Source organism: Lactuca virosa, chromosome 3 (assembly GCF_052849685.1).
Source record: "Lactuca virosa cultivar CGN04683 chromosome 3, Lactuca_virosa_CGN04683_v6, whole genome shotgun sequence".
NCBI classification, from domain to species: domain Eukaryota; kingdom Viridiplantae; phylum Streptophyta; class Magnoliopsida; order Asterales; family Asteraceae; genus Lactuca; species Lactuca virosa.
The window spans coordinates 411,195,599-411,267,687 of NC_136428.1; positions in this window are offsets into that span (position 1 = coordinate 411,195,599).

The following is a 72,089-nucleotide window of genomic DNA, read 5'->3' on the forward strand; positions in this document are numbered from 1 at the left end:
TAAAAGAAGCCCTTTGATACTTATCAACAAGTATTCGATTGTAATTTACGGGAACCCACACAAGCTATTGATCATTTTTCTTAATGATTAATGAAGTAATCTTTGCCCGGCATTTCATCTGCTTTTGTGTCAATGGTTTGACATCACAATATCCCATATTTTTCTTATATTTGTTTCACGTCTCTATTCTTTGGAACACAGCACTCACGAAATCCTTGAGGTTCTGAGTAATACCAACTCAGGCTGATGATTTCGATCTTCTGGCGTATGACTTCGCTTTTCATCCCAAAAGTGAAAAAGCCTTGCTTCCATTCGAAGGGTTCTGACGGTTACAATTTTCTTGGGGATTACTAGACATGCTGTTTATAAATGACGTATGGTATTCTGTCCGTTTCTCAAGGCGATGTGACAGCTATTTTTTGACGCATGGCTACTGTTACGCAGTAACGGTCCGATTTTCAAGGTGCCACGTCGGATATCATTAAATACATATCCCGCTTTAAATTCAAATTCAAGGGTTACATATAAAAGGGAATTCCAGGGGTTCATTGTCAGTTTACGCGATCAAAAAGCAAATTTCCCAAAATTCTTTGTTCATCATCATCTTCAAACCCTAACAATGGCGACTTCTACTCATGTTGATTCTCATACCACTGAAGATGCCTCTTCATTACCAATAATGAAGATTCAAGCAGCAAACTACTACTTGGATGGTGAAGTTTCTCAGTACCCGGAAGAATTAAAGATGCTCATAGTTGCTTTGAAGAACTCGGTTTTGGCTAAAGCGATGTTCAACTCTTTCTCTGTTCCATTGTCCTGGCTTTCTCAAGCAGGATCAACTACAACATACAACAAAGCATCTGATACGATTACTTTTCATCTGTTGAACAACAAAAAGGTCAGGCTAACCAAGAAACTATTTTTCCGAATTCTTGATATTCCGAATTCGCCTCCATTTGTTTCATTTACTTTTCCACAAATCGTTCACATGTTTAATGAGATGGGATATCAGCCACCATTGTCCAAGATTAGTGATTTTAAGAAATCTGGACTTCCATGAATCTGGAATTTCTTATTTGGTATTTTTTTTACGATGTGTGACTGGGAGATCAGCTGGCCTTGATAAAGGAAGAATGGAGGTGTATGCCATGGTTTCTGGCATCTACTATGATCTTCAAGTAGATTATTCTACGTAGTTGTGGAAGGAATTCCAAAAGGGTGTAGAACACACGAATGCTATTCATGGTATTTCGTGTGCAAGATACTGGAGTTTGATTTTGTAACACTTTTACAATAAGGAAGGGATTTTGGTACCCAATGATGAAGACAAAGAAGTTTTTCAATCATACCAGTATCCGAAGGATATCACAGATAGTGCTGAAGTTTTTCCATCAGTTGCTCGTATTCCAGATGCTATGCTTAAAAGAGTTGATCCTTCGAACTCTGTATTGGTGGCATATTTGAAGACTATTGATTCTTCAATCAAAACTGGCATACTCTTGGATAGAGATGATACGAAATCCAAGAAGACGAAGAAGAATGAAACTGAGTCAAAATCTTCGAAATCTCCAAAGAAGAAGCCTGAAACTGATGTAGTGTCTGTTGTTGAGACTCAAGTGATTGAGCCTATTCTTGAAGAAACCCAAGAAAATGTTATCATTCCTTCGAAGACTGGAATGTTTAGAAGAATTAAAATGAAGTCAACCCATAAACGCAAGTCTCCCACACAACAAGTGATTCGAAAACCTCAAATCACTCATCAAGGTGTTTTAATTAGGGAAGTGCCCGCACCTGTTTCGCCGGTGTCCAAGAAACGAAGGGATAAAGATATGGCAATGCATTTGTCAAAGAAAAAGAAGAAGAAGACTCGAAAACTTGTAATCTCTACTGAGTCAACAGAAGATGATAGTGAAAGAATTCCAGAAACTCCAGAGTTTACTCTTATCACAGAAAGTTTCACTCCTGAGAAGACAGTTGTCATACCACCCGAAGATTTGATTGCCAAATCAGTTCCTGAGGAGGTTCGAACTTCAGGCATCCCTGCACACGTATCTGATATGGATGCAAATGTCAATATGGGTGAAGGAGGTTCGAAAAATGAAGCTACAGGTCCATCTACTTCTGCTCCTTTTGCAAGTATTGTTTCTTTACCGTTATCTTCTACTCCTCTTACTTTAACAACAGATTCCCCAACATTCGAACACATTCTCGATCAACCATTTACTTTTATTTTTTCTTCTCAATCTACTGAGCCACCCAAACCCACCTCACCTGTTCAAGAAACCGTTTTTGTGGAGACAGAGAATGATAATGAGGGGTTTGGTGGTATGTTTGATGAATTGGAATTTCATGAAGACGAAGAACAGTTTCCTGATCATATGCTGATGACCATGAAACAATTTAAAATCCTGAATCAGAAGTTGAATTCGATACTTCAATCCCAAGCTGATCTGGGGGGTGGTTCATCTGTTTCAAGTATGGAGATTGATTCGATGTTGAAGATGTTCAAAGCCAGAGTTGAGAGCAAAGTCTCTGGAATGCTTACAGACTCTGAATCACTAATTTTGGAGAAAGTTGATCTCAATGATCAAAACAATGAAATTTGAATCAATTCTCAAATTTCGAAATTTGGTGGTGATCTGAGAGAGTTGAAAAATGTTGCAAAGGAAAGACATGTTCTTTTTATTCAAGATGTGAAGAAAGTTCGAGAGGATGTAAACTTGCTAATTCATGAACTTCGTGAAGATATGAAAAGAGAAATAGATACTATTCAACACGACTATGCATCATTGTATCAAAAGGTTGATATAATTTGTGACGCTGTCACCAAATTTGTCAAATTATATGAAAATTTGAGTCCACAACTTACTCAAATTTCATCAAATGAAAGTACAAACTTTGAGGAAGTGATATCTTTACTCAAGGAGTTAAAAGAAATATCTGGCAGGCTGGTGTCTTCTTCCTTGATTACACCTGAATTTTTGTCACAAAAGTTTGTCCACTTCGAAGCAATTCTCAACAAACAACTTGCTCCTCTCTTTCGCATATCAAGTCCTCTTCCAACAACGTTTGCCTCGTCTGTTTTCACAGGGGTGCAAGGGGGAGAAAGAAAAACTAGTGAGTCAAAGACTAGTGGAGAAGATGCGAAAGTTGTGGGAAAAGTCTTTTCTTTGAAAATCCCAACAACAAAACCAGTAATAGTTTCTGCTGAACTTGTTACTTCAACAATTGTAACAACAATGCCAATTGCAAGACCAACTTCGAAAAGAATTGTGATTGGTAAATCTTCAGAGACTGGTGGGAGTGGTTCAAAACCAAAAGAGACAATTGACAATCAAGCCTTGAAAGATAAAGGCAAATCAATTGTAGTGGAAAAATCGAAAGAGGAAAAGAAGGCTGAAGTAGAAGCTGAACTTGAAAAACTGAGGATTATTCAAAGTATTATGACTCAGCGTGCTAGTGATCCGAAGGGAATGGATAAAGGTGATCCAGCCAAACATTATAATTACGAAACAATTGAGGCCAAGGTTGCTTTTAATCACATGTATACATTCGAGAAGAAACCAAAGCGGAGTTATTTGGTCACAAATACTGATGCAGGCCAGCTGGATTTTCCCATAAACGAAATGATGTTTATCATGCCTCAGTTCAAAGCAGAAGGGAATTTTAAAAATAAAGATGAAGGTACACACATGAAAATTCGTTTTCATGCTGTTCTTGGAAAAGCTCCTGAGGAAGTTTGGTCTTTAATAAAAATCAAGAAGGTCATAAGTATGAAAAAGGATGTGGTTTTTGAAAACACAGTCCAAAATGTTAAGTATGTGGTTGCCAGGGCAAATGGAAATATTTGGGAATTCACTGTTGTAGACTTTCCATTAATGAACTTGTATGATCTTATACAAGTTGCATTACTTTTGAAAGACAAATCATTCTCATACCTTCAAAACACAGAACCAGATGAAATCAAACTTGGAGTAGCTCACATCAAGATTTTTATCGAAAACTATTATGAGTGCTTGGCACTAACATATGTTGAATTAGCGACTGCCAAAGGAATGGAAATTAAAGCTCCGATGGCTCCTACGAAGACTCAGGCGGAATTGAAGAAGTATGTTGATGGTGAAATTTGCGTGAAGCCTTTTGGAATTGTCTTCGCAGGAAAAGACAAAGCTGGAAAGTCTAAACGGTTCTTATTCCAAGCAAGTGAAGTCGAGAGATATTCAACATCTCAATATACAAACTTGATTGTTCGTATGAATCATTGCAAGAAGAACAATGAAGGTGACAAGAAAGAGCTGAAGAAGATTATCTCCTGGTACACGGAGATTCGAAGAGTATTACTGTATTCCATCACACTTCTTACAAATTGAAGACTTCGACTATGATTACAAAGGGGGAGATTGTAAGGGTCGAATTGTTGTAATAAGGGGGAGATTGCAACACCACATCACTCCCAAACACATGTCGGTCACATCTTGAATGAATATAGTTGATCAGGCTATATTGATCCTAGCTATGATTACATAACTGTTCAGGTTTGACGACAGTGTTCAACCTTTAAATACTTTAGTTATGTTCTTCTCGTGATACTTGGTCTACATATATAAGCAAGTAGGTATATTGTAAGGGTCGAATTGTTGTAATTAGTCGAAGTATGTTTTAGACTCTTCCAATGTTTTGTAATGTATTTTTCTAGGGAGCTTTTATTCGAAGCTTTAGAGTCAATGCCTTAGTATATTTTTTGTATGCTATCAGTTCCCTATAAATAGGGATATTTATTAGAGTTAGATAAGAACTTTTACAGACTTGTCTACTATACTCTGTAAAGAATTCGAAAGCATAATAGAGCATAACAAGATCATATTTACATCCTGTGTTCAAATCTTATATTCTTACTTGAATTCATACTCTGATTAATTCATTACTCGATTCATTATTTCATGACAGAGCACTTAAGCCCCATTGGATTTATAGTTGTATATCTTTTATCGGTTGATATACTTAGTTCACTATAAACAATGCTCTGATACCAATCTGTCACACCCCAAACCCGGAACGGCGGAAACATTCGGGGGTGGAGGACGTTATGTTTAGTATCACAAGATATGCATTATAGTAAGCAAGTAATGAACAACCATTTCATTAGAAAGAAAGTGTTTACAATGTGTGTGTTCACAAAACATAGAATACATAAGCAAATAACAAAACAAGACTTGAAGGTAGTATGCTCCATCTTCTGAATTCCCAGCATGAGTACCTGTCTATTAGTCTCCTGAGAATACAAGTTATTTGAAAGAGTTGATCAACAATTAAGCTGGTGAGTTCATAAGATTTTAGTGAGGTAAGTAAGGTGTATAATGTACTTGAAAATGTAGTTGAAAATGTAGTAAGTTGTAGTAAGTTGTAAAATGTAAGTTCTGTTTAGAAAAGTTCGCATGTTCCTCTAGAAAATCCTATATTTCCTACTTTAATGAAAGATAAGTAAAAATGACTCTACAATCCCTTCTATGAGTACTAAATGGATACAAGTTATATAAGACTCAGAGTAAACAAACAATCGATTGTGCGCATCTGCCCTAAGGCGGAAAGCACACATCCCATTGTTTGTTTGATCATCGTGGTATATAACCCTAAGGTATTCACCTGTTACTCATGGAGTTAATTGTAATGGGCCTTTTATATTTAATGGAAAGATTGTTTAAGAAAACTCTTATTTCTTATAATAAAATGGTAAGCACAGTAATCAGTTCTATAATAACTTAGTTTATACTGGATATATATGATCTAATATCGGATAGAAAGTTAATTGGGTGAATCTGCCCTAAGCCCACAACCAAACAAGGAACAGGAAGTAAGGCGGAAAACACACATCCAACTACCTATTGCGTATTAGTTATACATAACCATGATGTATAAACTAAAGTATTATAGAGTTAATCACCTAAGGTCCTTTAAGTTTATACTGGTTTAATAAAACGGATTAAACCCTTTATTTGGAAGTTTCTAGTTTTGTATACCAAAGGTTCTGATTTGGAAAGTAGGTTTTGTACTAGAAAACTGTGCATTGACTTTGTGTTCTATGACTTGACCCATACCTGGTACCCTTATGATGACTTAATGTATACTGAGCATATATATATATATATATATATATATATATATATATATATATATATATATATATATATATATATAGAATCGAATAGAAAATAGACTGGGTGAGTTCGTTCCAAGCCCACAACCAAACAAGGAACATGAAATGAAGCGGAGAGCACACATCCTATTACCTGTCGAATCCTATTGATATATATATCCTTTGATGTATACATTAAGGAATCATAAGGTTAGCATTATGGTCCCCTCTACTAAACATAGCCTTCAACCAAGGCATCTAATGTTATCTATGTTTGTTTCTTGCATGAGTTGTGTAATTTCCCAAATGAGACTATCATTAACCAAAAATATAGTTTTTACATTACTGTTTATTGTGAGAAGATCACAATGTGAATGAAATGGGGAAATAATAAAGTATTGTAGTGTTGTATTATAGTAACTACTGCTGTACTTTCTACCTTAAACCAATTGATTTTTAGGGTATGATGTGACCGGGTTGTACCATACTATCGACTAATAACACGACGATGAAAGACGTCGGAAGAAATGACATTTGGCACCCGTAGACTTGCAAGTCCCACTGTAGCTAACAGCAAGGTGTAGGATAGTCAATCCAGTATAGATCTATACACAAATTCACGCTCTCCCTCTAGGAGATTCTGGCTACAAATCGGGCCATGACAGCTGATGCGATACCCCGAACGACGGTCCACATTTATGTTATTGTATATTTGTATATGTAAAGTATGTATTACCTGTATTGTATGTTCTCTATGTCTGGTATGTATGTTATCTCTTAGTTTCTCAGAATAGTATATTTGACTCATGTATGAACTGACTCTTTGTATGCTTCATTGTACTAGAAGTAATGAATAGTATCTTCCTAAACTATACCTATTATAGTTTACTAACGTTTTACTTGAACTGATATTGAAAAGACTCATTTTACTACTAAGTTATGCTTGTACTTTGAAAACGGAGTTTGATTAAACTATAAAGTAACACAACTTTAAAAGAGTTTTTGAAATGTTTTGATCACTTATAAAAGACATAAGTGACATTTTGAAAGATGTTTATAACAAACAATTTACATAATTATCATTGTGTTCAACTTGTATTCCCTCCCTTAAAAGCATTTAAAATAGTTTAAAAGATTCATTACGGGGTATGAACTCACCTGATGTGGGTGATTCAACGAATACGCGTGTAAGGATGAGAAGTTCCACGAATGAAGTCCCGAGACACAACAAGTCCTAAATGACATATATTGACATATATTGGCATGAATATAGTGTTTACAAGCAACTATATGAAAGGAAACACCTTCCGGGACTAGGAAACACTTTGACCAAGTGTTGGAATCACGTGTGATATATCAAAGGAATGTGGAATGGCACTATCATTAGTTTACTACCATGGGTTTACAGCCAAAGGGAGTTTACGGCCGTAAACTCATGGTCAAACATGCACAAGTGGTTGTTTGAAGGAAGGGAAGCTTTAAGGACTTTTGCTCTACACAAGGATGAGAAAGACCAAATCAATGAAGGCTTTTGATGAGTTTACGACCCAAAGGAGTTTACAGCCGTAAACTCATGGCCATTTTGCATTTGTGAGTAGTTTAAGGTCTTATTTCCATCAAGGAAGGGTTCTAGGTCACAAGCTTTGCAACTAGGAGGGTTTATGGTCCATACATGATATAACATTGAGTTTACGGCCAAGGAAGATCTTGGGCCGTAAACTCAAGATGTTCTTGGGAAAGTGTATGTTTCAAGGGTGTTATTCAAGGCTTCCTAGTAGATATGAAGTATAATGAAGGAATACTTACGATATAGTGGCTTGAAAGGGTTGATTTTGGCCAAGAACACTAGTGTGTGTTCTTGGTGTTCTTGGTGTTTCTTGAAGATCTAAGAAAACATGATTTTCGTGGATGAATCATGAGGATGAAGCTAGTTAAGAAGGATTAACAAAAAACTAGAGAAAGAACACTAACACTTTTGAAGATCTAAGATGAAAAGTTGGATGATACTTGAGAGAGAATGAGACTTTCTTGACTTGGAAATGAGAATAATGAAGAATATGAAGGATATGAGTCTAAAAGGGGGAGTTTACAGCCCAACTTGAGTTTACGGCCGTAAACTCAAGTGTTGTGGCCGTGAACTCTTAATGAAGGGGTTAAGGCATGATTTGTTGTACAGTGTCTCTAGCAGGTTCATTCTAACACTCATTCCTTAAGTGTACTAGGCTTAAAACTCCTTAGAATGACCTTTAATCAGGCTAGAACTCATTACCAGTGAGTTTGACACTAAGTCGAGTTGACTGACTGGGCTTTCAAAACAAAAAAAATTTCGGGTTGTCACAGTCAAATCCTGGTCAAAGTCAACAAACCATCCGAGTCACCCAACCGAGTACGTGGGGCATTCCCAGCTGAACACGGGGGCTTGACCGCGTATGCGCAGTTTACCACTTGGTACACCCAGCGTACACAAATGGATTCCTTCACAACTTATTAAGTGCTTCATACGTAAGCCCTTACGTCCAAATTACAGATCCATGCCCCAAATGTTGTCCTTAACCATAAATTTTACAAATTTGTGCTCTTGCATGGGCATTAAGTGATAAATACTAAAAACCCCAACATCTTAAGTCGGTAAGACAACCATAGTCATGCATGGGGAAGAACCAAGAGTCAAGATCATATGTTTATTACCCTATACATAGAAAACTGTCCAAAAGGATGGCCCAAATGTTCTATAGCATGTCATGCACAAAAAACTCATAACTTGGGGACAAAAGCTCATAATATCATCACATAACCAACATCTATCAAGTTAATCACCAAGGTATGGACTTTATACCTTCTTGAGGTTGAGGATGATGCAAGACTTCCAGATCCAAGCATGCTTCTAGTTCCCAAGCTTCAGCACCACCCTCAACATCCTTTGAAACACACAAAAAACACTCTTAAGCTTCGAAATGAAACAATGAGGCTGGGGTTTACAAGGGGGGCCGTTTCTAGTGATAGAGGATGGAAATTGGATGGGGAAATTGGACTTAAGGTTCAATATATAGGGTCAAAACCCAAAATATTAGGGTTTATGTGCAGACAGAGTAATGCCCCTAATGCCCAGCATACCATCCAAGTACCCCTCAAGTAAGGGCAAAAGTTGCAAAAATTACAATTTAAAGGGTAGAAAGGGTAACTTACAAGGACTTGAGTGTAACACTAGCTGTAAACATAAAGTGAGAATTAGACAATGGAGTCTGAAGGAAAGTTGTAGATCTCGTCGATTGCTACACATGGATATAGAACCCGTCAAAAACTGAGCTCGTACGGAAAGGATATGAATTATTTAAGAAATAATAAATTTCCACACGTAGCCGAGTGCTGAGACTGAGGGTGTGGTGTGCCTCTGACCTCCCACAAGATACCAACACATTTCACCACCCATCACCTGCCATGTTATCACGAATGACCAAGGGCGCAACGCGCCTTGATCGGGTTTGTAGCGCCCCCCTATTCTAGGTCTATATATCATTCGTTTTCCCTTCATTTCATTTCACACCTTCCACACATTCTCTGTAGAACTTTCCTAATCCTTTTACCCCTTTACTCCCGAGTTCCCGACCCCTCCGACGAAGCCCTGCAGTGTCAGATACTTGGTGAATAGAAGCTCCTGGATCTGAGTTATGCCCACATAATTCCTGATTTTCATCAGAATACATTGTAAGTTGAACTACACTCACTTTGTATTTAGTGTAACTTATATTTATCGTCATAGTCGTTATTATGAACCTATAATTAAGATTTATCAGTAATTCCAATTCATTATATTGATTGGTCTACTTATGGGAGTGATATCTAGGCAAGATTTAGTGAGGTGTTTAAAGTGGATTTCCAAACAATATACTTTGTATACCAAACGGACCCTACCTCCGATATGATCCTACTTGATTGTTTCTTATTTGATAGATCTTGATGTATATGATAACGTGCCCCTAGAACATGCTAGAAGTCACAATTAGGACGTGATAAAGATGCCCCAAGGCAGGCCACCACACCAGACTACTGCGAGCACAGCCGCCCCGATGAAGTCTCGCGCTCACGGGTGTCCCTCTGGATCTGGGAGACCGCGTAGAAGGCTCAGCCCTCAGTGTGCTCCTTCCTCTCCATGACAAACGCAACAGATCTAAGCGACAAGGAGTATGCTCAGAGCATTACTACCTGAATCAATCGTTATCTCTGGCAATACCAGGAGCACAAATAACCAAACAAGGCATCAGATTCTGTCGGACCTAACGACCTTGTCCCCGTACGGATAGGCAAGGAGGTCTCAGTATAAAAGGCCTCCTCTTCCACCTCACACAGTAAGTTGTTATCTCCTAACTCTAACTATATACTCTCAGTTTAGCCACTAACTTGACCGTCGGAGCATTTTTCGGGAGCTCCTCCCGGAGAACGGATGACGGTTTCCTCCTGTTGTGACCTCACAGGTCTTTCTGGGGCACCCATTATCATCTCTCCGTGATTAGAACTACCATCTGATACGGTCCCGAGGACCAGGTCGCATCATGTGGCGCCATCCGGTGTGTGACCACAAGCAACCGTCAACCACACATCATCAACCTTCAAGATGACGATAGAAGGAACCGGTGAAGCCAGTAACATGCCGGGAAGCCCGGTCATATGCATGATGTCGCTAGAACCTGACATCAGTACCACTAATTCACCACACCCATCTACGACTGTCAAAACCAATACACCATATTTCGCTGGTCCAACGACAGTTAGCACTCCGGTGAGTAGACTTTGGATGTCAACAATGGAAAGATCAATGCTTTTTATCACCGCACCACCGCAAACCTTTTCGTTTAACAGCAATAGGCGAATTCAATACTCTGTAGCATGACACTGTCGGTGGTGTCAACCGCCGGAGAGGAATTCGCCTTTACACAAACACCACCCCCGTTAGTAAACCAAACCGCCAATGAACAGGCCGCCACCCTACATACAACTCCATTCACAACAACCACACCACTCTCTTTGTCGTTACAACAACCTCCATCGTTGACAACGAATCAACTATCCTCAGCCAACCATCTACCACCAATGAACCAACCATTCACGAAAAATACACCGCTCACCTTCCCGTTTCAACCCCAAAGTTTCTACGGACCGACTTCAGCGCGTTTTTCAACATACAACTACATGTTGGTACAACCGTATCTCGCTACCCAGCAGTTCCACCCTAGTCACAACCTCCATATTCGAAACCAATACTGCTTGTCAAGAAGTGTAACATCACCCTTTCTAAATGAACTTTTAGACTACGAAATACCGAATACTACAAAGTTGAGACACCTCAAGACTTACAATCGAACTACAAACCCAAATAGCCATATTGACACGTATGAGTGGACAGTTACCTCCTTAAAGATAGACCGGTGCACGTATTTCCCAACAATGCTAGATTGCAACGCATGAACATGGTTTAAGACTATCCGTCCAGGAAGTATTTACAACTTTCGCCAACTGAAGTATCTCTTCCTGACGAACTTCATGTAGTTGCGGAAGTACAAAGGGGACTCTCACTCCATTATTGGTTGTAAACAGAAGGAGGGAGATACGGTAAGTGAATGTTTCGCAAGATTCACCAACGCTACCTTAGATGTCCTAGGACACGACAAAGAGCTAATAGTGGGAGCTTTCACGTGGGGCCTCCTTCCCGGGTGTAGAAACAATGAAACTTAAGATCGATAGATTCTAAATAGTAAATTGAATCAAATAACAAGAGCAATGATCAAATATGTATGCTCAGTAGCGCAATACAATAGATAAACCCTAAAATGATGCATGCATGCATAATAAATAGTCTAACCCTAGCAAACCATAAACACGGATGAACAGGCCCAAGTCGTTAATAAATGAGTCTATTCTAGTACAAAACTCTTCGACACAATACATTAATAACCAAACAATCTCCTTCTTTGTGTCAAATAAAGAAAGGATATTCTTCATTGTTCCACCTTTTGAACTTTAAACAACTTGGTCATCAAATTTAGAATTGTGTTCTGAATGACAATATACCACTTGATCATGTCACCGAATCATTTCATATCTCCTTCATTGTTTGCTTTGCATGCTACGGTTAAGTCCATGATATGGTTTAATACAGAAGTGGAGTATAAATGCTTGTCTAATAAAAAGAAAAAATTCTTCTTAACTTTATCAACCTCTCTTATTTGATACACCACACTCCAATCAGATTTCTTAATTTTACCCAGTCTCCTCTTTTGAAATTCCTTCGTATCTTCTTCAGGTCTCACTACTAGTCTTTTCTTCAACACTGAAGAGATTTCCACATCCAGTTTTGCAACTTCGTGAATGTAGCAAATCAACATTCTTTTTTTTAATGAGAAACAATCGGCTCATACTTCACTTCATCCTTGGACAAAATCAGAAACAATGAAATCCAATCATTCGGATTCATACACGGAATATCAGCAAGAGTGAAGTCTTCTTCAATGCGACTAGCTCCTCGGAATCCCTTAAATCTGACATTACTGAAGTGTTCAGTAGGAAACAGAGCATAAACTTTCACAGCAACCATCTTCTTCAAACTCTAAGTCTTGAACTGAGGCTGACCATGTTTGAGATAAAAAGAGATAATCATGTTGTTAACATCATAGTCTGAAATTGGTGCTTTCTCAATATGCTCAAAACATCAGAATAGGAAGGCTTTCGGAGTGAGTGAGAAGTCGAGCTAAGAGTCAGTGGTATTGAATAGTTCAAATGATACCGAAGGCTCCAACCAATGAATGCTCGGATCGTTGATAGCTTCCTTTTGAATTCTTTCGAAGGTCCAAGGAGGGAACAGTGTCATCTGTGTTGCGAGAGTAACTTTTTCAACTCTCTCTTCTGCTTCCTTTGCTTCTAAATCTACGCGAAGATGCAGAAGATAATCAAGCACCTTGTCTCGTTTCTTCCTTACCAGTTTTTCACCCTCCGAAATAACTTCTTCTTCTTCTTGATCATCATCAATCAACTTTTATTTCCCTTTAGATCCCGAAGCTTCATTAACCTTCAGATCTATTTTCGGTTTCTCCTCATGTTGTTCATCAGTGGGCTTCTTAATCTGGGCAAAGGTTGTTCTTTCTCTTTAACATGTTCTCCCCCTTGTTTCGGAAGAGCATCACCTTCTGAAACACCTTGTATTCGGTTTAACATGGAAAAAACTGGCAGGAGCTTTTCACTAAGGTGTTGGCGAACCGATACGGTAAGAATGGAATCCCGAGTTTCCACCAAACAATGCAGGTACTGATTAATTTCCGACACGCAACTTTTGATAACTTCTTTCTCAGTTTCGAGATCGTACAAGTGTTTATTTTCATAGTTGAGCTTGATAGAGAGAACCTTGACTTTTTTAGTCTTCGCAGGTAATTTATCCATGATGGCAGTTTCAGCAGCAAGATCCTTCTGAAGCTGCTCGATCTTCGAAACAACAGAAGCAATCATCTCAGAGGTGTCAATTTGTATTTCACCCCGCACACGATAAAAGGCTTCTCTTTCAGTTTGTAAAGTAGTTCCAAGACTCGTAATGAAGTTGTTGGCCTCTTTAGTGTTCTTATCAGAAGAGCTTCGAAAGTCAGCCATAAACTATTTGACTTCAGCATGTAGTTTTTTGACTTTTTCGGTCATTTCAGTAATGGTCTTCTTGGATGCCTGGATTGCCTCGGTTGAGTCTTCAAGGACTTTTGTATTGCCTTTGGTGAGTGTTTCAACCGTTTCTCGATGACATTTTAGCATAAACTCAAAATTAGAAGAGGCAATAGAGGACTGCAAAACTAAATCCAACTTATCATTGAGCTGTTTAAACTGGCCTTTCGACATAGGGGCATCCTCATGATCACTTGCTTGTTGGATAGTGAAGGGGCTAAAAAAAAAGTTCTAAAAGTCATCCTGATCATCCTCATACATAACATTTGGATTATCTTACCTCAAAGGAGAAGCTGTAGAGGTGCTTGGACCAACTATAGTACCGAAGGTAACACCTGCCTCCGTATCAGATACGTTGACAGTTGTCATCAGAGTACTAACAGTGGAAGTTGTTGTGGCTGTGGAATCGGTATAGAATGGAGTGGATTGGGCAATATAAATCTGTAGTTGGGAAACACCAACAGAGAACTTTGGTATTGGAGCAATTGTAATTGGAACATTGATGGTGATCGGAGATGAGGTGGTAATCGGAGGATGTGGAGGAGTGGGTATGTGAAATAAATCAGAATCAGGTGTAGATGAGTAGGTGGAGTAGAGACCTTCGGAAGAGATGTTGAAGTGGGTGGTTCCAAAGTGGCCACGATATCTTCAACCTCGTTCTGAACAGGTTCACCCCCACGAACATCGAAGTGAGTTCAGGATTCAAAAGATTCTGGAACCAGAAACGGTGACTTTTATTTTCGAGCAGCATTTTTGACTTTATTTTTCGGAGTCTTGACGACTTCAGAAGGACCTGCTTTACCCTTTCGCTTTGCTCCCCCTTTTGGTTTGTTAGCTTCCTCAATCGTTATCCGTAAACCATCGGACATAGGACGTGGACCAGAAGGGGGTTGCTTCCGGTAGTCATTGACGATGACATTGTCTTTAGGCACTTTGGCGAGCATGACCTCCGGAATCGATCCAACAAAAGAAATTTTGGAGGAGTCAGACATTATGAAGGACGATGTTTGTAGAATTGGAACAGCAGCACCAACCGCATCATTTGCAAAAGGAATCTTGAAGTGTATAAGGGCTCTGTGGACAATTATGGACCAAAACCGAGCGCAAGAAATCTCAGTGTTGCGAGTAGAAGATGTAGTGCTTTGAATTAGTTGCGTCCAGAGGATAGACCCATATTCCAAGTTGATATTGTGATAAAGACCATAAAGAATTGTGTAGAAACGCTTACTCGCATTGTCTGAGCCGGCAACCCTTTCAGAAAGACTCTTGAATAGTAACGTGAACAGCTCATTCCACATAGTATGAAAATTAGGCTTCTTGAACTTGGATAGCAATGTGATTTCCCCAAGGTAACCCATTTGGTAGAACATGTGGATTAGATCAGAAGAAGAAATTGATTACGGATCGACAAGCCCTTCAGTGGTATCAAACCCTAGAATTCTGCAGAATTGAGATTTAGGGATGGATGTCTTTCTAGAATCAACATCATAGTTCATCACATCATCAACAAGAACATAAGTAGCAGACAAATACGCCTTTGAGAGACGGACGAGAGGAATGGATTCTACCATGGCCAAAGCTAGACCGAATGACGAGAAATGAAAATACTCAATCATTGGGCATAGGGATTCATTGTAGCGTGAGGTAGTAAGATTGAGCATCAAATTGTAACATCCCAAAGTCCAAGACCAAAAATTTCATTTTTTTTTATTTAATAATTTATAAAACGGTTTACTGAAAACACTTTAACAACCTTGTTCCAAACATTGAAAACCTTTTAATTTAAACTAATATCAGAGTCTAATCCCAAAGATCACATAATGCGTAATAATATGGGTGGATGCGCTGCGATCGTCCCGAGCTCCTTATCTGAAAACTGGAGGTGCCTGAAACAAAACTTGTAAACCGTAAGCACGAAGCTTATTGAGTTCCCCAGATACCACATACCATACATATCGACTGAGCCATACATAACTGTGAGCCATGCGTATCAATTATATATCAAATAAGTTGTTATGTGCCACACATAGTCTTGCGTTATGCCACGGCCTGCCTCGTGGTCTTTCTTGCCAAGCCGGGGGCCACCCCGTGGGTCTTACAGACAAGTTCCAAGAGACTCCTCCTGGTCTTCCATGCAAGTATCACAAAGACAACTAGCATACATACTACTCTATTTAGCTAATATGCATACAGTGTGCCAGGAGCCACCTCCTGGTCTTTCATACATACTACCTAGAGCTAACCCCCGGGTCTTCCTACCATACATAATAGCATACTGTGTGCTAGGAGCTGTCTCCTGGTCTTTCATGAATAAGGCCTAGGGCTAACCCCTGGGTCTTCCTACCATACATAAACTGAATGGGTCCGCATTGTGGCCTTACACCCATAGAAACAGTGAGGAGACTCACCTTGCACTGCTGAAGACTTGCAGATAATCCTAAGGCTGCTAACTGGCAATTCCTCGAACTGCTAATCCGTCGGCTCCCCGACCTATCAATACCAAATAACACTTAGTCCAAAACCAATAATACTTCTTAGGGTAAAATGACCATTTTACCCCTGATCTAATTTGGACCATATCCAAGGTCCAATTTGTCACACCCCGCTAAAGCGGAAACACGAGACGTGGCAGTACAAAGGGTTTCATAGCAAAAGTTTAAAGAGAACACCAACCATAGTATTAAAAATCATTACAAATTTACAATGGGTTTGAACAACTTTTAAAAGAAATTACAATGTAAATTGAAATACAACACATGCAAATGCTCCTAAAAGTGATGTGTCCCTAAGTGCCACTTACTCGTTGATTCCTGAAAAAGCATGTAAAACGAACGTCAACTATAAAAATAGTTGGTGAGTACTCACAGATTAAAAATAATATTGGTTTCAAGAATCGAAATAAAAGTTTTGATAAAAGTTTCCATAAATAAAAGTATATTGCGAAAATGAGTTTTCAAGAATCGAAATAATATTCGTTGTTACAAGGAGCAAACAATTTCGTTGCTAAAACAAGTATATAACTTTTCAGTAATAAAAGTTCGTTGCTAAAATGAGTATACAAGTTTCTTCGCTAAAATGTGATGTAAGATTCGTATGTGCATCAAGTTTCCATTCATGAGTTCACAACCCAAGCCTAATGACCGAATCGTGCCCTATTGACTACTATGTGTATCGCAAACATAGTGTATAAAATGGTAAAATGCACTCAAGCGAATCGTGCGAGTGAGGAGTTGTCTACCTCCTGATAGCGCTATCCATAATAACCATAGGCTCAAAAGAGTTAATGAGTTGTGTCTAGAGATTCCAGGGACTTAACCGTGATACAGTCCTCATGAATTAAAGTAACATACACATACATACGAAATATAGCAACCAAGTTTCATATGAGTCAAAATAAATACAACGAACATAAAAAGTTTAGGACATGCTTTTCCACCCCAAAAAATTGAAAAACCGAAAATAAGGGAGTGGTGAATACTCACTATGCATTGAGATGATGCAAATGGTGCCTTGAACTACGCTCCACTCGTACCACTATCGTTTTCCTACAACGATGTTACACACTAATGAGTCTCTAATTGAAATCTAATACTAGTATACTTATTATTACAATAGAATTATTCCAATATTGTGACAAAATTTAATATTGTTAAGTTACAAACATTTTTCTGAAATGGTAAAATTTTATAGCTCATGTGATTAAGACAATTTTGGATATTAATTTCCAGATTTTTGTGATATTAATTGAGGGTATTTCAACACATTTAAATGTGTTTTAAACTCCTAAAAGTCTAAAATATTATCAAAAAGTTTCCAAAAATTGTCAAACTTTGGATTTTCATTCTAAATACAGTAGAGATTTTCCAGAAAGTTTCCATTGAATTTTTGATGTGATTAACTATTTTTCCAAAATTTTAAGCCTTCGTTACAATATAAATTCATGAAAAATAGCATTCAAAGGATAAAAATTCCAAAAATTTTAATAATACTGCCATTAGACATACTTGAGCTGGGAAAAATATAAAAATGGTCTTCTAAATTGTTTAACCCAATTTTATGATTTTTGTGCATTTATTCTAATAAAAATTGAAATAAATAGAAAACAGTTTCCACAATTACCCAAACTTTTTGTATTACTGTTATTAAACATTATTAAGCTGGGAAATATATAAGAATGGATTTCTAAACTGTTTAACCCAATTTTATGATTTTTGTGCATTTATTCTAGAAAAAATTGGGTTTAAATGTATTTAATCTTGGGAAAATAGAAGAAAAATAGTATACAGAAGAGAAAAATCATCAAAAAATTTATGTAGCATCCTAATGTACTATAAGGTGTTCTGGTAAATTTTCATGAATTTTGGATGAGCAAAACTATTTTTCATGTTTTTAGTCCATTATAAACACAAAAAATCATGAAAAATAGATATGCATTTTGCAAAATTCCCAAAATATGTTTCTGAGTCTTCCACACAAGGTAGAAGCTGCGACAATTATTATATACCATTTTCACATTCCCTAAAGTGGTTTTATGATTTATTGGAGCTAAACAAAAAGAAATTCTAAAACCATACTAAACAGTAACAAAAATCTATGAATTTTAATGAGAAGTCATTAATTACCTTAGGGGTCATCCACAAATGTTTCTCGGATTTATAGACCTCAGCAACTATTTTATATGATTTATGGCCTTGTTTTCTTGTAACAATTTTAGTAAATGAAGGAAATAATAAAAACTCTTGGTATTTTCAAGATCCTCTTATTATCTTAATGGGATTCTGAGAAAAATTTGTTTTGAACAGAAAATGATTTTTAGATTTTTTTTTATGAAAAAAATCATTTACATGCACTATTAACAATGTACTTTGATCCTCAAGCTCTTTAACTTGATGTTCATTACATGCATCACGGTTTGAAGACCATGCATGGATATATTTTGTTCATAGTGATGTTTTTCAAGGAAAAACTTGAATGAATAAGGTAGATGAACCTCTAAAACTTGTGAAAATCCGTATTTTAGGGTTTGACATAGGTTTTGGTCCTTGGATTTCACCATCAAACAACATGCATGTTGTTCTTGGGTGAAACCCTACCACCATCATCATCAAACTCGAAATTCTTGGCTATGATCATGAATGTTCATAAAGAATGGTGTAGAAGAAGGATAAGTGCAAGAAAAACCTTTAAAACTAGAAAGAAAATTGAAGGAGATTGAAGGATTTTAGTGATTACCATGAAGAACAACCCTAGAGGATGAAGATTTGAAGGTTAAGAGATGTTCTTGGCTGGAGAATTTCATGGTTTTAGAGAGAGAAAGAGAGAGTTTGAGTGTGGTAAATGGTGGAGTGTGAGAAAGAGTGTAGAGAGAGAGAGAAGTGAAGGAGATGGAGTGTTAGAGAGAAGGAATGATTATGTGTTTTGGGAAGAGAGGAAGTGTCTTGGGAAGAGGGTGAACAGTTTTGAGTGTAAAATGTTGTCACACCCCCAAACCAGAACGGCGGAAACGTTCGGGGGTGGATGACGTCATGCTCAGTATCATAACCATAGTGAAGAAAGTAAAACACAACCATCATAGATATAATTTAAAGGATTACATTGTTTCCAAAATACATGTTCCAAAAATTACATGTTTCCAATTAAATTACATATGATTGCAAAATGTAGCAAAAGAGTCTACGCCTTAGCGTCTTGACTTCAGAAATCTTGCAGTTACTTGTATTACTGATTACCTGAGAATACAAGTTGTTTTGAAAAGAGAGTATCAGCATAAAGCTGCTGAATTCGTAAGTATTTTTGTAAGGGTCAAATTGTTGTAATTAGTCGAAGTATGTTTTGGACTCTTCGAATATTTTGTAATGTATTTTACTAGGGCGCTTTTATTCGAAGCTTTAGAGTCAATGCCTTAGTATATTTTTGTATGCTTTCAGTTCCCTATAAATAAGGTTATTTACTAGAGTTAGATAAGAACTTTTACAGACTTGTCTACTGTACTTTGTAAAGAATTCGAAAGCATAATAGAGCATAACAAGATCATATTTACGTCCTGTGTTCAAATCTCATATTCTTACTTGAATTCATACTCTGATTTATTCATTACTCGATTCATTGATTCATCAATTGGTATCAGAGCAGGAATCATATCTCTGATCTGATTTTCACACTGTTCAAAAAGTTTTTGAATCAACTTTTTGATTCAAAAGTTTCCGCACTTTTTGAAAGTGAAAAATTGTCTAGATCTTAGTCTGTGATTCGATTCTCCATTTGAATTGTTAAATCGAGTGTTATTCTCATCAACTCGATTTGATTCATCTGGTTTGTTTTCAAATTCTCAAATGTTTTCAAACTACTCAAAATCTTCTTCCTTACAACAATGGCGAGTTTCAATCTCAATTCGATGACCTCGTTTTCTCATCTGCTAGGTTCATCAACCAAAATTCCAATGCTAATCCCTGAATACTATGATCAGTGGGCTGATCGTATGCAGGATTATCTGAATGGTCTGGATGAAGAATTATGGTCATGTATCACTGGAAATGTCAATGTTCCAGTGAATGTTCAATCAATTGGATCATCTTCTACAAATTCTGGAGTTGATAATCAAACTGATCGTCTGAAGAAACTGGAGAAGAGGTGTATCAGGGAACTGCGAGGTGCATTACCTTCAGTTGTGTACAATTACGTTAGGAGTTGTACAACTGCAAAGGAAGTCTGGAACAATCTGAAAGATAAATTTCAAGGAAGTGAGAAGACAAAACTCAATTCAGTTAAACAGTGTTTGGTTGAGTTGAAAGATTTCAAACAAAAAGAAGGAGAAATAATTGAAGTTTACTATGATCGTCTGAACGAGTTAATCTATCGGTGCAGTCGCTATGGAATTACCAGGACTTCAATGGAATTCAATCTCATATTTGTAATGGGACTTCGAAAACAATGGAGAAGTGTGAGTATGATGGTGAAGAATCAGCAAAGTTTTGATACATCAACTCTCAATGATTTGTACAATCAGTTGAAAACACACGAAATTGAGGTAAATGAGATTGCTGAAGAATCGAAGTTGAATTTGGGAGGTCCATTAGCTCTTATGTCAAAGATTTCTGAGAAAGAAGCTGAAAATGGTGACTCTGAGGAAGAAGAAGGATTCATCATGAATTCGGATGATGAAGCAATAGCATTTTACTCGAATAATCGTGTCAAGAAATTTTTCAAAATGCCGTTGAATTCGAAGACTAAGCTTGCTGAGGTGAAAGGAAATTCTGTGAGTAAAAATGTTGTTGAGGAGAAAAAGAAAGTTGAGAAGCAAGATTCGAAGATAGTTGATGGAAAGGGTGAGAAGAAGCTGAAAGGTGATGCTGGAATAGATTGTCATTATTGCAACGGTGCGAATCATCTTGCAAATGATTGTATGCTTCGATAGAAGGATGAGAGGAAGAATAAAGTCAAAGATGAGGCATACTATGCAGAGAATCTTGAGGTGGTTCGTGCTAAAGCAAAGAATTTGTCATTGGTTGCAAAGGGTGAGCATGAGGATGAAGATGAAACTTATCAAATTTGGTCATCCGGGTCAGACGATGAGGAAATGAGGAATCCAATGCATGGAGTGTTGTATGCGAAAATGGAGGAGGACTCAGATGATGAAAAATTTGAAGTGAGGGGACGATGCTTCGTATCCAAAGCTGCTGACAAATCTCCAATGACAACAAAGGTACGTAAAATTCTCGAATCTTTTAATATTCCTACACATGCTTATGACTCTGAACTAATTTCTTTTGATGAGACGGTTACTTATTTTGATTCAATTGTTGTATCTGCTAGCAATGAGGCCAACAAATTATCAATGGAGTTGTTAGAGGTCAAAAAGAGACTAGACATGAAAATAAGCAAAATTGATATACCCTTAACTTCGAAAGTTTATGATATGAACATCGTGGATCTCAAAGACAGCCAAACTGATGATAGTAATGATGAAGATGAAGTGAATATTTCGAAGGAAAATAAATATTCAAAGGAAGAAGAAACTCCTCGAATTGTGGTTGATCAGGTGTATAGTGATACACAAAAGTTCGAAAAAGTGATGAATGAAAAAGGTGAACACTATCTTGAAACGAAATCAGTGGTTTATCCAAATTTCAAATGTACAGATAATGTCATTTTTCCAAATCAAGTTTTCGTAACTACTAGAAATGTTGAGAAAATCAAACCAGAATTAAAGAAGTTAGTTGAAGAGGATAATTCAAAAACAACTGATGAAGGTTTTTTCGCAAATCAAAGCACAGTTGAAAAAAACTTAACAAAGAATTCGTATGTTTTCCAACGTCAAAAGCCACAAAGAAAATGGGTTGAAAAATCAGAAATTGAAAAAGAGAATTCAAAACAAGTTGAAAAGGAATGAGAAAAAGTTGTCAAATTAAACTCCAAGGAATTTAAAGATCAAATTGACAAATTTTCGAAGGAAAACAACATTTCAAAAAGACAAGCAAGAAAGAAAATATTTTGGCAAAATGTTGAGTCTCAAAAGATGTCTGAATCACAATCACCCAAAAATGTTTTCAAAGCTAAAAATTCATCTTTTTCAACAAAACTTCAACATTCATCTCAATCAAATCATTCAAAGTCTGAAGTGAATAAACAACCAAGGTTTTCGAAAGTTTCAGAAACTAATATTCCAAGAAAATTTTCAAATAACTCAAAACCAAATCAAAAATTCTTTCAACGTCAACATTTTAAATCAACAGTTGATACATCATATGCTAAATCTTTTATAACAAAACCAAAAGTTGATTTTGTTCCTATAAAGCCAAATTTTCCAAATCAAACGAAGAAAGAAACTATGAAGACTTCATAAGAAAAAGGAATAACGTCAAGGAAGAACATTGATCATTGCCTTGAAGGAAAATGAAAGATGTATCAGTCAAATACATTTTCAAAGGAGCAAATTCACGAAGCATATGAAATGTATGTGAATAATTCATCAAATGGCAGTTCATCGTCTAAGGATTTAAACATATCAGTCAAAGCATGGAAACCAGTTATAAAAGCAAAGAATGTTCATTCACAAACATAGAATTCGAAGGGTAATGTCAGTGAACATTCGAAACCATCAAAAACTTATGTTTCGGTTCCTTTAAATGATGAAGCGAACTTAATTGATAGTCTCAAAACAAAAGTTTGTGATTGGGTTAAAAGTTCTTCATTACATTCGAAATTGAAATCTAATTTTCAAGGACCCAAAAAGCCATGGGTACCTAAAAGCCATGGGTACCTAAATTTTTCCATTCATCGTCGTTTTAACATTACTCCATATGAAATTATCAAGAATCGAAAACCTAATGTCAAATTTTTCCATGTTTTCGGATGCAGGTGCTTCATTATGAATCTCAAGGATCATCTTACGAAATTTCAAGCAAAAGCAGATGAAGGGATTTTCTTGGGTTATTTGCATAATTCAATCGGATATCGTGTGTTGAATAAAAGAACACGAAAAGTTGAAGAAACTTTTAATCTTACATTTGATGATTACTACATTAAACAAACAACATCTCAGTTTGAAAATCATCCAATTCTGAAAATCATAGAAGATGAATCTGAATCCTCATAAACCTTAGATAATGATTATGATTTAATTTTTGGAATTTCAGATTATGATGTTGATGCTGAAATAAATGCAAGTGATAATCATATCTCTGAACTAACAAAGCTTAATGATGCTTCAACATCAAATTCTCAAGAGAAAGGCGAAAGTATGCAACACAATCTAGTGGATGGGGAGCACTTGGATTCGAATACATTAGATGACAACATGCATTCTTTCGAGGGGGAGAAAGAAAGATTGAATGATGATGTTGAGGGGGAGCATAATGTTGAGGGGGAGCATTCAGAAAATATTGAAGATAATAATGATTTTGATGATGCTTGTTCGATTGTAGGCTCAGAAAACGATGATATATACGAAGATGCACCTTTGGAATTTGATCCAGCATATCCGCCAATGGAAAAATGGACAAAAGATCATCCGAAGGATCAAGTAATTGGGAATCCACAAGAGGGAGTTTTAACAAGAGCTCAAATTCGTGCAAAGAATGAGGTATTGAATACTCATCAAGAATTTTGCATGTTTAATGTTTTCATTTCAAAGATTGAACCAAAAACAGTTAAGATTGCAATGGAACACTCAGATTGGGTTGTTGCAATGCAATCTGAGTTGTCTGAATTTGAACGAAACAAGGTTTGGAGGTTAATTCCTAAACCTGAAAACGTTTCGATTGTCGGGTTAAAATGGATTTTCAAAAATAAAACCGACAAAGATGGAAATATTGTTCGAAACAAAGCCAGACTTGTTGTTAAAGGATATTCACAACAAGAAGGAATCGACTATGAAGAAACTTTTGCCCCTATCGCAAGACTCGAAGCGGTTCGTATATTTCTGGCTTATGTAGCTCACAAAGATTTTGATGTTTATCAAATGGACATGAAGTGTGCATTTCTAAATAGAGAGCTTGAAGAAACTGTTTACGTGGAACAACCCCTAGGTTTTATTAACGAAGAATTTCCAAATCATGTTTATATTTTAGATAAGGCAGTTTATGGTTTGAAACAAGCATCACGAGCATGGTATGCAACTCTTACCTCATTTTTGAAACAATCTAAATTTAAACAAGGATCAGTTGATCCCACATTATTTCGAAAGAAAGTGAGGAATCATCTAATGCTTGTTCAAATTTATGTTGATGATATTATTTTTGGCTCAACTGACCCTGCTTTGTCTAGAGAATTCGAAGATTTGATGAAGAGTAAGTTCGAAATGAGCATGATGGGAAAAATCAATAATTTTCTTGGTTTGAATATTCGTCAAAACAGAAAAGGAATTTTTATTAATCAAGAAAAATATACGAAGAATCTGTTGGAAAAGTTTGGATTGACGAATAGCACGAAGTTACGAGTTCCAATGGCAATGGGCATAAAGCTTACACCTTCGTCAGATAAACCTGCTGTTGACATAACTTTATATAGGAGCATGATTGGTTCATTACTTTATCTTACAGCTAGTAGACCTGATATCATGTTTTCTGTGTGTAATTGTGCTAGGTATCAGTCTAATCCACGAGAACCACATCTCACTGCTGTAAAGAATATCTTTCGTTATCTTAAAGGAACAATTTCGTTAGGATTGTGGTATCCTTTGAAAACTGGGTTCTTTGTACAAGCGTATTCGGATGCAGACTTGGGTGGTTATAATATTGATCGAAAAAGCACAAGTGGTGGATGTCAATTTCTTGATGGCAAATTGGTAAGCTGGCAGTCGAAAAAGCAAACATGCGTATCAATTTCAACAGCTGAAGCAGAATATGTGGCTGCTGCTGCTTGCACTTCACAAATAATATGGATCCAAAGTCAATTGCGTGATTATGCAATAAATATGAAAAAGATTCCATTATATTGTGATTCTCAAAGTGCAATAAGAATTTGTCATAATCTTGTGCAGCATTCGAAGACTAAACACATAGCTCTTCGTTATCATTTTATCAAAGATCACGTGGACGATGGAAATATTGAAGTACATTTCGTGAAAACAACTTATCAGTTAGCTGATATTTTCACGAAACCTTTAGATGAAAAAGCTCTTGTGAGAATTATAGAGGGACTTGGAATGATCGATGGAAATTTTGTTCCATGCGAAAAAGAAGAATGATGCACGATAAGGAATGAATCAGAGGCGCTTAATAAAAGACAAGGCAAAGTCATTCAGCATTCAGATATTACTGTTCATAGTCAACGCTTCGACCCCTTCGAATTCGCACATTTGTTACTTATTTTAAGGGTTGATTTAGCTGTTACTGTTCATAGTCAACGCTTCGACCCCTTCGAATTCTTACATTTGTTACTTATAAGGGAATGATAAAATTTTGCATATTTGCATCAAGTACTATTTCAATTTTCGAAAATTCAAAAATCCAAAAAGATTTTCGTTTGTTTTGTCATTTAATTTTCGGAAAATTCAAAAATCCAAAAAGATTTTCGTTTGTTTTGATATTTTATTTTTGGAAAATTCAAAAATCCAAAAAGATTTTAGTTTATTTTGTCATTTAATTTTCGAAAAATTCAAAAATTCAAAAAGATTTTTGTTTATTTTGTCATTTAATTTTCGAAAAATTTAAAATTCAAAAAGATTTTCGTTTGTTCTGTCTTTATTTTCGAACAATCAAAACATCAAACATATTTTGATTCTTATTTCTTTTTAGTATTTTGTTGCAGATTCTCATGAAGATACATAGGAGATTATGCTTGCAGTACTCGGGTAAGGTACATTTTCCTATGAATCGATAAATTTTTCATCATTCGAACTAGTTAGGATGTCCCTAGAAGCATGCTGCTGCATGTTGACCAAAGCCTCCATGACTCAATGTGTGTGTACGAAAGCCTTAATGAAATTATTCATACGAATATTTCTTCCCAATCAGGCTTATATTCACATTAGTCTCTGAGCTACCATACTCTTCTCAAAATGAGTTAAGAGTTTACTGTTTGGTCCAAACATAATAGAGGTACTTTTCGTGTCTTACATCAATCTTTTTCATCCATAAAGTTCTTACACGATCACACACGAAGACATATGTCCGAGAGGTCTCTGATCAAACCCATCGAGACTTAGATATATCAAAACTCTGTGTTTATGATCTGACATCATGACACCGTGATGAAAGTGAAACCCAAATTTGATTATCTTTTTTAAGGAATTGATGGGGAACTAAGTTCCAGATTTTCACGAAACTTTTGTTTCTATACCAAAATTCGAAACTCCAAATCATATTCATTTCGAATGAGTGGTCTTGATCAAACATTCCAAACCCACGATGTTTGTTACCCAACAAGATCCAGAGAACAAAATTTTTTTCTTGAATATGATTTCCGTGTGAGTTTCATTCGAATGTCCTAGTCATTTCAAAAAATTTCAACGCCAACTTGTCACTGACTACACTGGTCAAACAAGTAATTTCTGTTACAATTTCTCACCTTATGTTTAGGATGACATGTAACGAAATTTTGAACTATCCACGAAGCATTATAAAAGAAGCCCTTTGATACTTATCAACAAGTATTCGATTGTAATTTACGGGAACCCACACAAGCTATTGATCATTTTTCTTAATGATTAATGAAGTAATCTTTTCCCGGGATTTCATCTGCTTTTGTGTCAATGGTTTGACATCACAATATCCCATATTTTTCTTATATTTGTTTCACGTCTCTATTCTTTGGAACACAGCACTCACGAAATCCTTGAGGTTTTGAGTAATACCAACTCAGGCTGATGATTTCGAACTTCTGGCGTATGACTTCGCTTTTCATCCCAAAAGTGAAAGAGCCTTGCTTCCATTCGAAGGGTTCTGACAGTTACAATTTTCTTGGGGATTACTAGACAGGCTGTTTATAAATGACGTATGGTATTCTGTCCGTTTCTCAAGGCGATGTGACAGCTACTTTTTGACGCATGGCTACTTTTACGCAGTAATGGTCCGATTTTCAAGGTGCCACGTCGGATATCATTAAATACATATCCCGCTTCAAATTCAAATTCAAGGGTTACATATAAAAGGGAATTCCAGGGGTTCATTGTCAGTTTACGCGATCAAAAAGCAAATTTCCAAAAATTCTCTGTTCATCATCATCTTCAAACCCTAACAATGGCGAATTCTACTCATGTTGATTCTCATACCACTGAAGATGCCTCTTCATTACCAATAATGAAGATTCAAGCAGCAAACTACTACTTGGAGGGTGAAGTTTCTCAGTACCCGGAAGAATTAAAGATGCTCATAGTTGCTTTGAAGAACTCGGTTTTGGCTAAAGCGATGTTCAACTCTTTCTCTGTTCCATTGTCCTGGCTTTCTCAAGCAGGATCAACTGCGACATACAACAAAACATCTGATACGATTACTTTTCATCTGCTGAACAACAAAAAGGTCAGGCTAACCAAGAAACAATTTTGCCAAATTCTTGATATTCTGAATTCGCCTCCATTTGTTTCATTTACTTTTCCACAAATCGTTCACATGTTTAATGAGATGGGATATCAGCCACCATTGTCCAAGATTAGTGATTTTAAGAAATCTAGACTTCCACGAATCTGGAATTTCTTATTTGGTATTTTTTTACGATGTTTGACTGGGAGATCAGCTGGCCTTGATAAAGGGAGAATGGAGGTGTATGCCATGGTTGCTGGCATCTACTATGATCTTCAAGTAGATTATTCTATGCAGTTGTGGAAAGAATTCCAAAAGGGTGTAGAATACACGAATGCTATTCATGGTATTTCGTGTGCAAGATACTGGAGTTTGATTTTGCAACATTTTTACAATAAGGAAGGGATTTTGGTACCCAATGATGAAGACAAATCTGTTTTTCAATCATACCACTATCCGAAGGATGTCACAGATAGTGCTGAAGTTTTTCCATCAGTTGCTCGTATTCCAGATGCTATGCTTAAAAGAGTTGATCCTTCGAACTCTGTATTGGTGGCATATTTGAAGACTATTGATTCTTCAATCAAAATTGGCATACTCTTGGATAGAGATGATACGAAATCCAAGAAGACGAAGAAGAATGAAACTGAGTCAAAATCTTCGAAATCTCCAAAGAAGAAGCCTAAAACTGATGTAGTGTCTGTTGCTGAGACTCAAGTGATTGAGCCTATTCTTGAAGAAACCCAAGAAAATGTTATCATTCCTTCGAAGACTGGAATGTTTCGAAGAATAAAAATGAAGTCAACCCATAAACGCAAGTCTCCCACACAACAAGTGATTCGAAAACCTCAAATCACTCATCAAGGCGTTTTAATTAGGGAAGTGCCCGCACCTGTTTCACCGGTGTCCAAGAAACGAAGGGATGAAGATATGGCAAAGCATTTGTCAAAGAAAAAGAAGAAGAAGACTCGAAAACTTGTAATCTCTACTGAGTCAACAGAAGATGATAGTGAAAGAATTCCAGAAACTCCAGAGTTTACTCTTATCACAGAAAGTTTCACTCCTGAAAAGACAGTTGTCCTACCACCCGAAGATTCGATTGCCAAATCAGTTCCTGAGGAGGTTCGAACTTCAGGCATCCCTGCACACGTATCTGATATGGATGCAAATGTCAATATGGGTGAAGGAGTTTCGAAAAATGAAGCTACAGGTCCATCTACTTCTGCTCCTTTTTCAAGTATTGATTCTTTACCATTATCTTCTACTCCTCTTACTTTAACAACAGATTCCCCAACATTCGAACACATTCTCGATCAACCCTTTACTTCTATTTTTTCTTCTCAATCTACTGAGCCACCCAAACCCACTTCACCTGTTCAAGAAACCGTTTTTGTGGAGACAGAGAATGATAATGAGGGGTTTGGTGGTATGTTTGATGAATTGGAATTTCATGAAGACGAAGAACAGTTTCCTGATCATATGCTGATGACCATGAAACAATTTAAAATCCTGAATCAGAAGTTGAATTCGATACTTCAATCCCAAGCTGATCTGGGGGGTGTTTCATCTGTTTCAAGTATGGAGATTGATTCGATGTTGAAGATGTTCGAAGCCAGAGTTGTGAGCAAAGTCTCTGGAATGCTTACAGACTCTGAATCACGAATTTTGAAGAAAGTTGATCTCAATGATCAAAACAATGAAATTCGAATCAATTCTCAAAATTCGAAATTTGCTGGTGATCTGAGAGAGTTGAAGAATGTTGCAAAGGAAAGACATGTTCCTTTTATTCAAGATGTGAAGAAAGTTCGAGAGGATGTCAACTTGCAAATTCACGAACTTCGTGAAGATATGAAAAGAGAAATAGCAACTGTTCAACATGACTATGCATCATTGCATCAAAAGGTTGATATCATTTGTGACGCAGTCACTCGATTTGTTAAGTTGCATGAAAATTTGAGTCCTCAAATTACTCAACTTTCAACATCTGAAAGTGCAAGCTTTGAAGAAGTGCTTAAGTTGCTCAAGGAGTTAAAAGAGATTTCTGATAGGCCGGTTTCTTTTCCATTGATTACTCCTGAATTTTTATCTCAGAAGTTAATCCAATTCGAAGCCATTCTCAATAAGCAACTTGCTCCTCTCTTTCGCATATCAAGTCTTCTTCTAACCACAAATGCCCCACCTGTTTTCACAGGGGTGCAAGGGGAGAAAGAAAAACTAGTGAGTCGAAGACTAGTGGAGAAGATGCGAAAGTTGTGGGAAAAGTCTTTTCTTCGAAAATCCCTACAACAAAACCAATAATTGTTTCTGCTGAACAGGTGACTTCAACAGTCGTAACAACAATGCCAATTGCAAGACCAATTTTGAAAGGAATTGTGATTGGTAAATCTTCGGAGACAGGTGGGAGTGGTTCAAAACCAAAAGAGACAACTGACAATCAAGCATTGAAAGATAAAGGGAAATCGATTGTTGTGGAAAAATCAAAAGAAAAGAAGGCTGAAGTTGATGCTGAAATCGTAAAGCCCAGAATAGTTCAAAGCATTATGGCTCAGCGAGCAAATGATCCGAAGGGAATGGATAAAGGGGATCCAACTAAACACTATAACTACGAAACAATCGAGGCCAAGGTTGCATTCAATCACATGTATTCATTTGAGAAGAAACCAAAGCAGAGTTATTTGGTCACAAATACTGATGCAGGCCAGCTGGATTTTCCCATAAACGAAATGATGTTTATCATGTCTCAGTTCAAAGCAGAAGGAAATTTTAAAAATAAAGATGAAGGTACACACATGAAAATTCGTTTTCTTGCTGTTCTTGGAAAAGCCCCTGAGGAAGTTTGGTCTTCAATAAAAATCAAGAAGGTCATAAGTATGAAAAAGGATGTGGTTTTCGAAAACACAGTCCAAAATGTTAAGTATGTGGTTGCCAAGGCAAATGGAAATACTTGCGAATTCACTGTTGCAGATTTTCCATTAATGAACTTGTATGATCTTATATAAGTTGCATTACTTTTGAAAGACAAATCATTCTCATACCTTCAAAACACAGAACCAGATGAATTCAAGCTTGGAGTAGCTCACATCAAGATTTTTATCGAAAATTATTATGAGTGCTTGGCACTAACAGATGTTGAATTAGCTACTGCCAAAGGAATGGAAATTAAAGCTCCGATGGCTCCTACGAAGACTCAGGCTGAATTAAAGAAGTATGTTGATGGTGAAATTTTCCTGAAGCCCTTTGGAATTGTCTTCGCAGGAAAAGACAAAGCTGGAAAGTCTAAACGGTTCTTATTCCAAGCAAGTGAAGTCGAGAGATATTCAACATCTCAATATACGAACTTGATTGTTCGTATGAATCATTGCAAGAAGAACAATGAAGGTAACAAGAAAGAGCTGAAGAATATTATCTCCTGGTACACGGAGATTCGAAGAGTATTACTGTATTCCATCACACTTCTTACAAATTGAAGTCTTCGACTATGATTACAAAAGGGGAGATTGTAAGGGTCGAATTCTTGTAATTAGTCGAAGTATGTTTTGGACTCTTCGAATATTTTGTAATGTATTTTTCTAGGGCGCTTTTATTCGAAGCTTTAGAGTCAATGCCTCAGTTCCCTATAAATAGAGTTATTTACTAGAGTTAGATAAAAACTTTTACAGACTTGTCTACTGTACTCTGTAAAGAATTCGAAAGCATAATAGAGCATAACAAGATCATATTTACATCCTATGTTCAAATCTCATATTCTTACTTGAATTCATACTCTGATTTGTTCATTACTCGATTCATTGATTCATCAATTTTATAAAATAAATGTTGTTTCCTTAACGTTTGTTACACGTTTGTTTCCAGAAGATCCAATATTTTCTAAAAGATTTGTTGTAAACTGAATTGAAACAAGGCCTAGTAGGTGTAAGTAAGTCGTCATACTTATGCGTGAGTTTTTTATTTAAATAAAACTCCTTTGTATAAAACCTTAGAATTTCCATGAATTGTATGATGTGTTAAGATTTCATGCGAGATGTTATAATCATACTAAAGACTAGATGGCCTTGAATACGATGTTCTTCAGGCGTCGGAAAGTTATGACACTTGTCACCCCAGACCTGCCGGTCTAGCTGTTGCAAGCAGCTTAGGTGCGGGTTTGTCAGACCCAATATAGATATATACACAACTATAACGGTCTCCCTCCCAGAGATTCTGATTATAACTACATGACTTTCTTGTGGTACTTAGTAGTACTCCGAAGGAGAATGTCTCGCGAGTTTAACTAATACAAGATCACGTAGCGTGTGATGAAATATTTGTTTTGTAAGTCGATTGAGTTACTGTTTCTTTGTCTAACGAAGTGCTCAAACTATACCTATTATAGTTTATCAAAAAGTGTTGTGTGTGTTTGGATGAAACCTTTTTATGCAAGTCATTGTATTTTCACAAATCGACATTTGAAATGATAAGTGTAAACCGTATACACACCTTGCTTAGCATGTTACAAGGTGTAGGAAAACTCTTAAACATGTATTAGATAACTTTGGTATTTTGAACTTGTATTCCCCCCCCCCCCCCCTGAAAACTAAAGAAAACGTAAAAATGTAGGGGTATGAACTCACCGGGAAAGTGCGTGATTTGAAGAAAACGAGATTCTATCGGGCGGCACCTCGACCAGAAAGTGGCGAGTTTTTCGGGAATCTCGGAGCTTCGGACCTTCTTCGGGGCTTAGATATGAAACCGGGACTTCGAGATATTACATGCACGCAAAACGAGGTAGAAACATGACAGAAAGAGAGAAAATGAGCAACTTTGCCCGGAACCCTCGCATGCTGTTTATAGGGTGCATTCTCGGGATTCACGTCGTGAACATGGGATAGTTCACGTCGTGAGTCTGGTCTGTAGACGCGACGCCTAGTGGTCGATTTCTGGCACACATCAGTCATAGACTCACGTCGTGAGTCTCTTGCTCACGTCGTGAGTTTCGGATAAGGTTGGTGTGCGTGCCTCGAAGTTCAGAAATTCATATCTCTCGCATACGAGCTCCGATTTTGACGTTCTTTATATCCTCGCGTAGGTGAGAATATACTCTACAACTTTCATTTAGACTCTGTTGGCTAATTTTGACTTTAATTTTTTAATATTATATTTTAAATAGGCCAGGACAGGATAATTCCGTTAAAATCCATAACTTCTTAATCCGACGTCCGTTTTCGTCTGTCTTTTTACTGTTGTACTACTATTGTCGAGACCTTCAATTCTCGTTTAGGTTGCGTCGGCTAAAAATCGCTCGATCTTTATTTCGAGTTTTTAGCTGTCTACTGCTGTTCTGAAACTTTAGAAAAATCATAACTTCCTCATACGAAGTCAGATTTGGGCGTTCTTTTTATGTATGCTCATGGTTTAACATAATCTACGACTTTCGTTCAGATTTCTAAGGCTAAAAAGTATTTTATTGAAGTTTCACTTTTCACGCTTAACAGCGTTTTACCGGTTTTGTTACTAATCTTTGATTGGTCATAACTTCTTCGTTATAACTCGGATTTGGGTGTTCTTTATATATTTGGAAACCTTGACAATATAACTACCATTTTATGCAATCCAAATGAGACTTTAGAACACTTCGTTTTTTATGCTAATTTTTTTATTGATTCAAAATAGTTTATAATATTTGGCTTTTCGAACATTACACTGATTCGAAATATCGGGTTGTCACATCATCCCCCCGTTAGAGGGAATTTTGTCCCGAAATTTTAATCTAAGACAGAGCTTATGGACTAGGAAAAAGATGCGGGTACTTATGTTTCATCTGATCCTCGCGTTCCCAGGTGTATTGAGGTCCTCGCTTGGCGTTCCATCTGACCTTTATGATGGGGATGCGGCTTTGTTTCTTCGACTTCACTTCTCGGTCCATGATTTCAACAGGTTCCTCTACGAAGTGGAGGTTCTCGTTGATCTCAATTTCTTCCAAGGGAACGACAAGGGTCTCATCAGACAAACATTTCTTCAGGTTCGACACATGAAAGGTAGGATGAACGTGATTGAGTTCCTGTGGTAATCGTAGTTTGTATGCCACCGGACCAATCCTGGCGAGGATTTCGAATGGTCCGATGTACCTTGGATTTAGTTTCCCACGTTTTCCGAAACGTATGAGCCTCTTCCAAGGTGATACCTTCAAAAGTACACGATCCCTGTCACACCCCAAAACCGAGAACGGCGGAAACGTTCTGGGGTGGAGGACGTCATGTACAGTATCATAACAATGCATAATAGTAAAGACAAGCAACAACATCCATTGCATTAATATAATAATTGTAATACAAGCGTGTTCTGTACAGTTTGCAAGACACCAAAAGTATAATCAAAATAAAAGATGAGTCTTGTATGTGCTCCATCTTCTCAAAAGCTTCATCTGTACCTGTCTACTGATGACCTGAGAATACAAGTTATTTTGAAAGCGAGTATCAGCATAAAGCTGGTGAGTTCATAAGTATTTAGTGTCATTGCTTGTATACAAATGTTAGTAACAATGTAGTGTAGTAATCGATTTCAAATGTTTCTAAATAGTATACTCCCTGGAAAAGCCCTATGTTTTCCAGTAAAAAGTAGTCTTTTACCAAGACCCGAGTGTTTGTATAATTGTCCTTTTGTAAATGTAAGGGTTGTTCTCTAGTAAAAACTATTAGTATAAAAATATAGTTTACTGAAACGAGTATGTGACCGAGTCACAAAGTAATGAAATACAGACTCCAGGTGGTACTGAATGAACAATACGCCTCAAAAAGTCTATAGTAGTAATATGTAGACTCCAGGCGGTACGCCTCGAAAAGTCTATTTTTGCCTTAAATCCTTATTTAGTTAAGTTATGGGTTGAATGTGAACTCGTATGTAACCATACTGATCGACGGCTGAATAACTGATGATCCTCCAGGTCACACGTAGTATGGTGACATTTTGTCACCCCTTGGCCTAGTCGGCTCGGACTGTAGCTAGCAGTCGGGATGTGGGAGTGTCTGTCATGTATATATCTATACACATAATGCCCGCTCTCCCTCTATGAGACTCTGGTTACACGGTGATAGCACAATGAAGTGTCGTATCGAGAAGTAGTATGATACAAGTTATTTTGAAAGCGAGTATCAGCATAAAGCTGGTGAGTTCATAAGTATTTAGTGTCATTGCTTGTATACAAATGTTAGTAACAATGTAGTGTAGTAATCGGTTTCAAATGTTTCTAAATAGTATACTCCTTGGAAAAGCCCTATGTTTTCCAGTAAAAAGTAGTCTTCTACCAAGACCTGAGTGTTTGTATAATTGTCCTTTTGTAAATGTAAGGGTTGTTCTCTAGTAAAAACTATTAGTATAAAAATATAGTTTACTGAAACGAGTATGTGACCGAGTCACAAAGTAATGAAATACAGACTCCAGGTGGTACTGAATGAACAATACGCCTCAAAAAGTCTATAGTAGTAATATGTAGACTCCAGGCGGTACGCCTCGAAAAGTCTATTTTTGCCTTAAATCCTTATTTAGTTAAGTTATGGGTTGAATGTGAACTCGTATGTAACCATACTGATCAACGGCTGAATAACTGATGATCCTCCAGGTCACACGTAGTATGGTGACATTTTGTCACCCCTTGGCCTAGTCGGCTCGGACTGTAGCTAGCAGTCGGAATGTGGGAGTGTCTGTCATGTATAGATCTATACACATAATGCCCGCTCTCCCTCTATGAGACTCTGGTTACACGGTGATAGCACAATGAAGTGTCGTATCGAGAAGTAGTATGTCACATTCTGTTTTAGTAATTAGTGTTTGTATAACGTATAGTATATTCTCTTGTATCGTGTATAGTATGTTCTCTTGTACAGTGTATAGTATGCTCTGTTATTTCATGTAGTACTTACGTAATGACTCACAATGTATTGACTATTGTATGGATCGTTGTAGTAGTAGTAATGAGTAGTAATCCCTTAACTATACCTATTATAGTTAAATAGTAAGATTGTTTGGATGCCTTTGTTAGACAAAGGAAAATGAACTAACGTGAAAGCCTTTATATCCAACACATGTATATATGATATATAACTAAGAATTCAACGACATTCGGACAAATAACAAGATACCCTAAGTCCACACCCAAACAAGGAACTGGAAATAAGGTGAGATATCAGTCCTAAGTCCTTCAAGTCTTACTTATATAAATATACTAGTGTAGATATGGATTTGAAAATATTACAAGTATAAAAGAGTTTGAAAACAGTTTTAGTATCAAAAGAGTTATATAAAAAGGTTTGAAAGCTTGAAAATCCATAAGTTTGATCGCATATTGAAAGTAGTAAGAAATCTTTCTGTTTATTCTAGTTGTTAATCACATGTGATTAAAGCAATAACTAGAAGTGTTCAATTTGTATTCCCCCTTATAAAAGCATTTAAAATCATTTAAAAGGTTGATTAAGGGGTATCAACTCACCTGTAGTGAGTGGAGTGGATGGAAGTGTCGGGTAGGATGCTAGGTGTCAAGTGAGGACTTGAACACACACACGGATCCTATTTAACATGTAGTGATACATAAATGTATCTAATTAGTTATTTAATCACTAATTAAGCAAGTAAAGACACTCTAATGCATGAAAACACTTTGCTTCAAGTGCTAGGAGTGCTAAGGGTTGCATCTAAGGAGAGTATGGCCTCACCTTGGAGTTTACTCCTCATTTGGTAGCCCTTATATGTGTTTACGGTTTCTGGACCATTTCCCCCATGAGTTTACGGCCGTAAACTCATGGTAATGGTGCATTTGTGTGTTTTAAGGTCTCATATCTCACAAGGAAGGGCTCTAAGTTTGAATCAAAGGCTTCGGAAGTGGTTAGGGCACAAAAGGACTCACCATTGGAGTTTACGGTCCTTGGACCACCCTTGGGAGTTTACGGTCGTAAACACTTGGGTTTACGGTCGTAAACCCATGCGTTTACGGTCGTAAACCCATGCGTTTACGGCCGTAAACTCATGGTTACTCCAACCATTTCGTTTTTTGGTGTTTCTAGTTCATGCAAGCAAGGTTCTAGCCTTTTATCCAAGTTATAGAAGGTGTTAGGGGCATCTAAACACCACTTGGTGGTGTTTACGGTTCAAGGATATCCCTTGACCGTAAACACATATGATCTTGGGGATTTTGAAGTTCATTCCATGGATTAGCAAGCACACTAATCAAGTAACTAGTTAGGAAGAGTGTACTTACTTATAGGAAGCTTGTGAGAGTGTTTAGGGCCCAAGAACACTAGTGTATGTTCTTGGTGTTCTTGGTGTTTTGAAGAACACTTGAAGAACTAAGTAAAAATCAAGAATCCATGGATGAAATGATGTATAAACACTAGATTAAGTGTTGTATGAACGAATCTAGGAAGGAAAACACTTACATTTTGGCGGATTTGAAGAAGTGTGTGATGATACTTGAGAGAAAAGTGGTGGGTGTTCTTGAGGTGGAAAGTGTAAAGTGAGGGAATAGTGGGTAAACTCATGCTATATGCATGAGTTCTTGAAAAATGGTGTTTACGGCCCAAACTCCTCTTGTTTGGCCGCAAACACCTTGCTAAGGTGTTGTTTGTTTTGTTTGTTAGACACCACTCATAACGACGCTTCCTTTTATTTATCCGTTTGACGAAAATAAAATAAAACACTCAAACGGACTTAAATCCGGCCAAAAATTTATTGAAATGTTTTTGACTATTATTTGAAGTGTTTGACTGTAGAGATTATACAAATGAAAATTTCGGGTTGTCACATCATCCCCCCGTTAGAGGGAATTTCGTCCCGAAATTAGGGTTCAAGCAACTAAGTTATTACAAAATAACTAAGTAAAAAGATGAGGATATTTAAGTTTCATTTGATCCTCGCGCTCCCAAGTGAATTCAGGTCCTCGCTTGGCTTTCCAGCGAACCTTCACGATTGGGATGCGGCTTTGTTTCGTTCGTTTGACCTCGCGAGTGGAATTACGAGAGTCTCGTCGGATAGGCACTTTTTCAGGTTCGAGACGTGGAAGGTAGGATGTACGTTACTGAGTTCACGGGGTAGGTTGAGTTTGTAAGCTACGGGGCCGATTCTAGCGAGAATCTCGAAAGGCCCTATGTATCATGGATTCAGCTTCCCACGCTTTACGAAGCGTATCAATCATTTCCAGGGTGAGACTTTTAAAAGGACTCGGTCTCCCACCTGGAACTCCAAAGGTTTCCTTCGTTTGTCTGCGTAGCTTTTCTGTCGGTCTATAGAGGCTTTCAATCGTTCGTGAATCAGAACGATCTTCTCTGTCGTTTCCCGAATGATTTCCGGACCCATGAGAGTGTTGTTAGGAACTCGTCCTTTAGCTAACTGAGTGTCACCCACCTCAGCCCAGCACAGAGGGGATCTGCACTTTCGGCCATTGAGGGTTTCAAATGGAGCAGCCTTGATACTCGTGTGATAACTGTTGTTGTATGAGAATTCTACAAGGGGTAAGTGGGTATCCCACGCCTTACCAAAGTCGATCACACAGGCTCGCAGCATATCTTCCAAAGTTTGGATAGTCCTCTCACTTTGTTCGTCGGTCTGTGGATGGTAGGCTGTACTCATGTCCAGCCTCATTCCTAAGGAGCTTTGTAATGACTGCCAGAACCTCGAAGTGAATCTACTATCTCTATCTGAGATAATAGATACAGGAACACCATGCAGCCGTACGATCTCCCTAATGTATGTTCTTGTGAGCTTCTCCATCTTGTCGGTTTCTTTGATGGGTAGGAAGTGTGCGGACTTGGTCAATCTGTCGACGATGACCCATATGGTGTCAAGTCCACCGGCTGTCTTGGGTAACTTGGTTATGAAGTCCATAGTGATCCGCTCCCACTTCCACTCAGGTATCTAAGATTGTTGGAGTAGACCTGACGGTTTCTGGTATTCGACCTTCACCTTCTCGCAAGTAAGGCACTTACTTACGAAGGTAGCAATCTCTGCTTTCATGTTAGGACACCAGTATGACTTCTTGAGATCCAGATACATCTTATCTGAACCTGGGTGGACGAAATATCGAGTATTGTGCGCTTCCTTCATGACCAAGTCTCTGAAGCCACCGTGCTTCGGTGTCCAGATCCGGTCCATGAGATATAAGGCTCTGTCACCCTTGGCTTCCAGGTTCTTATCCATTCCTCGCAGGGATTCTCCCGCCACATTTTCAGGTTTCAAGGCTTCGAGCTGAGCCTCCTTTATCTGTGCGGATAGATGCGAATGGATAGTCATAGTTAATGATTTGACTCTTCGACCAAAATATTCCTTCCGACTTAGGGCGTCTGCTACTACGTTGGCTTTACCCGGATGATAACGAATTTCGCATTCGTAGTCATTGAGTAGCTCGACCCACCGTCTTTGTCTCATGTTGAGTTCTTTCTGGTTAAAGATGTGTTGGAGGCTTTTGTGGTCGGTAAAGATAGTACTCTTCGTACTATACAGGTAGTGTCTCCAGATCTTTAGGGCCAATACAACCACTCCTAATTCGAGATCGTGGGTGGTGTAGTTGACCTCATGTGTCTTCAGCTGTCTTGAGGCGTAGACGATGACCTTACCTCGTTGCATCAGAACACAGCCGAGTCCTTGATTTGACGCATCGCAATAGACCACAAAATCTTCTGTTCCTTCGGGGAGGGACAGTATCGGTGCGGTGCATAAGGTTCGCTTCAGGGTTTGGAATGCCTTCTCTTGCTTCTCTTCCCAGTCACAGCCCACGCCTTTCTGGGTCAATGTAGTCAGGGGTTTCGCGATTCGAGAGAAGTTTTGAATGAATCTGCGGTAGTAGCCAGCGAGGCCTAGAAATTGACGAATTTTCGTAGGCGTCTTTGGTGCTGACCAGTTCTCGATGGCTTTAATTTTGGATGGGTCCACATGGATTCCTTCTTCGCTAACCACGTGTCCTAAGAATTCGACTCTTCGGATCCAAAATTCGCATTTAGAGAACTTCGTATAAAGCTTCTCCGATCGTAAGGTTCCTAGGACTTGTCGCAGATGATCGCTATGCTCTTCCTCGCTTCGAGAGTAGATAAGTATATCATCAATGAAGACGATGACGAACTGATCCAAGTAAGGACGACATACTCTATTCATCAAGTCCATGAATACTGCGGGCGCATTGGTCAGTCCGAATGGCATCACTACGAACTCGTAGTGTCCGTAACGAGTTCGGAAGGCTGTCTTCGGGACATCCTCCTCGAGCACTCGTAACTGGTGATATCCGGACCTCAGATCAATCTTGGAAAAATAACTCGCCCCTTGCAGTTGGTCGAATAAATCGTTTATACGAGGAAGAGGGTAACGATTTTTGACCGTCAGTTTGTTGAGTTCCCTGTAATCGATGCACTTACGGAACGATCCGTCTTTCTTCTTTACGAATAAGACCGGTGCTCCCCAGGGTGAGAAGCTTGGTCTTATAAAGCCCTTGCTGAGTAGTTCGTTAAGTTGCCCGGATAGTTCTTGCATCTCAGCAGGTGCTAGACGATAGGGCGATTTGGCTACGGGGGTCGATCCTGGGATTAAGTCGATTCGGAACTCGACTTGATGTTGCGGGGGTAATCCTGGAAGTTCTTTCGGAAAGACGTCGGGAAAATCGCGTACTACGGGAAGATCTTTTAGGTCCTTTGTTTTCCGGCTCGTATCGACAACGTGCGCCAGGAATGCACGATATTCCTTACGCAAGTACTTCTGGGCTTGAATACTTGAGATGATACGAAGACTTGAATTGGGTTTGTCTCCGTAGATCAAAAAGGGTTCGTTATTCGGTAGATTCAGGCGGACTGCTTTTTCGAAGCACAGAATGTCAGCACGATAAAGACTCAGCCAGTCCATGCCTACGATGACGTCGAAACTCTGGATAGCTACTGGTATGAGGTCGATTGGAAACGAATGATTATCTACTGTGAGGGAACAACCTATGTAAATCTCGTCAGAACTCTCTGTCTTACCGTTAGCCATTTCTACGACGAAGATTTCTTTTAGTGTTTGCGGTGATTGTTTAAGTAGGTGTTTGAATTTTTGGTTAACGAAGCTTCTTTCTGCCCCACTATCGAATAGGATACAAGCATAAGAGTTATCGAGAAGGAACGTACCCGTGACTACAGTGGGGTCTGCCACGGCCTCATTGTGGCCAATAACAAGTAGTCTTCCTGCTCCTCCCGCGTTTCCAGCTTTCAGACAGTTTCTTTTGAAATGTCATGTCTCGCCGCACCCATAGCAGGTCTGGCTTACTCCTGCACTAGGGACCTGGGAGATAGGTTTGGGTTGAGCTCTGCAAAACCGGGCGGTATGGCCCTTTCGGTCGCAGTTAGTGCAATGCATCTCACGGCAGGGGCCGTTATGATGGAAAGAGCACTTTGTGCACTTGGGTAAGTTAACTGCATATGTTTTGGCTGGTACAGGGGCAGCTGGAGTAGTGGTAGCATGGACAGCCACCGTCTGTTGGTTCTTGGAAGAGGATTGATTTGATTTGCCCCTCCTTCGGTCTCCACGCTTCCTTTTGTTGTCGGTCGCGTGGGTTGGTGTTGCGGTAGTGGTTGTAGTTGTTGATGGAGTAGAAGGAGGTTCATGATCGATGAGCCTTTAGGCCAATTCCTTGGCACTATCAAAGGTCGCAGGGTTTGAAGCTAGAACGTTTCCACGATACGGGGACACCAAACCCCAGATGTATCTCTCGATCTTTTTGTTTTCGGTGGGGACCATGTTTGGACATGGAGCCACCAGGTCGCAGAACCTGGCTGTATACGCCACTATGTCGGAACCTTGCATTTTAAGGTTCCAGAGTTCTTCCTCAAGCTTCTGAATTTCGCCCCTCGGCCAGTACTCCCTTGTCATAAGGTCCTTCAGTGTGTCCCAGCCCATGGGGTTAGCAGTTACCAGGGAGATTCATTTGACATGGCCATTCCACCATGTCAGGGCTCTTTGGGTGAAGGTGCAAGCAGCAAATTTTATCCTGCTTCCTTAGGACATAAGCACATCTCGAAGATGGCTTCTGTCCTTTCGATCCATTGGGATAGTGCAAGGATCCCTCCAGTCCCATTGAAGTATGTAGGTTTGCATCTGATGAAATCTTTATAGGTGCACTCCCGTTCACGCGGATGGATTTCACCTTGGCTGGAGTTTCTGCCAGTCCCCGTTCCACTAACACCACCAGAATTTACTTGAGCCATGGCGACGGTCACAGCTGCGGTTACCGCTGCTTGAAACATCACCGGATCGAACTGCGGTGGGGGTGGTGGTGGAGTTTGATTTGCATGCGTGTTTCTGGTTGGACGCTTGCGAGGCGGCATCTTTTACTGAAAATTCATAAAGATGACGATAATGGTAAGAATCGATTGTAGGTATGATGAGAGTGTCCCATGGACTAAATTGCCATAGTCCAAATACCAGATAGAATCATAACAATAGAGTAGGGAAATATAAAAGTTCAGGTTTTGCCATAGATTAGACAACTGCCAATATTACTGGTATTAATGATGTAACATTAGTTCAGGAAAAGTGACCTAACAGTAGGTCTTACATCAAACCGTAAAGGAAAATGTTGACAGCTTAGAAGTCTAGTTAGAGTGCTTTCAAGGTTAGGAATGTTTACAGATAAGTGCTCCACAGAGCATAGAAAGAAAAGGCTATTCCTTAATTCAAAAGTAAAGATGAATCGACATCTTCTACCGGCGACGGGTATCCCTTGGGCGAACTCTCAGGTCTGCCAGCTGACGTACAACTTCCTGAAGATGTCGTTCATGCGCTCTCTGACGTATACGGAGTTCCATGACTTCAGCTCGGGATGTAGTTAGTTGTTGCTGCAGAGTCTCACTGGTCCTCCTGGTCCAATCTACCGTCTGTTCGAGTTGACGAATACGGACTATGTTAAGGTTAGAGTTGGCGTCAATTTCCACTACTCGCTCGATGGCTGCATGGCCTTGCTCGACATTCCTAGCAATCCTTCGGACCATGACGGGCAGGACTCGGTCAGCTGATCTTCCCTCGCTTATATTGTAAAAGCTTCGGTCTCTATTGAAAGGTAAAGGCTGACCCTGCTCATCACTCCATCGATTCAAGATTGTTGCCCACATGGGAGTGGGACCTTGAAATGTCGGACGGGGGTTGGGGTTTGGAGCTACTGGGGGTAGGTTGTTGACTTTTAGTTCAGAGTCGGAGCTATCCGAAAAGCCTTCTGCGAGGTGGTCATCCAAAGGGATTGGGTGATCATCTTCCGGCTCATCATCAAGCCATCCTCCAATGCCTTGGTTTGGATAGTACAGATCGCCAGGGAGATGAAAGCCAGCAATGCTATCTACGCGAGAATGGGGAAAGAATAGTTAATAGACGTACTAATCTAACATACTTATAAGATGATCGTTATTAGTTGATCCAGTACTTGCATAGTGCATACCAATTACATGCAACCAAAACAGGATAGACCTTCGAATAAGTGACCCTAACTCTAAATCCACAACCAAACAAGGAACAGGAAGTAAAGCAAAGATCACAGATTCTAAGTCTATAGCGCCTTAGTCACATGTAACCTTGGTGTACCCACTTAGCAACTATTGTCCTACTAGTAACGACCTTTTTAGTTCTCACATATGTAATTCATAGTAATGCAGAATACTCCTATAATATTCTTGTTCTAATGCTCTTGTAGTAGTGTGGGTAAGTTTTTAGACTTGTTGCAACACCACAACCATTCTTAGGCACATGCTAGTCACTCCTCGGAAAATGTAGTTGATCAGGCTACATCCTCCCAGATTTGACTATATGTCTCCAAGCCTAATTGTGCTGTTCAACAATCTTAATACTTTTGTTCTGTTCTAGTATGATACTGACCTTTGTATGAATAGATGTATATATATATATATATATATATATATATATATATATATATATATATATATATATATATATATATATATATATATATACTTAGTTAAGTATCTTCTTATTTAAAAGTATATATTCTTGGTCAGAGTGCTTTAATCCCGATGTGTTTATAGTTCGTATATCTTTTATGGGTTGATATACTTGATTCACTATAAACAGTGCTCTGATACCAATCTGTCACACCCCAAAACCGAGAACCGCGGAAACGTTCTGGGGTGGAGGACGTCATGTACAGAATCATAACAATGCATAATAGTAAAGACAAGCAACATCATCCGTTGCATTAATATAATAATTGTAATACAAGCGTGTTCTGTACAATTTGCAAGACACCAAAAGTATAATCAAAATAAAAGATGAGTCTTGTATGTGCTCCATCTTCTCAAAAGCTTCATCTGTACCTGTCTACTGATGACCTGAGAATACAAGTTATTTTCAAAGCGAGAATCAGCATAAAGCTGGTGAGTTCATAAGTATTTAATGTCATTGCTTGTATACAAATGTTAGTAACAATGTAGTGTAGTAATCGGTTTCAAATGTTTGTAAATAGTATACTCCCTGGAAAAGCCCTATGTTTTCCAGTAAAAAGTAGTCTTCTACCAAGACCCGAGTGTTTGTATAATTGTCCTTTTGTAAATGTAAGGGTTTTTCTCTAGTAAAAACTATTAGTATAAAAATATAGTTTACTGAAACAAGTATGTGACCGAGTCACAAAGTAATGAAATACAGACTCCAGGTGGTACTGAATGAACAATACGCCTCGAAAAGTCTATAGTAGTAATATGTAGACTCCAGGCGGTACGCCTCGAAAAGTCTATTTTTGCCTTAAATCCTTATTTAGTTAATTTAAGGGTTGAATGTGAACTCGTATGTAACCATACTGATCGACGGCTGAATAACTGATGACCCTCCAGGTCACACGTAGTATGGTGACATTTTGTCACCCCTTGGCCTAGTCGGCTCGGACTGTAGCTAGCAGTCGGGATGTGGGAGTGTCTGTCCCGTATAGATCTATACACATAATACCCGCTCTCCCTCCAGGAGACTCTGGTTACACGGTGATAGCACAATGAAGTGTCGTATCGAGAAGTAGTATGTCACATTCTGTTTTAGTAATTAGTGTTTGTATAACGTATAGTATATTTTCTTGTATCGTGTATAGTATGTTCTCTTGTATAGTGTATAGTATGTTCTGTTATTTCATGTAGTACTTACGTAATGACTCATAATGTATTGACTCTTGTATGGATCGTTGTAGTAGTAGTAATGAGTAGTAATCCCTTAACTATACCTATTATAGTTAAATAGTAAGGTTGTTTGGATGCCTTTGTTACACAAAGGAAAATGAACTAATGTGAAAGCCTTTATATCCAACACATGTATATATGATATATAACTAAGAATTCAACGACATTCGGACAAATAACAAGATACCCTAAGTCCACAACCAAACAAGGAACTGGAAATAAGGTGAGATATCAGTCCTAAGTCCTTCAAGTCTTACTTATATAAATATACTAGTGTAGAGGATTTGAAAATATTACAAGTATAAAAGAGTTTGAAAACAGTTTTAGTATCAAAAGAGTTATATAAAAAGGTTTGAAAGCCTCAAAATCCATAAGTTTGATCGCATATGGAAAGTAGTAAGAAATCTTTCTGTTTATTCTAGTTATTAGGGCACAAAAGGACTCACCATTGGAGTTTACGGTCCTTGGACCACCCTTGGGAGTTTACGGTCGTAAACACTTGGGTTTACGATCATAAACCAATGAGTTTACGGCCGTAAACTCATGGTTACTCCAACCATTTTGTGTTTTGGTGTTTCTAGTTCATGCATGCAAGGTTCTTGTCTTTTATCCAAGCTGTAGAAGGTGTTACGGGAATCTGAACACCACTTGGTGGTGTTTACGGTTCAAGGATATCCCTTGACCGTAAACACATATGATCTTGGGGATTTTGAAGTTCATTCCATGGATTAGCAAGCACACTAAGAAAGTAACTAGTTAGGAAGAGTGTACTTACTTATAAGAAGCTTGTGAGAGTGTTTAGGGCCCAAGAACACTAGTGTGTGTTCTTGGTGTTCTTGGTGGTTTGAAGAACACTTGAAGATCTAAGTAAAAATCAAGAATCCATGGATGAAATGATGTATAAACACTAGATTAAGTGTTGTATGAACGAATCTAGGAAGGAAAACACTTACATTTTGGCGGATTTGAAGAAGTGTGTGATGATACTTGAGAGAAAAGTGGTGGGTGTACTTGAGGTGGAAAGTGTAAAGTGAGGGAATAGTGGGTAAACTCATGCTATATGCATGAGTTCTTGGAAAAATGGTGTTTACGGCCCAAACTCCTCTTGTTTGGCCGCAAACACCTTGCTAAGGTGTTGTTTGTTTTGTTTGTTACACACCACTCATAACGACACTTCCTTTTATTTATCCGTTTGACAAAAATAAAATAAAACACTCAAACGGACTTAAATCCGGCCAAAAATGTACTGAAATGGTTTTTACTATTATTTGAAGTGTTTGACTGTAGAGATTATACAAATGAAAATTTCGGGTTGTCACAATCCCCAACATGAAACTCCAAAGGTTTCCGTCTCTTGTCCGCGTAGCTCTTTTGTCGGTCTTGCGAAGCCTTCATTCGTTCTCGAGTCTGGACGATCTTTTCGGTTGTTTCCCTGATGATCTCCGGGCCAGTGAGTGCGCTGTTAGGGACTTGTCCTTTGGCTAGTTACGTATCTCCCACCTCAGCCCAGCACAGGGGTGACCTGCACTTACGGCCATAGAGGGCTTCGAACGGAGAAACTTTGATGCTAGTATGATAGCTATTATTGTAGGAAAACTCAATAAGAGGCAGATGAGTATCCCAAGCTTTTCCAAAGTCTATCACGCAAGGACTTAGCATGTCCTCTAACGTCTGAATGGTTCTTTCACTCTGACCGTCAGTCTGTGGGTGGTAAGTTGTACTCATGTCCAGCCTAGTTCCCATAGCTTTCTGTAGTGACTGCCAGAATCGTGACGTGAACCTACTATCTCTGTCGGAGATAATGGATATCGGTACTCCGTGAAGGCGCACTATTTCTCTAATGTAGATCCTTGTCAACTTCTCCATTTTGTCTGTTTCCTTTATTGGTAGGAAGTGTGCGGATTTGGTCAATCTGTCGACGATTACCCAGATGGTGTCAAGTCCACCCGTGGTCTTAGGTAACTTGGTAATGAAATCCATCGTAATCCGCTCCCACTTCCACTCGGATATCGCTGGCTGTCGTAGTAGTCCCGAGGGCTTTTGATATTCTACCTTAACCTTGGCGCAAGTCAGGCACTTGCCCACAAAGGTGGCTATTTCGGCTTTCATGTGCGGCCACCAATATAACTTCTTGAGGTCTAAGTACATCTTGTCTGAGCCGGGGTGCACGGAGTAGCGAGTTTTATGAGCTTCATTCATGACAACGTCCCTGAATCCACCAAATTTTAGTGTCCAGATCCGGTTCATGAGACAACGTACTCCGTCATCCCTGACGTCAAGATTTTTGTCCATTCCTCTCAATGCTTCGCCCGTCACCTTTTCTGGCTTCAGGGCTCCTTCCTGAGCTTCCTTGATTTGTGCGAACAGGTGTGAGTGGATGGTCGTGGTTAATGCCTTTACTCGGCGGCCCGAGTACTCCTTTCTGCTTAAAGCGTCTGCAACCATGTTGGCCTTTCCGGGGTGATAGCGAATCTCGCATTCGTAATCGTTTAGTAATTCCACCCATCGCCTTTGTCTCATGTTGAGTTCCTTCTGATTGAGGATATGCTGGAGGCTTTTGTGATCGGTGAAGATGGTGCACTTAGTGCCGTAAAGGTAATGCCTCCAGATTTTTTAGGGCGAAAACTACTGCTCCTAATTCAAGGTCGTGCGTCGTGTAGTTTACCTCATGCGTCTTAAGTTGTCTTGAGGCGTAGGCAATGACCTTTCCTCGTTGCATTAACACACACCCTAGACCTTGGTTTGAAGCATCGCAGTAAACCACAAAGTCTTCGGTTCCATCTGGTAGGGACAAGATCGGAGCACTGCATAGAGTTCGTTTTAGTGTTTGGAATGCAGCCACTTGCTTATCTCCCCAGACGAATGTCACTCCTTTTTGGGTCAGGGTGGTGAGTGGTTTCGTGATTTTGGAGAAGTTTTGAATGAACCTTCGATACTAACCGGCGAGTCCTAAAAATTGTTGGATCTCTGTGGGTGTTCTTGGTGCTGCCCAACTTTCAATCGCCTTGATCTTTGAAGGGTCCACATGAATTCCTTCCTTACTGACTACATGTCCGAGGAAATTCACCTCTCGAATCCAGAACTCACACTTTGAGAACTTTGCGTACAGTCTCTGCGCCCTCAGTGTCTCTAGGACTTAACGTAAATGTTGGCTGTGTTCTTCCTTACTTCGGGAGTAGACTAGTATATCATCGATGAAAACAATCAGGAACTTGTCTAAGTAAGGTCGACATACTCGGTTCATCAGATCCATAAATGTTGCGGGTGCATTGGTTAAGCCGAAAGGCATCACTACAAATTCGTAGTGACCATAGCGCGTTCTGAAAGCTGTCTTGGGAATATCCTCCTCTTGAACTCGTAGCTGATGGTACCCAGATCTAAGGTCAATCTTCGAGAAGAAACTCGCTCCTTGTAGTTGGTCGAAGAGGTCATCGATTTGAGGCAAAGGATATCGGTTTTTGATGGTGAGTTTGTTTAATTCACGATAGTCAATGCACATGCGGAATGATCCGTCCTTCTTCTTGACGAACAAAACCGGTGCTCCCCATGGCGAGAAGCTTGGTCTAATGAAGCCTTTGCTCAGTAGTTCGTTCAGTTGACTGGACAGTTCCTGCATTTCGGCTGGGGCTAGACGATATGGCGATTTGGCTACGGGGGTAGCTCTGGGAATTAAGTCGATTCAGAATTCGACTTGTCGAGGAGGGGGCACTCCTGGAAGGTCTTCCGGGAATACATCGGGTAAATTGCAGACCTCCGGAATGTCCTTGATGTCTTTCATTCCTTGACTCTTATTTACGACGTGGGCTAGGAAGGCGTGGCACTCCTTGCGGAGATACTTTCGAGCCTTGAGACAGGAGATGATCTGAAAGTTTGAGCTAGGTTTGTCGCCATAGACGATTAGAGTTTCACCAATTGGCAGATTAAGGCGAACAGCCTTTTCGTGACATAGGATTTCAGCATGATGAGGGCATAACCAATCCATGCCAATGATAACATCAAAACTTTTTATGGTGACTGACATAAGGTCTATTTGGAAGGAATGATTGTTTAAGGTGAGGGTACACCCGATGTAAATGTCGTTAGTGTTCTCTGTTTTTCCGTTAGCCATTTCTACGGTGAATGTGTCTTTTAGTGTTTGTGGTGTTTGATTAAGCAAGCGTTTAAATTGGTGGCTCACGAAGCTTTTCTCCGCGCCACTATCGAAAAGAATGCATGCGTATGTATTGTTGAGGAGGAACGTACCGGTAACCACAGTTGGATCTGCGATGGCTTCCTCATGACCTATCGCCAGAACTCTGCCCATTTCGCCGGGGTTGGGGTTTCTTGCCTTCGGGCAGTTACGTTTGAGGTGTCCTGCTTCTCCACATCCATAGCAGGTTCGGCTTGCTCCGGCGTTGGCAGCTTGTGCGTTTGGTTGGACTGGAGTTCTACAGAATCGGGTGGTATGCCCCTTCTTGTTACAGTTGGTGCAATGCATTTCACGGCATGCACTGTCACACCCCGCTAAAGCGGAAACGCAAGATATGACAGCGATAACGGTTTCATTGCAAAAGATAAAGATACATACCATAGCAATATTCAAAAGTTTACAACCCATAGCTTAATAGAAACAAGTACAAGTTTTTCCAAAATAACATTGTTCAAAATATAACTTCATAAATAACTTCAACACGATGCAGCTTGCTCTATGATGATGAATCTTTATATCCACTTACTAATTATTTCCTGAAAAAGCATGTAAAACGAGCGTCAACTATGAAAATAGTTGGTGAGTTCACAAGTTTATAAAATCAAGATTTGGAATAAGGCTTTTCATAAATACAAGTACATTGCTTTAATGAGAAACAAAGTTGATTGCTATTATTGATAACAAGTTTATTGCTATAACGAGAAACGAGTTTGTATGTGTATGAGCAAACAATGAGTCTCAACCAAACCTATGACTGAAGCCCTATCAAGATCTATGCTTATCGTTCCATAGATGAATATGGTATCATGCACTCCAGCAATAGGGCGAGTGAGGAGTTGTCAATTCCTAATAGCGCTATCCATAATGACCATTGGCTCAAAGAGTTAATGGTTAGAGATAAGGGAAGGGCCTTAGTACGATAAGTTCTCATGTTCCGTGTTGCATAGACATACATAGAGAGACATAGCAATAAAATAGCAATCATGTTTGATACAAATCAATTTAAATACAACATTCAAATAATAGTTTTTCGGGACATGCTTTTCCACCCCAAAACATAAAAACTGAAAATAGGGGAGTGCGAGAATACTCACAATGTTTCGAGTAGGTACAAGTGGTGCCTCGGAATACACCAACGCCTTACTACCGGGATCCTACGACATCAAACACACACTAGTGAGTTTCCATGTCGAAATCTAATGCTAATATACTAAACTCTACATATAGAGAAATGCCAAATATATGTTCTAATATTGGTTTTATATTAATTGGTTACAATTTTTCTGAAATGGTGAAATTCTATAACTCATGTGATTAAGACAATTTTGGATATTAATTTTTCAGATTTAGTAATATTAATTTAGGGTATTTCAACACATTTAAAGGTGTTTTAAACTCCTAAAAATGTAAAATATTATCAAACAGTTTCCAAAAATTGTCAAACCTTGTATTTTCATTCTAAATACAGTAGAGGTCTTCCATAAAATTTCCCTTGAATTTTTTATATGACTAACTATTTTTCTAAATTTTTAAGCCTTCATAACAACATAAATTCATTAAAAATAGTATTAAAATCATAAAAATTCCCAAACTTTTTATAATACTGCCATTAGACATACTTGAGCTGGGAAAAATATAAAAATGGATTTCTAAACTGTTTAACCCAATTTTATTAATTTTTGTGCATTTATTCTAATAAAAATTGAAATAAATAGAAAACAGTTTCCAAAATTACCCAAACTTTTTCTATTACTGTTATTAAGCATTATTAAACTAGAAAAAATATAAAAATTGATTTCCAACTGTTTAACCCAAATTTTATGATTTTTGAGCATTTATTCTAATAAAAATTGAAATAAATAGAAAACAGTTTCTAAAATTACCCAAAATTTTTGTAACACTGTTATTATACATATAGAAACTGTGAAAAATATAAAAGATATTTTTCAGTTGGTCTTTCTATTTTTCTTTGTTTTATCCTCTTAAATAATCATTAATTGGAGAATAAATAATAAACAGTTAAAGTAAAATACCAAAAAATTTTGTAACATCATTTACAGTGTAAATAACATGGGAAAAATACCAAAGGTGGTTTTCATATTGTATAATCCGATTTTGTGTATTTAAGTGTATTTAATTTTAGAAAATAGGAGAAAAATAGTATACAGTAGAGGAAAATCCTCAACATTTTTTTGTAACCTCCTAATGCACAACATGATGTTCTGGTACATTTTCATGAATTTTGGATAATCAGAACTATTTTTCCTATTTTTAGGCCATTATAATTACCAAAAATTGGGAAAAATAGAAAGGCATGATGAAAAATTCTGAAATTATTTTTCTGAGTCTCCCACCTCTGGTAAGAGCTGCGAAAATTGTTAGATACAATTTTCAAACTCTCTAAGGTGGTTTTGCGATTTATTGGAACCAAACAAAAAGAAAATCAAAAGTCATACTAAACAGAAACATAAATCGATGAAACTTAATGAGAAGTCATTATTCACCGTAGGGGTCATCCACGAATTTATTCAGGATTTATAGACCTCTGGAAGTATTTTATGTGATTTATGCCCTTGTTTTCTTGTAACAATTTTAATAAATCAAGGAAATGATAAAAACTCTTGGGATTTTCCAGATGTTCATATTACCTTAATGGGAATCTGGGAAATTTTTTATTTTGAACAAAAAAGAACTTTTAGATATTTTTATAGACAAAATCATTTACATGCACTATTAACAATGTACTTTGATCATCAAGCTCTTTAGCTTGGTGTTCATCACATGCATCACGGTTTGAAGACCATGCATGGAGATATGTTTGTCATAGTGATGTTTTTAAAGGAAATACTTGAATGCATAAGGTGTATGAGCCTTTAAAACTTGTAAAAATCCGAACTTTAGTGTTTGACATAGGTTTTGCTCCTTGGATTTCACCATTAAACAACATGCATGTTGTTCTTGGGTGAAACCCTACCACCATCATCATCAAACTCAACATTCATGAACATGTTGATGAATGTACATAAAGAATGGTGTAGAAGGAAGAGAAGTACAAGAAAACCCTTTAAAACAAGAAGGAAAAGTAAGGGAAAATGAAGGATTTTCGTGAATACCTTGAAGAACAACCATATGAAGATTTGAGTGTGGAGAGGTGTTCTTGGCTGATGATTTTCGTGGGTTTGGAGAGAGGAAGAGAGAGTTTGAGTGTTGTAAAGAGTGGAGTGTGAGAGAGTGTGAAGGGGAAGTTGAAGTGTAAGAGAGGGATAAAATGATTAAGATTTTTGGGGAAAAGAGAGCATGGGAGAGAGTATGGACGAAATTAATGAGTATAAGAGAGGTCCACTCTCTCCTAATTCACATTTATATAATTTCCCCTTAATTTTTATAAAACCCCAACTTTTATAAAAAGGCTTCTTTATTTAATTCTTGATTTATTAAAAATCTTTGTTTTTAACTAATAAATTATGATTAATGTTTGATAATTAAATTTTTATGTCTTTCATTATATCCCATAATTTGATTATTTAAATTTGATATTAGGAGGTTCAAAACAAATCATATAGAGTTTTTATGTTTTAAAGTTTATAAATTTGGATTTTTGGGCTCTTTAGAGTTTTTGGAACATTGTTTGATATTCACCATCATATTGGAATGAAATTAGAATATTTTAATTTATTTTTAGGGTTTTATACCCTTTTTCAATTGTAACAAAGTTTGGAGTTTATTCTAATTCGGATATCGGCATTTCCTATAGTAGCTAAACAACTTACTAGAATCGTAAGAGTCAAGTATATTAGTCCTAGATTTTAGTTGGATCCTAGTTCATGTAAGATTTTGACCTAATTTATACTACTAGGCCATGGCATGTTGTGCATGTATGGTTTTTATAAAAAGATGCATGAGTCCGAGAATGACCTGAATTTGACAGTTGTCACATGCACCGTTGTGGTGGTAGTTGCATTTGTTGCACTTGGGTAAGTTTCTGGCGTATTGCCTTATTGGAGTAGGGTTGGTAGGGGTCGTGGCAGCGTGCACAGCAACCACTTGTTGCTTCTTGGCTGAGTCTTGAGCAGGGTGGCCCTTCTTCTTATCACATAACTTCCTCTTGTTGTTTCCCCCTTTTTCTTGCTCGGAGGTGGTCGTTATAGTGCCATGACTAGCGTTATAGTCGAAGAGTTGTTGTGCCAGTTCCTTGGCACTGTCGAAAGTGGTTGGCTTTGAGGCCAACACGTGTCCTTGGAGTTGTTGAGATAGTCCCCATACATATGTTTCCACCTTCTTGCTTTCAGTAGGAACCATCCCGGGACACAGCATGGCTAGATCGCTGAACCTTGAGGTGTACGACAGGATGTCCGAGCCTGAAATTTTAAGACACCAAAATTCTTCTTCCAGCTTCTGTATCTCACCCCTGGGGCAGTACTCCTTCATTAACATGGTTTTTTCAAATCTTCCCATGTTATAGCATTAGCCACCGGGAGTGTTAGTGCCTTGACGTGACCCTTCCACCAGGTGAGGGCTCTTTCGGAGAATGTGCATGAAGCAAATTTGACCTTGCTTGCTTCAGGGCATACGCATATTTCAAAAATGGTCTTGGTTTTCTCGAACCATTGTAGCAACGCTATGACACCTCCGCTTCCGTTGAAGGTTTTGGGCATGGCGTTTGAAAAGTCTTTGTAGGTACACTCTCTCGAGCGTCCCTGGCCGTCCCCGTTATTAGAACTTGAGGCACCACTGCCTGTACCTCCTGAATTATTGGGGTTGATTTGGGCTATCACGGATGCCACTTCAGCCGCCACCGTAGCCTGGAACATGCCTGGGTCGAACTGAGGAGGTGGTGGTGGGGGTGGTGCAGTTTCAGCTGCGTCGTCGCACCTAGGGTTTCTACGAGGTGGCATTTTCTGCCAAAATCAAGAATGGAAAGACAATAAGTCTTTGATACAAGTCGAGTGTTAAACTAAACATTATTAGTTCTTTGTATGCATCATGATTCCGACTTGTAAGAATGTTGTAAGAATGCATTCATACAAGAAGTCTATAAACAATGAAATATAGACTTTATGAATTTCGGTAGTATTGAGTCTTATGCAATGTCTGTGATAGTATCCACACCGGACCCAACCTACAATCAGTTGATGTATAATATTCACATGTAATTAAGATTAAATAAACTTTCGAATCTGATGGGTGCCCTGGGCCCATAACCAAACAAGGAACATGATCCAAGGGGGAACCATCATTTCTAGGTCAACATGGCCCTAATTACATACAACTTCGATTTTATACCTCAGGCGATCATAGGTTGGTCACCAATAAATTTTTATCTGAAAATAGCCCATGTTATGAAATTGGAGTAGTGTTAATAAACTAAATAGCGTGCCAATATCATTGATATAACTTAGTATACAATACTTGGGAAAATTTGACCCTACTAGGGGTCTATGCTACATCAATGTACGGAAAACTTTTGGCCGCCTAACTGATCCCGGAAGTGTAAACACTTAAATCACGAGATTAAACTTAAAATACTAGAAAGTAATATTTATCCGCAAAACTAAATTAAACTGGGGTGAATAGTGCAAGCACTACTTGTAGTGGTTGAAGTTCTGAGGATCACGAAGTGTAGACACAAGGTTCCTTATCTCGGCCCTGGATTCCGCCGCTTGGCGCTCTGCTTCAGCTAGATGTCCCTCTAGGGTGGCTCGGTGCTCTCGGAGTTCTTGCACTTCGGTTCGGGTTGCAGCCATTTCCCGTCGAAGAAGCTCGGTACGGTCTCGAGTCCGATCGTGGTCGTCGTCTAATCGGCGAATGCGAACGGAGATGACTTGGCTGGTAGCACCAACTTCCATGAGATGTTGGGTGTTAACTCTTGTTTTCTCTTCGTGACGTGCGACACGGTGAATTATGACACGGACAGCTCGGTCGGCTGACCCTCCTCTACTGAGATCGTAGAAGCCTCGTTGCATGCCATAGGGAGGTCGTTGACCTTGTTCTCGGCTCCATCGATGTATTGTTTCGGCCCATCGGGGCGTCGGGCCCTAGAAGTGTCGCGGAGGATTAGGGGCAGGGTGTGGATTGTAAACTTCGGGTTCGGAGTCGGTTCGATCTGAGTCTTCTTCCTCTTCACCGTCTACGGATTCTTCTTCTTCCATGGGTTCTTCATCCTCCATGAGTTACTCTTCGGAATCTTCCTCTGGGTCTTCCACAATCCAACCGGCATTCCCTTGGTTGGGAAAGTAGGGGTCACCTGGCAAATGAAATCCTGCCATCGTACCTGTACGAGAATGGGGGTAAGGAGGAATGTCACGAGAAACTTTGGGAACAAGAAGTTGTGATTACGACTTTTTGTGTTAAAACACTCCTATAGTATTTTTAAGTTTGATTCTTGGAATTTTTGGTAAGTTGCAGACTTGTTGCTCACCATGATCCTTCTTCGGCATACGTTGGTCCTATCTTGGCTGAATATAGTCGATCAGGCTATATTCATCCAAGATTTGACTACATACCCCGAAGCTGGACCATGGTGTCCAACTTGTCTTGATACTTTTATGTTATTGCCATTATGATACTGAATGTGTGATTGTGCGAATACTTTTATGAAAACATAAATTCCTATTTTTAAAGTATTTTTTTTGAAAAGCTACGTCAGAGAATTTTTGTCCCGTTGTATTTATAGTTTGTATATCTTCCGTGGTTCGATATACTTAGTTCACTATAAACCTGGCTCTGATACCAATCTGTCACACCCCCAAACCAGAACGGCGGAAACGTTCGGGGGCGGATGACGTCATGCTCAGTATCATAACCATAGTGAAGAAAGTAAAACACAACCATCATAGATATAATTTAAAGGATTACATTGTTTCCAAAATACATGTTCCAAAAATTACATGTTTCCAATTAAATTAGATATGATGACAAAATGTAGCAAAAGAATCTACGCCTTAGCGTCTTGACTTCAGAAATCTTGCAGTTACCTGTATTACTGATTAACTGAGAATACAAGTTGTTTTGAAAAGAGAGTATTAGCATAAAGCTGGTGAGTTCGTAAGTATTTTATAAAATAAATGTTGTTTCCTTAACGTTTGTTACACGTTTGTTTCCAGAAGATCCAATATTTTCTAAAAGATTTGTTGTAAACTAAATTGAAACAAGGCCTAGTAGGTGTAAGTAAGTCGTCATACTTATGCGTGAGTTTTATATTTAAATAAAGTGGTTTTGCGATTTATTGGAACCAAACAAAAAGAAAATCAAAAGTCATACTAAACAGAAACATAAATCGATGAAACTTAATGAGAAGTCATTATTCACCATAGGGGTCATCCACGAATTTATCCAGGATTTATAGACCTCTGGAAGTATTTTATGTGATTTATGCCCTTGTTTTCTTGTAACAATTTTAATAAATCAAGGAAATGATAAAAACTCTTGGGATTTTCCAGATGTTCATATTACCTTAATGGGAATCTGGGAAATTTTTTATTTTGAACAATAAAGAACTTTTAGATATTTTTATAGACAAAATCATTTACATGCACTATTAACAATGTACTTTGATCATCAAGCTCTTTAGCTTGGTGTTCATCACATGCATCACGGTTTGAAGACCATTCATGGAGATATGTTTGTCATAGTGATGTTTTTAAAGGAAATACTTGAATGCATAAGGTGTATGAGCCTTTAAAGCTTGTAAAAATCTGAACTTTAGTGTTTGACATAGGTTTTGGTCCTTGGATTTCACCATTAAACAACATGCATGTTGTTCTTGGGTGAAACCCTACCACCATCATCATCAAACTCGACATTCATGAACATGTTGATGAATGTTCATAAAGAATGGTGTAGAAGGAAGAGAAGTACAAGAAAACCCTTTAAAACAAGAAGGAAAAGTAAGGGAAAATGAAGGATTTTCATGAATACCTTGAAGAACAACCTTAGAAGATGAAGATTTGTGTGTGGAGAGGTGTTCTTGGCTGATGATTTTCGTGGGTTTGGAGAGAGGAAGAGAGAGTTTGAGTGTTGTAAAGAGTGTGAGAGAGTGTGAAGGGGAAGTTGAACTGTAAGAGAGGGATAAAATGATTAAGATTTTTGGGGAAAAGAGAGCATGGGAGAGAGTATGGACGAAATTTATGAGTATAAGAGAGGTCCTCTCTCTCCTAATTCACATTTATATAAAACCCCAACTTTTATAAAAAGGCTTCTTTATTTAATTCTTGATTTATTAAAAATCTTTGTTTTTAACTAATAAATTATGATTAATGTTTGATAATTAAATTTTTATGTCTTTCATTATATCCCATAATTTGATTATTTAAATTTGATATTAGGAGGTTCAAAACAAATCATATAGAGTTTTTAAGTTTTAAAGTTTATAAATTTGGATTTTTGGGCTACTTAGAGTTTTTGGAACATTGTTTGATAATCACCATCATATTGGAATGAAATTAGAATATTTTAATTTATTTTTAGGGTTTTATACCCTTTTTCAATTGTAACAAAGTTTGGAGTTTATTCTAATTCGGATATCGGCGTTTCCTACAGTAGCTAAACAACTTACTAGAATCGTAAGAGTCAAGTATATTAGTCCTAGATTTTAATTGGATCCTAGTTCATGTAAGATTTTGACCTAATTTATACTACTAGGCCATGGCATGTTGTGCATGTATGGTTTTTATAAAAAGATGCATGAGTCCGAGAATGACCTGAATTTGACAGTTGTCACAGTATCCCCCACTCAAAAAGAATTTCGTCCCGAAATTCATTTTATGTCATCGTTTGTCATCGCATGGGAAAAGTTGTGGATACTTTTCCTTCATGAAGTCCTCACGCTCCCAGGTGTACTCCGGCCCGCGTTTTGAGTTCCATCGAACTCTCACAATCAGAATCTTACTCCGCTTAAGTTGTTTCACCTCTCTGTCAAGGATTTCTATCGGTTCCTCAACAAAGGTTAGCTTATCATTGATCCTAATTTCTTCCAGAGGTACTATCAATGCTTCGTCGGTTAAACATTTCTTAAGATTGGAGACGTGGAATGTGTCGTGAATGGCGCTTAACTCTTGGCGTAATCGGAGTTTATATGCCACCGGACCAATCCTTTCAATGATCTCGAAGGGTCCAACATATCTCGGGCTTACTTTTCCTTTCTTACCAAAACGTACAAGCCCTTTCCAAGGCGACACCTTTAGAAGTACCTTGTCTCCAACTTGGAATTCTAATGGTTTTCGACGATTATCCGCATAACTTTTTTGACGATCTCTGGCGGCTTTAAGCCTATCTTTGATGATAGCAATCTTGTCGGTTGTTTCTTGGATAAGGTCGAGTCTAGTCAATTGTCTGTCTCCGATTTCTGTCCAACACAATGGAGAACGACACTTGCGTCCACACAATGCTTCGTATGGGGCACATTGGATACTCGTGTGGTAACTGTTATTGTAGGAAAACTCAATTAGAGGCAAATGAGTATCCCAATTTCCTTTGAACTCAATGACACACGCTCGTAGCATGTCTTCCAATGTTTGTATTGTTCTCTCTGTTTGCCCATCTGTCTGAGGGTGGTAAGCTGTGCTCAAATTTATCTTGGTTCCTAGTGCCTTCTGTAACATCCACCAAAATCGTGATGTAAACCGACTATCTCTATCAGAAATGATAGATAGGGGTACACCATGCAGAGAAACAATTTTGTCGATGTAGATTTGGGCCAATTTTTCCATCTTGAAGTCTTCCCGAATGGGGAGAAAGTGAGCAGATTTCGTCAGTCGATCCACTATGACCCAAATTGAGTCATGACCTTTAGCAGTTCTAGGAAGTTTGGTAACGAAATCCATGGATATCTGCTCCCATTTCCATTGGGGAATTTCAGGTTGTTGCAATGAGCCGGATGGTTTTTGATGTTCAGCTTTGACTATTGAGCAAGTTAAACACTTCCCAACATATAAGGCAATATCCCTTTTCATTCCAGGCCACCAATAGTACTCTTTAAGATCCTTGTACAATTTATCCACTCCAGGGTGGATTGAGTATTTAGATCGATGAGACTCCTCTAGTACCATGTCTCTCAGATCGTTAACCCTTGGAATCCAGACCCTGTCCTTAAAATAACGAACTCCATCAGGTTTGGTTTCAAATCTCACTTCCAAACCATGTAAGGTTTCGCCTGGAAGATGTTCCTTGAATAGCGCTTTCTCCTGGGCATCAATGATTTGAGATTTCAAGCTTGTCTGAATTACCATTCCCAAAGCTCTCACACGGGAAGGTTTCACTCTTTCTTTCATACTTAGAGCGTCGGCTACTGTTGGATTAATGTATAAGTCCATAACTATAATTGGTAAGACTTGACCCGACCCGGCATGGTCCATTTGGGTTGCATGGCATCACGCATTTGGATAGACTATAATGAGAGAAATAACACTTAAGGTTGGTTAATATATTATAAGTTCTAATATATTAATAAGGTTATTTAATTAGTATTGATCAAGAGTTAATTTGGAATTAATTAAGTGATCAAAAGGAGACTAATTAAATATATGGGTTGATTGTGTAAATCATTCATTCTTATATATGTGGGCTTGTGATCCAAGATTCCTTATGTTGGACTAAGTCCATGGGGTGACCCATGGATACTCCATGGAGGTTAAAATCCATGGAGCATAAGGAATGGGTAAAGTTATGAGTTACATGGTGTAACCCTAATAGCCACCATATAAAAGAATCTCATGGCTCAAGAAATCGTGCACTAATGTGTGAGTGTGAGGGCTAGACGATTTCAAGGAGTGTTCAAGTTTCTCTCAAGTTATTCCAAGTGTATTTGGTGTTGTGTGAACCATTTGAGGTGTCACACTTGGGGCACTAGGCACTCAAGCTTCATGAAGACATTCTACATCAAAGAGGTATGTATTCTATCTTGTTATATTTATTATTTTGTATGCTAGATTAGGATAATACCTTGGATGTTCATAATTGTATGTATAATAGAGAAAACATAGATCCAAGGTATTTAGGGTTGCATGTACACTTAGGAGTGTTAGAATGCTCATAACCCAACAGTGGTATCAGAGCCTAGGCTTGTTTTCTTGTTATACTTGCAAAAGTAGCTGAAAAATCGAGTTGGATGCATATATTCGATTGTTTTGGCTGGAATTGGACTAGGAACATTACCCTAAGATGTTTTTGTAAACTTGTTTTTCATGTGGTAATGTTCATGCTAATCCAATTTCTAAGATAATTGTCATAATTTCAAGATTTGTATTAGTTTGTATGTTCATGCTAATTTCTTGAAGATTGATGATTTGAATTATCTTGTTCTTATGAGGTTCTTAGATTAATAGAAAAGTTGTGTGAAATAGTTGTTTTCAATCCATTTTAATCTAAGAGTTGATTCCAAAGTGTGTTTTTGTAACTTGTCCTCAAGTTATATGAAAAGTCACATTTAAGAATAATAAAACTCATAAAAGTTGGCAAAGGTTACAAAATGAAGAGTCTAGTTCTAATTAAATGGTTTTATGACTCCATAACTTGTCCTCAAGTTATGGAGGTTCAAGAGTCTCTTCATTAAATTAGAAAAAAAAGTGTAACCTTAATTAGTTCCATAAGTTACAATAAAAAAAAAGTTATTTTTTTTTATTAATTAGTTTAAAGTCTTCCATAACATGTCCTCAAGTTATGGAACTTGAAGAGTTTTTTTTTTTTTTTTTTTTTTTAATTAAAACTACTTTAAACTCATAAGTTATGGAATTAATTAGTTTTGAATAGTTTCAAAACTTGCCCTCAAGTTTTGGAATTTGAAAAGTTTTCACTTATGAATACTTTAATTCCAAGTTAGCCCTTAGATTTTTAAAAGTTAAAATTCAACCCTTATACTTTATAATATTATAAGTTAATAATATTTATATATATGTATAAGAGTAAAGTCAGTCTTACCGTTAGTAGGCCTCATTCACGAAGTCGGTCTATAAGGGGGGTATAAGGTTACTGCCTATAAAATGGCAGTTTAATGGGTGTCCACTCTCACCCACCGCTTCCTTGACTAGTGGAGGGTCGTTAGCCCAACGGGTAGGACAAGGACTATAATTCTCCTTTCATTAAAAGTATTAATGATAAATACTAAGTAACTAAACTCTTATTAATACCCAATCTTAGTTACTTAGGAAAATGTGAATTTGGTGCTAACCCATGAAATTACACTTTGCACTTTGCTTAAGTCGTTAGTGGAGCGTGTGTGGTTAACCGGCACACTAACCTGGACTTAACAAGGTAGGCAAAGGGTAACTTAATATTTATCATAGTATCGGTGGAGCGTGTGTGGTTAACCGGCACACTGATTAAGGGGTAAATATTAAGGGTACCAAGTATATTTGCATGGTTATTCACACCTTGTTTTGTGATCCTCGGCATCCCAGTCACAAAACCTGAAGGGCACACTCGAGATTGAAACATGCCTTTGAACAGTTCAATAAATCTCAAAGATCTAGGACTTTCAAATCCAATTAAAACCTAATAAATTATTTCATTTTTCATGGTGGAAATTGGTGAATCGTCATTCACCTACCTTCAAATATTTTATAGCTTGGATTACGGCATCCCTCTTCTAAGTTATAAAATACTTTGTTGGGTCCTAGCCTTAATATTTCATATTGGGTGTCATATTAAGGACTTTAAATCAACTATCTTGAATATCTCCCAAAAAGATGTCTGGTCTAGACATTTATGATCTTCCCAAATCTCTTGAAACAAGCTTTCCTAAATGAAGATGATGTCCCATGGATATCATACTTCTTTCACCTCCTCCAATTATTCTTCCTAACCCACAAGTTCCTAAAAAGTTTAAGGTCACTCAAGCCCTATTGGCAAGGCAAGGTCTAGGTGTGATCACATCTTGGAGATGTAGTCACATATTGACAAGCCGGGAGAGTTGGGTGTCAAAGTCTTGAGAAAGTTGGTGGCTCAACTACTTTCTAAGTCACATAGTGAGTTCTTTTGGGAATCCTATGAAACAGACTAAGACAAGACCCTTAATGATCTTATCTATTTGCTAAGATCAACTTCCTAAAACGCTATGGACATTGACAATGATGACATTGGATATCCAGTAAAGCTCTCTCTTCCCAATGGAAAGGGATCGGTCATAGTCAACTCGGTTGACCCAATGGTAAAGAGAGAGGCGAAGTCTGAGATAGTCCCATTATCAAGGGTCCATAGGTAACTATTGCCAAAGGAAGGGGCATTGGTTACGAAGCTGCCAAATTTACCTAAGGATGTTAAAGTCAATAAGTTTGGCTCTACTTCAGGTATAGTCCATTGTCTAACTCTATTAAGTACATGCTGATTCTGATCGCGAAGATGGATTTCAATCGCATGGTTCGGTGATCAGAATTTTGGGCTATTACTTAAGAGTTATGATATTTATATTGCTTAGGAATAGATAACAACAAGGTTTTCATATGGATTGTAAGGATAAGTTTTTCCTCAAAGTTTTAAAATAAAAGAAAAAGGTTTTGATTTTATTTATTTTAAGTATCCTTACAATGGCATATGTGAAAAGTTGTTGCTTATAAGATTCCATTAATAGCAATATTGGAAAAATGGATTTGATTCTTTCGGTTGTGGTAGTGTCTAATATTACCAAATAAGGAAAGATTCTCATCACCCAAGGTTCAATTGGACCGAAACTTGGAATCATGCAAGTTGTATAGTATGATGAATGAGAACTTTCAGCTTGGAAAATTAAGACTAATTCCTTAAGTGAATAAGGAAAGGACTAAGGGATCGAGTACACATTCTTGTGCACTGGTCAAGTCCACCACAAAAGATCAAGAAGACTATTTGTCATGATTTACTTAAGTTCAGTAAATATGGTTATACTTATAAGTTTAAGTATAAGTCTGTAGCATTGGAGAAGTTTCAATGTGAGACAGAACGAATAAGAAGAATCAAAGTATGGCAGAAAGATAAAAGTTTCTCAAATCTGAAAAGATGGGAGAGTACTTTAGTATCATGTTTATGATCATCTTAATGATTAAGATACCATATCACAATTGGTCCTCTAAAGTCATCTTAGTGCATTCTTATGACTAAGAAGAGGAGTCATGAATTGTTGAAATGGTTAAATCAAAAAGATGAGTCATACTTCGTTCCAAAACAATTCTTAGAGTCATACTCCAAGATTGTAACTTGAGTGACATATCTTAAAGAGGGTTTGTTAACACTAGTCAAATGTAAGAGTAAAAGGTTATGTACTCTTGTACATTTGAAATTGGTAAGTTGTGATGTTTTGAATAAAACAGAGACCAACTTAGGCCAATTGTGTAAAGTGTTAGTCTTGATAAAGAATCTGCACTATCTCTTGAATATTTGACAAGGGAGTCTTATATGTCAAGAGGGCAGTGGGAGTCTTAAAGCTCTTGAAAGTTTCAAGACTTAATCAAGAATAAAACCTAAAGTCCTTCACTAGCACACGACTTGAGGTTTATAACCTATCGTGTTGAAATTTTTGTGCCTATTCAAGTTGGCTTTGCGTAGGAGTTCTGAGAGTTCTTAATTGGTTGCACAACTACTTGGAAGCAATGGCAGGCACCTGAGCTGCGAAATGGCAAGAATTTAAGATTGCACAAGTTTAATCAATATGAGTTTGGATTTGTCACTAACCTTGTCTTGTGATTATGGTTTTGACAAATTCACATGGATAAGAACACATACACTATTAAATCTAAGTGTCATAAGGTTTCTCTCCGATTCATGAAAATGATGGTGAGGAAACACTTTCACTAAGTAGATTTTAGCTAGATAGCAATTGTGATATTGGCCTTCTCAAAGTCGTTAGTGGAGCGTGTGTGGTTTACCGGCACACTAACATGGACTTGTGAGAAGTGGCAAAGGTCTAAACAATTGAGACTATGATTACGGCATCCCTTTTCATAGTTCTAAAATTGTTTAGACACACATGTGAGCTATCTAAGAGAGGTGTATGATTTTGATAAAGTTTTATCAAAACAATCTTGTATCAGAAATCTGAACTTTGGTAAGAAAGTCAGCTGATTTCTGAGTACATGTCAAAGCTAGTGGGAGCATAAGTGTTATGCTAATAATCATCATGTTAGTGGGAGCATGATAATTATTGTTAGTGTTGCAAGTTAGCAATGTTAATTATAGAAAACAAAAGTTTCAATTCGTGTGGCTGCAGGGATTGAAAAAGTTGTTTTGCTATAATTAAGGGAGAGGAAATTATACTTCATTTTAATTCTAAAAGCTTAGATTGAGATTTTAATCATATTTAATCAAGGATATATATATGAATTTCATGTTGGAATGGCTCAACATAAGGAAATTCTATATATGGGTCCATTATTTGCGTTCTAAAATTCGATTATGATTACGGCATCCCTTTTCATAATCTGAATTTTGAGAACTTGGCAAATTGAAATGGAAATATTATAGCAAAAGACTGGTTTAGTCTTTATGTGAGACATCATGAATTGTGTCCCATATGCTTCGGATATAGGATCGATTACATGTGCTATATTCATCCTTTCTAAAATTTTCCAAATGCCTAGGGCATTATGAAGGGAAAAGGTCTAGAATTGGATATGACTAAAATGATTAAGCAATTGTCGAGGACAATATAAGGTTTACCAAAGATTGGTTGCTCAAGGACAGTTGGAAGTATAATGTTAATTCTGGAAGGACCATATTGACATAATCTGTAAGGAGGCAACTCTTGTTCAGAAGTGATAGTCAAAATGGAATATGGAAATGTTTCAAAGTTAGAAATTATTCAATCTGTGTAAGATTAGGAAACTTAATGAAAGAAGGATGTTTCCAAGGAGCTGATCTCCTTTGGAATGCTCTGTAATGATTGTTGTCAAGTCTTTCTGACTTCGTGCATAATCATTAAGAGGATCAATGCATATAAGTTTAGAATCTAACAGATTTCAGTAAATGGCATCAATTTGGAATTCTTGCATTTGCAGTAAGGATTTGGGACTGTGAAAAGAGGATCATTGGAGTGATGTTCAATTGATCTATTTTACAAAGTAAAGATCATAGACAAACATAGTATACATACTTGGTGTATAGCATGACTAGTGTTTAGAAAACATAGTGTACATGCTTGGAGCATGGGACAACTATTGTTTTAAATTCAAGTATAAAGTTGATAAAACCGAAACAATGAATAATGAGTAATCAGTATGGTGATAAATAAAAGTGTTTATTTATATTCATAGGGTTTGATACCATATTTGATTCATTTATTCTTGTGTTTCATTTTGCGTGTTTTGACTTCCAGAATAACTAAGTCGCTCTTCCTGAATGATTAAGTTATTCAAACCATCCACAGTCGGTCATATATTGGAAGTAGATATGAATCAAGACTGTCATGGGTTGGTTTGTAGAGGTCCAAGTTGGTGGACAAAAGTGGTGCTACAACACTCATGAGTGCTCATAAGTTCTGAGTATTGGATTCAACCCGCGCTCATTTGAATCACTTCATGGATTTTATCACGAGTGATCATGAGACGATAATATCTTATATTCTTCAAACCTAGAGATATGAGTTGTTACTATGATGTGGTTATACATTGATTGCACGAAAACGCAATGGTAACTCGATGTTATAAAACGTGCCTTTGTGTATGATTCAACAAGTAGTAGAACAAGCCATATGAGTCGAAGTTTATCCATTCCTTTTACCTTCGGGATAAAAGCGATATCTGTGGGCCCCTCGATGATTTAAAGATGATACATGTGAGTGCTTGGCCAAGCCAGGACTGATTTGATTTGTTCAATCAGTCAGTCATCATGAATCGGAAATCGGGAAACAACAAATGGACAGAGAGAATGATTGATAATCCATGTCTCAGTCCATATGATATCTAGAATGGAGGAATATATGATCCCTTATCTAATGGACAAGTCATTGACAAAGGTCAGAGTTCATCGACAAGGTCAGAGTTCGACAGAAGCTTTTGAGAGCTACGATTGCTGATCGGTTCCTGAAGTCATACGCAATAATAGTTTTAGACTTATCCAAGTGGGAGACTGTTGGATTAATGTCTAAGTCCATAACTATAATTGGTAAGACTTGACCCGACCCGGCATGGTCCATTTGGGTTGCATGGCATCATGCATTTGGATAGACTATAATGAGAGAAATAACACTTAAGGTTGGTTAATATATTATAAGTTCTAATATATTAATAAGGTTATTTAATTAGTATTGATCAAGAATTAATTTGGAATTAATTAAGTGATCAAAAGGAGACTAATTAAATATATGGGTTGATTGTGTAAATCATTCATTCTTATATATGTGGGCTTGTGATCCAAGATTCCTTATGTTGGACTAAGTCCATGGGGTGACCCATGGACACTCCATGGAGGTTAAAATCCATGGAGCATAAGGAATGGGTAAAGTTATGAGTTACATGGTGTAACCCTAATAGCCACCATATAAAAGAATCCCATGGCTCAAGAAATCGTGCACTAATGTGTGAGTGTGAGGGCTAGACGATTTCAAGGAGTGTTCAAGTTTCTCTCAAGTTATTCCAAGTGTATTTGGTGTTGTGTGAACCATTTGAGGTGTCACACTTGGGCCACTAGGCACTCAAGCTTCATGAAGACATTCTACATCAAAGAGGTATGTATTCTATCTTGTTATATTTATTATTTTGTATGCTAGATTAGGATAATACCTTGGATGTTCATAATTGTATGTATAATAGAGAAAACATAGATCCAAGGTATTTAGGGTTGCATGTACACTTAGGAGTGTTAGAATGCTCATAACCCAACAGCTACTACGTTAGCCTTCCCTGGGTGATATCGTATCTCACAGTCATAATCACTAAACAACTCTACCCATCTCCTCTGCCGCATGTTTAACATTTTCTGATCTAGGATATGCTGAAGGCTTTTGTGATCAGTATAAATGGTGCACTTGGTTCCGTACAACTAATGCCTCCATATCTTAAGAGCGAAAACTATTGCTCCCAGTTCTAGATCATGGGTTGTATAATTCTTCTCATGCGGTTTGAGTTGTCTGGAAGCATACGCAATGACCTTATCTTTTTTCATTAACACACATCCTAATCCTTGATGAGACGCATCACAATACACTACCCTCTGGTAAGGCCAGAATTGGTGCATTGCACAGCTTGTTTTTCAGGATTCGAAACGCTTCTTCGTGTTTCTCTTCCCAGAGAAATTTTCTGTCTTTTTGGGTCAAAATTGTTAATGGTTGAGCAATCCTAGAGAAATTCTCAATGAAGCATCTGTAGTACCCAGCTAATCCTAGGAACTGTCGTATTTCTGTCGGGGTTTTGGGGGCTTCCCATTTCTTGATTGCCTCGATCTTAGCTGGATCTACATGAATTCCTCTTTCGCCGATCACATGACCAAGGAAATGTACTTCCCGAATCCAAAATTCACACTTAGTGAACTTGGCATACAATTTCTGCTCCTTCAACAGCTCCAACACTAGCTTCAGACGTCTCTCATGATCTTCTTTGGTTTGTGAGTAAACAAGTATGTCATCGATAAATACAATTACAAACTTGTTTAGGTATGGTCTACAGACCCTATTCATCAAATCCATGAAAACAGCGGGTGCGTTCGTTAGTCCAAAAGGCATGACTAAGAACTCATAATGTCCCTAACGGGTTCTAAATGCTGTTTTGTGAATGTATCCTTCGTGAACTCTTAGTTGATGGTATCCTGATCGGAGGTCGATCTTTGAGAAGTATGAAGCGCCCTGCAACTGATCGAACAAGTCATCAATTCAAGGAAGAGGATATCGATTCTTGATTGTCAACTTGTTCAGTTCTCTGTAATCAATGCACATTCGGAATGACCCATCTTTCTTTTTGAGGAATAACACTGGGGCTCCCCAAGGTGAAGAGCTTGGTCGAATAAACCCTTTGTCTAGAAGTTCTTGAAGTTGTCCGGACAGTTCTTGCATCTCGGATGGCGCGAGGCGATATGGTGCTTTTGCTACCGGTGCCGCTCCGGGAATTAAGTCTATCCGAAATTCGACCTGTCTGTGAGGGGGTAGACCGGGTAATTCCTCCGGAAACACTTCGGGATAGTTTTGAACCACTGGAATCTCCTTGAGTTGCTTAGCTTCAGGTTCTCTTTCTAGCACGTGGGCCATGAATGCAATACAATTCTTCTTCAGATACTTGTGAATCTTTATGCTTGATACAATGTTTAAACTTCTTCCTGGCTTCTCACCATGTATGATAAGCGTTTCTCCATTACGGAGAGGTACCCTGATGACTTTCTCGTAACAACCAATGTCCGCTCTATTTTTGGATAACCAATCCATTCCTACTATTACATCAAAACTACCTAGCTCTATAGGAATTAGGTCAATGCTAAAGAGTTTATCAGCTAAATTCAGAGTACAGCCAGGAATTATTTCATTAGCCCTACTTTCATACCCATCAGCAAGTTCAATAGCATAAGTATTCCTCATCTTTCTCGATTTCAAGTCAATTAACGGTCTAAATGCTAAAGAAACAAAACTCCTTTCTGCTCCCGCATCGAATATTACTGATGCAAAATGGTTGTTCAGAAGAAACGTACCTGTTATCACCTCAGGGTTCTGACGAGCTTCTTCTGCACCAATCACAAAGGCTACACCCCTTGGCCGCCCACCTTGATTTCCTTGGAAGTTTTGCCTGGCTTGGCCTTGTACATTGTTACCAGGCCCCTTGTTCAGTTTGGGACATGCTCTACGGAGATGATCAGCACTCCCGCACTCGTAACATGCCCTTTTTCCATCCTTATTCAGCTTACAATACTTCGAGTAATGGCCTGTTTGTTTACAGTTTTGGCACACTGGGAAAGCTCCCTTGTGATGGAAGTTACACTTATTGCACTTCGGAAGCGGTCCTGAGTACTGCTTTCGCTCCTGCACTTCCATGACTTCCGGTTCCTGAGTTTTCACTGGTTCTTGCTCCTGGGCTCTTACCATAAAGTTTCTTGAGACTTTCTGCTTCCTCCCTGACTTGCCTCCATAATTTTTCTCTCCCTGATCTGCTGGCTTCCTCTTGCTACTAGAGTTTTCCTTTGTCGATGCTCCCATCCTTATCACATCATTGGTTAGTCGATTTGCTAGACTTACTACACTTTGAATGGTAGTTGGGTTTGCTGAAGTAACTATTCCCCGAATCTCTGGTGCCAGACCCCAGATGTAACGATCTATCCGTTTCTCCTCAGGAGTAACCATGTGAGGTACCAGTTTTGCTAGTTCATGAAATCGGACTGAGTACTTCTCTATTTGTGTTCCAACCATAGAATGGTTCCAGAACTCAGATTCAAGCTTCTGAATTTCATCCTTGGGACAATACTCCTCTATCAGCAGCTTCTTTAGGTCTTCCCAAGTTAGCTGATATGCCGTTGCACGACCTCGGGTTTGCACTAGAGTATTCCACCAGGTCAATGCCCTATCTTGGAGTAGACAAGTTGCATACTCAACTTTGTTGCGTTCGAGACATTTGCTAATGTGAAGGATCGACTCCATACTGTCAATCCATTTCAGCAACCCGACCGCACCTTCCTTTCCGTGGAACTCCTTAGGTTTACAGGCCATATAGGACTTGTAGTTGCATTCCCTTTCATTGTTTCCCCGGTTTCCTCCACTACTTCCTTGGTTAGCATTAAGTCCCGCAGTTACTTGAGTAACAATGTTTGGGATTGCTTCCAAGAGCTGTTGTGCTACAATTTGAGCAACATTGGGTGTTTCGTTCTGTGGGCGCCCGCGATTAGGCCTTCCTGACATGGTTCTAAGACACAAGAGAAGAAATACGTATAAATACATAAAATAATGTATAATATTTAGTTCACTACTAGTTTGAAAACCGTAAGTGTTGTCAAATTAAGGGTTTGCATTAATACTAGGAATATAGATTTTAGAAAGGAAAGAAAAGAAAAATCTTTTTATTCGACCATTGACTAAGAAAATTCTAGGGTTTGACCTCATAGTAAAAGTTTTCAAACATAAAATAAACTTCTCATCACCATTTGAAATAGTCTTAAAACCAAAGCAATACATCAATTCCCAAAATAAAGTTTTAAATGTTTTTCCCCAAAAGACACCCAACATGGGTTTTCGTTTCATGACAAAATAACATAAAATACTGAAATCAGAACCAAATACTAATCGCTATCCCAACAAGAAACATCAACACCACAATTAGTAATAGCCCTCCAAGCACATAATATGCGGTCATCGCACGACCTGCCACTCGTCTAGCAGCACTAGCAGTGTCAGCAGCCTCCATCGAATGCTGAAACAGGATTTCCATCCTTGTCAACACTTCATCCAAAACTTCCCGATGTCCAGCTATCACAGCGAGACTGTGACGTAGGCCCGCTGCCATCGACTGCAATTTTCGGGACTCCTCCGGGGTCATACATGGCTGCCTGACAGGTATCCCTATGACTCGCTGTGGTGGGGGTGCTCTCGGTCCTGTATTGCTGGGTCCTACTCTACTGGGTCCTGCCGTGCCAAGTCCTGCTGTACTGGTTGCTATCATTCCTGGAATAGGAACACTCTTCCTCGCCGTCCTCCGAATACGAAGCCCATAAAGTGATGGATGTGGCAACACTGATGTAGGCGACGCCTCGCGTTGCTGACTCGGGGCGTTGTCATTGCTGATCTCCACCGAGTTTCCTGTATCTTCTGTGTCTTCCGAGGGGTCTTCCTCCACCGAGGCGGGGGGATCACGTCGAGGGATAACAGTGACGTAGCCGGACTCATCAGCTGAGGCGGTAGCGTGAGAAGATGACGATGTCGACATAGTGGACTGAGACATAGATTCAATGAGATATGAAATAAATGACAATGCATGCCTATAATATGCAATGCTTACACACACCAAAATTAACCTTTTTGAATTTTTTTGAAATAAAGTTTTCTCAAAAATTTTGTTGAACATATTCCCATTATAATTAGCTAAAGCTTGGTATAAATCTTTCCTTAATTAAACATAGGTGATCAGGCTATGTTTAATTGAGGTCCAACGATACAATTCCCGACCTAATTATATTAGTAATATGTTTGATGTAAACTCCTAAAAATGTAAAATTTAGGGTATTTCAACACATTTAAAGGTGTTTTAAACTCCTAAAAATGTAAAATATTATCAAACAGTTTCCAAAAATTGTCAAACCTTGTATTTTCATTCTAAATACAGTAGAGGTCTTCCAGAAAATTTTCCCTTGAATTTTTGATATTATTAACTATTTTTCTAAATTTTTAAGCCTTCATAAAAACAGAAATTCATGAAAAATAGTATTAAAAGCATAAAAATTCCCAAACTTTTTATAATACTGCCATTAGACATACTTGAGCTAAGAAAAATATAAAAATGGATTTCTAAACTGTTTAACCAAATTTTATGATTTTTGTGCATTTATTCTAATAAAAATTGAAATAAATAGAAAACAGTTTCCAAAATTACCCAAACGTTTTCTATTACTGTTGTTAAGCATTATTAAACTAGGAAAAATATAAAAATTGATTTCCAACTGTGTAACCCAAATTTTATGATTTTTGAGCATTTATTCTAATAAAAATTTAAATAAATAGAAAACAGTTTCCAAAATTACACAAAATTTTGTAACACTGTTATTATATATATAGAAACTGTGAAAAATATAAAAGATATTTTTTAGTTGGTCTTTCTATTTTTCTTTGTTTTATCCTCTTAAATAATCATTAATTGGAGAATAAATAATAAACAGTTAAAGTAAATTACCAGAAAATTTTGTAACATCATTTACAGTGTAGATAACCTGGGAAAAATACCAAAGGTGGTTTTCATATTGTATAATCCGATTTTGTGTATTTAAGTGTATTTAATCTTAGAAAATAGGAGAAAAATAGTATACAGTAGAGCAAAATCCTGAAAATTTTTATGTAACCTTCTAATATACAGCATGATGTTCTGGTAAATGTTCATGAATTTTGGATAATC